Here is a 72,089-nt window from a genome sequence, read left to right on the forward strand (position 1 = left end):
GTATCTTTTTGAAATTTCTCATATTGTTGTTTGTCCTTTAATTGCCTCATGACCTCTTTTTTGTATTTATTTTCTTCCATTAATACTATTGTAGCGCTATAGTAAATTGTGTGTTATTTACACCACTATTGAGCTCCACTCCCAATAAATGTGCACCGGATGAGACCTGTAATCTTAGGGAGTGAGCCCTCGCAACGGTGTGGAGGCAGGGTGTAATGGAACTGTAACTGGATTCAGGGTATAATAATTGGGCGCCAGTGGTTCTTATAACTTAAACATGAACTGATTTATTGAACATACACAATCCTCAGTGGAGTATACAATAGAGCATGACAGGATTTAGCATCACATTGAATAGGCAATACTCACAGCACCATATGGTCAGTAATAGTCCCCACAGGCAAGAGAACGTGCTCAGCAGCAATAAAGGTACACCCAGCTTTCAGCCTTTTCCCTAAGTGGAACCTGAGGGGAATCTATCTACCCTGTTCCTATACACTTAGTCCCTACTTCTGGGCTATTAGTACCCGGGATCTTAGCTGAGCCTTGAGCTGCTCAGCTAAATAACCTGTCTGTTTGTTACTCCTAGAGCAACCTATAATGGTGAGTAGCCTATTCTTACTAGACCTGACCTGTCTAGGTTCCACAGGGCTCTACCTGCCTGTTCAGGTCAGAGCCAGCACAAAATGGACACTGAAAGCATGGCTTCAGAGCCTTTTATATCCTAGCACAGTGCCATCTGCTGGTCACTGTGAGAAGCAGCAGGGGCCAAGCTTAGAGCAAACAGTACCCCTCCCAACTGTATTTTAGGACCCAAATAGGTGTCCATAGCATTGAGGGACTGCCTGCACAAAATACTAGGGGTGGCTATTTTACACATCCCTACACTATATTCCCTCCCTTATAAGCAACTTTAATTATCAAGCCTTTTTGATTTCATAAATCACTTAGGGCCATCCTTTCTTGTTTTGTTAAATTATCTAAGCCAGTTGGCTTCTCTGGTATGGCTAAAATCACCTTTTGTACTCTTTGAACAAAGGCTTTAACATTGGGGACTTTTGACAATGCTGGCATATATTCTGATTTCTTTTTGAGTGAGGAAAAAACTATTGTTTTGTTTAAATTTTCTTCTGATAATAAATTTGATTCTAACATAAGGGATATCTACTCCAACATTATCATTGGTTGTTAGGTTATTTTTGTTAGGCATATGTTGGTATGTTTTCTTTAATGCTACCTTTCGAGCAAAAAGGTGTAAATCTTTTACAGCAGTGAATCTGTCAAGTTTATTAGTAGGACAAAAAAAAATTATTTTCTCAAAAGAGATAAGTGTGATTGTTTCAATTCAAAATTTGACAGATTGACAATCTGCAACTGATCTAGGACATCTTTTTCTTGAACCTTCTTTTCAGGGAGTACCCCCACTTTGATCTGTCTCTCAACTGATTTTCTACATCTCTTTGCTCTTTTCGTTTTTCTATTTCTCCGTTTTTGACTGTTTTTTTCTCTTTACATTTCTCAAAGGTTTCTGACTCACTATCACTTAAATTTCTCATTAAATCATGTAATTGATACATTTGACCCTTTTTATAGTCTTCAGTGTCCCTAATTTTTTTTCTTTTTTCTGATCTTTATATCTTGTTGTATTTTTGTCAACTCTTTCTTTAAATTGTCATTAAATTTATTAAAGTCACCTTCATCTTTTTACTTCTCTAACTGATCCTTTGCTTCTTCTACTTTTTTGTTTACTTCTGTAATATTTTTACCATTTTCAACTATCATTAGTTGCATGTGTTTAAACGAACATTCAGTTAGAATTGAGTTCCATTTTTCCATAAACTCTTGCCCACTTTGTGTTAGATTTTGTGTTAGATTGTTCCCCGGACTTTTTTTTTTTAATCTTAAACCTCTGGGTATAATTTTTGCCTTTAAATAATTTTCTAAGCTTGAAATCTCCCATCTTAATCTCATTTGTTGTATAAGGGCTTTTTTATATGTCTTAAACTCAACAACCAATGATATTATTTCATTTTCAGGGACACTAGTACTGTCGGATTCAAATTCAAATACTTCATTGAGGTCAGATTCCCATTCTGAGTCACTAAGGCTAAATGCCATTATAAACTTTACTAAACACCACTCGTATTTGGTTAAAAAACCTCAAAAAAATGTTTATTTTTTTTGTTAAGTAGAGGTGCTTCTTGCCAACACTATCATCATATGTATTAGAAACAGCTGACATTATTAGAAAGATTGACCAATTGCCTATTTCTGATGAAGTGTTATTAGTAATATTAGATGTTGAAGGATTATATTCTTCAATTCCTCACAAAGAGGGCATCCAGGCTTGTATGAAATACGTGGACAGCATGGGTAAAATATATGAAGCCCATACAAATACAGCATGTTTTGAAAAGGAATTGGGATATTCTTTTGGCTGATCCTGACTTTTTAGGTCCTTTCTGCAAGAAGCACACCCTCTCTAAAGGATAAATTAACCAGTAGTCACTTTATTAACAAGAGCTGTGAAATACCAGGAACGTGGCTACTAGCACCAGCAAAGGGAATGTTTAAATGCGGGCATTGTTAATGCTGCAAATATGTGAAAAAATGTAACAATTTTACACATTTACATAATAATATAATATAATAAGATATATAAAATGTACCGTTTTATTAATTGTCAGCAGTCATTTACGTCAAAGAATGTGTATGTCCTCTGCGATATGTAGGGAAAACAAAAAGGTCAGTAGGAAAGAGAGTTTTGGAACACATAGGTGACATTAAACGAGAGTCACAAAAAAGTTCTTTAGCAAGACACTTTAAAAATGTACATAGTGGAAGCACTAAAACCTAAAGATGTTCGGAATAGAACATGCAGGCCTGGATTTGTGGTGAGACCACAAAGGCCTGGGCCTAGGGCGACAAGATTTCAGGGGCGACATGTCACCCAGAACATGTGAACATGTATCCCTGGGTATTAGAGGAGGAGAAATTGATAAAATACTATTAAAGAAACAGTTAAGATGGATGTATGAGCTGAATACTCTTTGGCCTAATGGCTTAAATGAGGACAGTAATTTGGAGTATTCTTGTAGAATTTACAAATTGTAACTGTTTAATATTAAAGTATTACTATTATCAGTAACCACTCATATTGTAAATAAATGGCAATTGCATGATATGATAATTGTTTGCTGGTTAAATATAATTTGTACTTTAGTGGAGAACATATAGCACTCGATAGAACAGAGAAAAGCAGCAGTGCAATGGTTAAAAATTGACGTGTTCCTTTATATTTCACCATATAATGGACTATTAGAGGTGAGTACAGATGACATCATTAAGCCCTGACAAAGCCACCCAAGGTGAAATGTGTGTTGGCCATGTGGAGAGGTGAGAGGTGTCTTGTCAATCCGCATGAAATCTGGCAAAACTAAGAGTGCCTCTCAATCGGGAGACTCGCTATTTGTCACAGTGAACGGACCGGCATGAGATTTCCATTACATAGCCGCTACATGAAAAGCATCGCTGAAATGCCATGGTGGTAAAGGATATTCTGACTACTGATGATTGTATGTGGAACAAAAAAAGGACTCAAACAAAAATCCGTCATTTATAAGAGCCAGAGGTGCTGCTGTTTGAAGGACAGAAAGCGTTGGTTAATATGCAAAGCTTCTCACACGTTTGGACAGGAGGGCTGACTAGAGAAAAATGGATTTTATACTTACTGGAAAATCCTTTTGTAGTAGGCCAAACTGTCAGTGCAATAAGTCCCACCCAGGCTGATTTTAGTATGGGTCTGCGAACACAAAATGTTCTATACATTATTTACTGTCTCTTGACCTACTTTCCTAATACACTCCACCTCCATAAGCTTTACAAACGAAAAAGTCTTATTCTTCTGTACTGCCTCCAGAGATGAGATTGACATTAACCCATGTTTGCACTGACAGTTCGGGCCTCTAGAAAAGGATTTTCTAGTAAGTATAATATCCCTTTATAATGCCATTTTCTATTGTGTTAAACCATAATATTGAATATGAGCCCTTAACAAACCTTCAAATAGCTTGTCATCACATTAATCTTTGTAATAGATTCTGCCAGGTTTAGCAGTTGATGCAGTTGGTGCCTCCATACACTTCTCTGCCCTCAGACTTCACTTTAATTTACTAAATATGTAACTAGTTTAATTCCTGTCACTGTGGTCTCTCCATATTCTCACTCTGTCCCTCTATACTAAGGGTGTTATTTATCAAAAGTCCTATTTTTGTAATTATAGAGGTATTTTCTACTAAGAATAAACTACAAAAAAGCACAAATGTTTCCTTGTTGTTTTTATTATTAGTTGAAAAAAAATTCTCCCACAAGTTTTTAAGACCCTATATTTCTTTATTTTATTACCTTTTAAGCAGATTCCCTTACAAATCTTGCTAAACAGATACTGCCATGATCACTGGACCCTGATGTATGCGCATCTCCATTCTTGTTCAACATTGTAGCTTGCTTATTCTCAAAAGCAGAGGATGGTAAAAACTTGCATCCACACTGAGCAAAATCTATTACAGTCTGAAAAGCTTGTCAGTTCTGTTGAAATGTATTTCAACTGGTAAGCTTACAATATGCAAACTGAATCAGCTAATGCCATATCTGTCAGTGTATTTGTAGTGCAGGTGATTAAAATGGTATACTGTCTGAGGATTTTTAAACAAGGGGTTGCTTTTATAATATGGGGGAACCATACATTAAAGGGATCCTTTCATCGAAAAACATGTTTTTTTCAAAACGCATCAGTTAATAGTGCTACTAATTCTGCACTGAAATCCATTTCTCAAAAGAGCAAACTGATTTTTTAATATTCAATTTTGAAATCTGACATGGGGCTAGACATTTTGTCAATTTCCCAGCTGCCCCTGGTCATGTGACTTGTGCCTGCACTTTAGGAGAGAAATACTTTCTGGCAGGCTGCTGTTTTTCCTTCTCAATGTAACTGAATGTGTCTCAGTGGGACATGGGTTTTTACTATTGAGTGTTGTTCTTAGATCTACCAGGCAGCTGTTATCAGGCAGCTCATATGAAAACCATCCTACCAGACAGCTCATAGTGACAACAGCATCCGATCAGGCAGCTCATATGAAAACCATCCTACCATTCAACTCATAGTGACATCACCATCCTACCAGGCAGAACACAAATGAGATCATCCTGTGAGGCAGAGAGCACATGGTTACAAGTTACTATTTTAGCATTAAGAAACACATTATAATTGCTTGTACAGCACATTTATTGCACAAATATACAAAAAGTATAATTGGGAAGCAGATTTGTTTTGAGCTAGAAAGATAATTTGCAGCTCTCTGCCCTCAGAGCCTCCATGTTACATTAAGATGTCAGTGTAATTCACTAAAAAAAAAAACCACAGCCTACACACACCCACAGATTCCCTGCCTGCACCAAGATTACCACCTGTATGTGACTTTCTGTAGAGTTCTGTGCAGTCTCTTGCATAAAACTTCTCACTGAAATTCTGCTTCTCTGCAGGAATCCTCTCTCTTTTCAAATCACTTTCCCTCCAGACTTCAGCAGCCATGATACAGGAGGAGCAGATGACATCACACAGCTGGGGGAGGTGTGTTTAGCCTAGGAGGAGGGTGTGGCTGAGTTGTTATCTGCCTGGTAGATAGAGCTGTCTTGAAGGCATCCTTGGTTCCCTATTCCTCCCTACTCCGAAACAATGTTTCTAACATAATTGGCTTTTGGCAGAGAACCCAGAACAGCCTCAAGGTCTGAACCTTGAGGTTGTTCTGGGTTCTTTGCCAAAAGCCAATTAAGGCTTTAAGATACTTTTGTAACAATTTCAAAATAAGCAAATAAGTAATTGTAACAATATAAGATAACAGGTCTCTTGGGAAAAGTTAGACTCACAGCTTAAAGGGCAATTCACCATTAGCGAAACTGTAATAAATAGATAAATAAATAAATAATAACTGGGAAAAAAAAAACACAGAAATATGTTCAAACTTTCATAACCTGGCAAATTTTGTAAAATAAACGTAGTAATTATGGGGTGTGGCCAAAAAATGGCATGGTCAAAAAAATTTGTTGTGCTGTGCGTGCCAACTTTTTTGTCCCTCTTTTTATTTCCAAAATGTTGGGAGGTATACCAAAACCATTATTGAGGTGCAGCCCATCCCTGGCAAATAGCCTTTAGCAGATTGAGAAATCAGCCAAGTTCTCCAAAAACTCAAAACCTATCAATAAAGCTGCCAGCAGCTCAGAGACGTTATTTATGCATATTCCTGTCAGCACATAGGTTCATGTTATAGTTATATACCTACATATGTTTATGCATATAGCCCTACCTGACAGAGCAGGATGTATGGGGTTAAGTTCACCTCTCGGGAGGCAGGCCAAAAAGTGTTTTATTTAGGCTCCTCCTCTTCCTGTGTCACCTTCCACCCTCAGTTTTTTTGTTTGTCCTGCTCCTCAAATTTTGGATTATGGTGAGCTCTTAGATCATGGTGAGCCTTACTGTTTATTTTGTGTGCTCCCCGGTTTGATGAGCCCCTTTACATTTAGCCCTTAGCGTGAGCCCTATTACAGCATTACTCCAATGGCTATAACAAGCACAAGATAACTGTGAGACCCTCCCCACTGGGATCGGTGTTGCTCCATTATCGCTCTGCTATATTTATTATTTCCTGTGTGTGCGCCCCATACAAGTGCATGCTCAATTTAGGATGGCCTGCGGCTTACTACCAATCCGTCTCCCTGATTGTGAGCCCCATAGAGTGTGCGCTCCTTTCAGCTTTGTCAGAGGCTATTGGTTAATATATTGCACAAAAGTTTCCCTGGCAGTACCTTACCCCATTCATTTCGGCTTTGGAATGTTCCTGGCTGAGTTTAGCACCATTTCCAGCCTCCACTGCAGTAAGCGTGGCTTCTTCCCTTATGTGAGGTCACTTCCATCCCGCCATTTTAGAAATGGCACCAAAGCTACCCGCGCTTCTCCCTGAATGCACGCTGTGACATCACTGCACTGTATGCACACGTAACTTCTAGCAGCTAAGTACCTTCCTCTCTATTGAAGTTATTGCACATGCTGTCTCATAATATGGCTCATTCGAAAGAATTGGTGAATTTGACTTGTCTGCACCTAAACCACCTAAAAGGAGAGCTAAAAAGAAGGAGATTTCTACATCTCCCTCTCCACCTTTTTTATGTAAAATGGTTCATTCATCTGATTCTGATGCTGATTTCAATCAACCAAAATACTCCTCTACCAAAGCCCTTATTCATGCTGTACAAGATCTTGCCACACCACATAATTTTTCTCCTGAACCTGCTAGTCCAGTATTTAATGCTGCACAAGCTATCCCAAAAGAGGTTTCTGCTTCTACTGACTCAGCTGAAAGGTAAGAAAACACTGGCACAGCATGGGTTGCTTCTAGCAGGGAAATCCCTTGCTCATTTATTGCGGATGCAACGTTTCGGGGCGTAACCCCTTTGTCAAGCTTGACAAAGGGGTTACGCCCCGAAACGTTGCATCCGCAATAAATGAGCAAGGGATTTCCCTGCTAGAAGCAACCCATGCTGTGCCAGTGTTTTCTTACCTTTCATGTGGATCTTGAGGTAGCCAAACGCCTCCTTCACTGAGCACCTGGGATTCGATTTGATTGGGAAGGCCAGGGTGTGCTAGGGTAATTTCTTTTCTGTCTACTGACTCAGCCCCTTCTAATCAACAGTTTACTCACTTTATGGATTGGCTGCAGTCACATATTCAGTCATCAGTACAACAAGCTGTAACCAGTCGAAAGCAGGTCCCAGCAAGATCCAAATACAAGCACAGCAGTCACTTATGACTCCAGATGTGAGTCTGATTCTGAGTCCGTTTCACAAGCAAGCAATTTGTCAGATTCAGATGATTCCAATTCTGATGGTTCTACTTCTGCTAAACAACCTGATGACATTAAATTACTACTTAAATATATCTGTGACACATTAGAGATCAAGGAAATACAACCACCTGTTTCCAAAATAGACAGGGTACTAGGAAATGCACCTAAGAAAGGCAGATCCTTCCCTATTAGCAGATCTGTTACACAACTTATTTCTGAAGACTGGTCTGACCCAGACCATCTCACAAAAATGTGGCCCACACAGCACGTTTTTAAACAATTTTAATTGCACCAGCATGGCCAGCACGGACTTTGTTTGCAGATGTGATATCAATGTTAGCAGACCAACTGTTCTGTCTTTCTCTAATGCCAGACATTCTAGTACAAGGGCCATCGTGGTACCCAGATGTCCACAGGTTGAACCTGACGGCATTTCTATTGAATCCCGCATCTGGGCACAAAAGGGTTTTCAACCAAAAGTAATTTGTACACTGTTGGCAGCAAGACGCCCTTCCACAGCAAAGACATATCACAGATTTTGGTGCATATTTATTTCCTGGTGTGATACACAGGGTATGTCATGGGACACTTTTCATTCTCCGCAGATACTTTTTCTACAATCAGGTTTTGACATGCATCTGAGCATCACTTCACTTAAAGGTCAGACATCAGCCCTAGTGGCTCTTCAGTTACTTGACTATCCAGTAAAATCTACAGACTCCAAGCTCAGTCTCTTTATTGGATTGTGGGGAGGTTTAGCTGTATGTCGAACTTCACACTGCCCCAGGGTAATACGTAGGGAGGGCAGAACAGTGAAACAGGATCTGCCACAAAGGCAGATTGAACCATAACTCACTGCAAGCAGTGACACACCCGCTACCAAGCAGGTAGATCATACAATAACTCACTGCAAGTAGTAAAACATCGGCTACCTCAAAGGTGGACGAAACTATAACTCAGCAGCAGCAGCTGCCACACAAGTGGATTAAACCAGCTACACTGCAAGAGCAGCCAACACCCTGTTACAGTGATTCAGATACAGCCACTGCTATTAAGTCATTGCAGCACAGAGAAGCCACTACAGCTAAAGCAGGCAAAAGCTTATCCATTGTTGAATAATGTCACAAAAAGACATCTTCACTAACAAATAGATCCAGAATTTCTGGTTCCTCTCATCGCTCATCTGTTACTAATGCTGCCACCATTGCCCGCGCAAAAGCAGAAGCAGCAAAGGCCTGTGCCGCCTTTGCAGAGAGGGAAATGGAGGCAAAAATGGAGAAGGAAAGCCTAGAAGCAGAGGCAAGGATGAAGAGTGCATGCTTAGAAGCATTTCTAGAAAGGCTCACCATAGAGAGGGAAGCTGCAGCAGCCATCGCAGAAAGTGAAATACACAGCAGGCCCAAGACCCACTGCAGCGCACCTCAGAAAACATCCACAGCACTCCAAGCAAGGTACAGATCCTCCTGCAGTGCAAGAACTAAACCAACTTCCTGCTGACAGGCTGCTATATGTGTCCACAAACCAGTGACAAGCTGCAATTGCAAAGACACCACGCTGAGCACATTTGCTATACATTCTGGGTCATTAGAGATCACTAGATCAGTAGAGCATTTTTTCTGGTTGACTCTTTAACAACTTATGCCATAAAATTGTCATGCAACAAGTTTATAAACTTGTTTCCGTTAACTGTCCTGGCAGTACTGGTGCTCCAGTCAATATCTGGGTAATTAAAATCCCCCATTATCATTACTTTCCCCAAACTACCTATTTGCATCAGGAGCTTATACTCCTCCTCACTTACATTAACTTACAATTAATTTCAACATATAACATGTGGTCATCCCTGTCCTTAACAGTACCCCCATCTGAATCTCTTTTCCATTTAAAGGAACATGCAACATCACAAGCAGTTTACGGTGCACAACCCTTTCAAAGAATGAGAATGATAAGCTGGATTGATTTCATTATCTTTCATTAACTCCACCTCACAGGTCTTTGGTCGAGAATATTTTATACCAACACTTATTACTTTTATTAATACTCTAATGATGTAGAACAGTCAAGACTTGTGCACTTGCACCTGTACCATTGGAAAGTTTAAATTGCATTTCTGCTTCTTATGCACAGGCACAGATCACAGTTCTGTTCTGGAACCACAGTAAAAAGCGCCATAGCTGGCATTCCCCAGCTACTGTGTTTTTAAATGGCACACAAGCTTGAAGGAATTTCAAGGAAGACTAATGTTGCACAACTCACACCCCTGTTGTATGTACTATGTAGCACCATTCTTGAAGTGCAAAATATTGTGCTCTAGCAGTAATGTAACTAACCTTTGCCTGGCCTGGGTGTAGGTAGTGCAACTGCCCCCTCCCATAGATGCATACTCAATCAATGGCAGCACACTCACACAAAGAAAAACTCCAATCTGTTGATCCAGTAGCCCCCCAACTCCTGTAGTTATGCCACTGTGCCCTAGGGCACAACCAGCAAATTTCAAAGATATAAAATGAATGACATTTTTCTCCTGTTTTATTTTTATACCCAAACACCATATAAATATGGCTGAGCAAATTTACAGGAAACTGCAACTTGAAAAAGGCTTGCTTAGTGACTATAAAGATTTTCATTTATCCAGGTCACGGTATATCTAGTATAAGTGATTCTAAAACAACTGGATTTGCTGAATAATCACTGAAGACATTTCACTACTCATCTGAGCAGCTTCTTCAGTTCAACTGACTGGTGTGGGAAGTCCTCAGCATATAAACTCTTCCACTAATCCAATCACAATGGCACATTTTAACTCTTTAGAGAAGTGACATCTGAAATTCACAGGGGTGTGATTTTGTGGGTTTAGGTTGGTGGCACATGTTAAGATTTGGGGGAGATTAGTCACCCATCGACTCCTCATGAGGCAACTTTGGGCCACTATGCTATCATATGCCAGATTCACATTCTTGACGGTGGCAATGCATTATGCGGAGATTAGTCACCCGAAGACGAGAAGATTTGTAGCTGGGTGCTTAATTTCCCCTGAATCATACCATGTGCCACCAGCCTTACTGTGATTACCAGAGTATCATGCCATTCCAAGAAACAGGTGTTACAGGTGAGAGTAGCATGAATGGATGTGTGAAGAAGACTGTTGGTTTGAATGAGGTGTGAAAGAGGTGTCAAGGTGGAGAAGCCATTCCTAAATAGAAGCGGGGGCCTTCAACACCACCTGTCTGCTTCATACAAACTTCTGTACCCCGGCGGTTTCAGAACACTTCACACATCCATTCATGCAACTCTCACACAGGGTCACTCCTGCAGCGAGTGGCCAGTTACAAGGGGTGGCAAAAAGCTGCCTCTTGTAACTTTAAGAGCTGAACTTCAGGGTTTTAAAGTGCGGAGCGGGAGAGGGAGGGCAGCATCTGGGTTGCTGCCTCAGGCGGCAGCAGCCCCAGAATCAGTGCTGCTCTCACAAGTAACACCTGTTTCTAGGATGATAGCATGATACCTTGGTAATCCTATCACAGTAACCCCAGAGAATCACAGGAAACCTGATCTCAAGGGCCCACCACCCCCGGTTCAAAATAGCACCATAAATATCAAAATTAACATTTTTATTTTTTTTAAAAACTGGAATACACAACAATATAAAATTTAAATATTAGTCATAAATACAAAAGCATAACATAATCCCTTTAAGTAAGTGCATATACAATATAAACAAGTAAAATTTTTCACACTTTTGTTAATAAATAAATTATAGGAAACTAAACTCTAACCAACAAAATACAAAAAAGGTATTAATTATGCCATCATACAATAAACTAGCAGCAATATCCCTTTCAATATTCAGAAGAAGAAATGCCTCTAACAGTTCCTGCCCAATCATGGATCTTAAGTATTTTCAACTTTGAGAAAACTAGCAAACAGGTTTTTGTAGGCAGCTGATTATAAGTTGTGATCATACAGGAGTTTTTAGCAGCAAGTGAGGCAGTTTTCACAGACACTCTTTTTAATGTCACTGACTGTTTCTTCCTCTTCATCAGTTTCCTCTACATTGATGCTGGTTATTTGAGGAAGGCTGGGCTTTTTTTAAGATTGAATATTTATCCTTGAAGTTCAGAAAATCTGATTTTAATTGCAGAGGGTCCACACCAACCAAATCAGCAATTGTTTTTAAGTTGTCTGCTGTAATGTGCTCTTCCCTGATTTGGCTAAAGTGCCTTGGGTCTAAAAACTCAAGATCCTGGATGAGTTTCTCATTCTTAGAAAACGTTTGCTCAATACTGCCTGTAGCCTGATCTATGACTGTGTAGAATATTTGAACCTCAAATGCTTTAACTGGATCCACAGGTGGTTCATCTCTAGCCAGCTCTCCAGGCTTCTTTTTACTTCCTTACTTTTTTCTCTGGAAGGCTTTTCTCTAATTCTGAATGGGCAGACATTTCATCAAGAGAATTGTCTACTTTTTCAATAAAAGCATTAACTAAAGCTAGAAATTTTGGAAATGATGGCCTTTGTTTCTGAAGTTGACTTTTTGTCATTTCCACAATTTCTCCAAGCTTGTAATATGTCCAGTCCACTAGTTTGCAGATAATCTGACACTGGTGGGGTAATTTCAAAAATCTGCAAGAAGAGGAAGAAAACAAGTAATGTTTCATATCTTGTACATCCATGAATTCAATATTTTGCCTCACTAACAACGTTGCTATCAAACTGAGGTGACAAAGAAATCTGTTCTAGACAACACAATCAGTGTGCTGTATAACTCTTTAGGTTGGTCAGAGCATGACCCAAAAATTGTACCCAGTTCTCTTGGCTTACTCCACCAGCAAGTATCACCAATTTTTTTTGGGTGTGAAAGTTTTTCCTGTCCTTGACGCTAGGCAGAGACTTGCTCTGTCCACACTGAGAGCCTTTTGTAAGATTCTGAGAAAAAACATGCTGTCCAAATAAAGAATTCACAGGGATGACACACTGGGTTATGTCAACAACGACAAGCTTGAGGATGTGAGCATAGCACCAGGTGTAGACAGAATTGCAGGAAACTTTTCTGATGTGGGCTTCAACGCCATTGTAGCACCCACTCATATTTGCAGCACCGTGGAAAGATGAGCTAATGATGTCACTAACACTCAAAAATACAATTTCCAGCTGTTCTTTCAGAGATGTGAATATGGCTTTTCCAGTTGTGCACTTAACATTAATGAGAGCAATAAGTCTTTCCTGTACATCTCTCTCTCTCACATACCTGAGAATGATGCTACACTGCTCCATCACACCAACATCTTGAGTGCTGTCCATTTTTACACAATATTTCAATGCATCTTTTACTTCCTTGCTAATGCTTTCTTTCACCATTTTCCCTATTATCATGATAAAGTTATTTATAGTTGTTTTTGCTTAAGAATGTTACTAGGCCTCCTCTCCATTGGCTGTCAGGATGTCACCTTTTACTTTGCTTTCTTTCACCAATTTCCCTATTAGCATGATCAAGTTATTTATAGTTGTTTTGCTTAGGAATGTCACTAGGCCCCCTTTAGAAGCGCCTGACACGTGTATCGCTCGCCAACCTGTGAGCTTTGTCAAAGGCCTTTGACAAAGCTCGCAGGTTGGAGAGCGAAACGCGTGTCAGGCGCTTCTAATAACAATTTTGCAAAAACTGTTAGGCAGGGACGGTTAATTTGCTGATACTGGTGAATGGGCGGAAGAGTGGAAGGGTGGCTTGGGATACTACGCTATACTGTTATGGGCTCAATGTATCCCGCCAGTCGGATACCTGTGCCCAGTTCCTTGGTCCAACTCTAAAGGAAGGGTGCTGCGGGAGGAAACGGGTAGCGCACTTGATACCGGCAGGTCGCTCCTCCTCTGATCACGCCGACAGTATCCCACTAGTCAGATACCTGTGCTCAGTTCTTTGGTCTAACTTCAAAGGAAGGGTGGTGTGGGAGGAAACGGGTAGCGCACTCGATACCGGCAGGTCGCTCCTCCTCTGATCACGCCAACACTCTCCTACAGTTGCGATACAGGGATTGGTTGTGAAGGACGATCTGGGAGGGTATAGAAGACTGGGCTCGATAATCCCTCCTCGCTGCAACCTTACCTGAGTTGACATTATGTCAATCATATCCACGTGTATATATACCCAAGTATAGTTATCTTGTAAGCATAGTTGTGTGTTGCCATACTTTGGCCCAATTATATACAAGGTCATACATTGACCCGCAATACCATTCGGTCCATACGGTCCGCTCACATACCGTGGGTCACCAGTACTTTGCTGCAGTTGACAATAGATGTGGGGAAACAGCTATCACTGTGAATAAAAACCCATACAACTATCTCAATTCTCGATAACCATTTATTAGCTGCTGACTTCGTGTCTATTCAGCTTCCGTACCTAACCTTGCTTTTAATATATTTAATATATACTTTTTTCGTTTCATATCAATTTTAGATGGTTATTAGTAAAAGTTATGTTTTATCTTTTACCATTGGGACCTCAGATTAAAAGAGTGGGAAGGTGCAATGCTATGGGTCATACTCTTTTCCTTTTTCTGTTTAACTACATATGCCATATGACCTTGCACACCACTAATTGTTATTAAATCTCTATCAATGGATGGTGCTACCTACTCTTTCTTTGATGTATCTAAACAGAACATTAAACATCACAGCATGCATGACACATGCCATGGCAACAACATGCCAAAAGAAAATACACAATACAACACATAACAGTCAATAAACCATTAGAAAGCTTTCCGCTTAAAACATTAGGGAGTAACCTGCTAAACAATGCAGTTTAGAGAAATCTGAAATCAGAAATCTGAAAAAAAGACTATATATATGTTTGAAAAATACAGAACTGTTTCACCACAAAAAGATATGCAAAAGCAGACAGAGTCATACCATTACCTGTAACATGCATTTTTTTTTAAAGGACTGCAATTCAACTGCAGTAATTATTGTATATTAAGCTTGTAAGTTGTGGTAAATGTGGAATGTTATTTGCCTCTTTTAAAGGAAAACTATACGTTAGTGCAGGACTCTATAAAAATATATTGTATAAAGCAGCTAATATGTAAAAACCTTGCTTCATGTAAATAAACTATTTTCATAATAAGCACTCCTCCAGGCAGGCCCGGATTTGTGGTAAGACCACAAAGGCCTGGGCCTAGGGCAGAAAATTTTTTGGGGCGCTTGCACACCAGCGATGTTGCGCCTGCACAAATCCGGTGCTGCATCCAGGCAATTATAGTTAAAAGAAATTGTTCTACAAACAACACAGAGACATTTGTTCCCCAAAGCTGAAGGATCAGGGCAGGGCACCTGGGTCTCCACATATATGCGGTGATTGGTTTTTTTAACTGCATTTTCATAAAAATATAGTAGTATTTAGTATGTAGTAGTATGTGTCATTGGGTAATCCTACATACAAAATTGCCTTTTTAAGTACTGAGGGTCCCCCACTAGGGTCATGCAATTCACAGTGCACACAATCAAGCAAGGGCACACATAAGTTAGGTCACATGAGTCAATGAATGGACAAAGTTCAACCAATCACTGATGGCCACGTTATAGCCCCACCCACATGATGTAGCATGCCCCACCTGCAACATTACTGACCTACCCCTGTGATATCATGGCCCCACCCCACCAAGGCCGGGGCCCCAGCAGGCCAGTCTGACCCTGAATCACACTGTTAGGCTCTTCTGGGTTGCTCAATATCTATTACCTGGCCTTTACCTAATTACCTAAGGAGGTTGAACCAGAAATTACGTTAGGGGTACTAGCCCCTTTCCCAGCAGAGTCTGAGGGAGGTAGGATTTCAGAGTGAGGCCTATTTATGCCTTTACTTGCCCACCTTAGCACAGTAAAGCTGGGAGTGAGGAAGGTGGCCTGTTCACTCCAGTGGAGTAGGCAAGCATTCCTGGTTGTAGCAGCTGGTCAATTTCTTTCTGTATTTCATGTACAAATTGTAGCAAAATATTGCTTTTAACTGCCATTCAGCCTTTAGAACAAGGAATTATTTACAGGTATAGGTCAATTGGCTGGAGCTTAAAAGTTCCCTGCTTTCTCACTAAAGCTCCTGAGTTAAAGGTAAGTGCAACATGGTCTTATTACTGAGTCACAAGGTTTGCTGGGGGACTTGATTTTAAATGCACTACAGACTTAGTGCATTTACATATTTTGGCCTGTGTGGTAGTAACACCTTACTTTTTATAATAATTATTTTTAAAGGCAAACTATGCACTGGCAAACTTTCCCTTTTCATTCTGTAGGGACCTATAGGATATCCTATCCCTATCCCTTTTGTATGTAGTTCTCTTTTCCCTTGTTATTGGGCCAAGCCCTTGTAACTGGTAAAGTGTAACACCCACACCTATTGGACAAAGAGTGTAATGACACTCCCCTGCCACACTGCTATATAGTGTTGTGCAGGGAGTGTCCTCTTCCTCTTTGGCTCCTGGTGCTGCTGCTAGGTGAATCCCCATTGAGCCTGGGATCATCATAGGCCCCAGTAAGCATTTACCCCAGAGGGACCTGACACCTTTGGTGCTAAGTCGGGGACCAGGTAACCCCGTGAATGAGGAACAGCTAAAATAGTAAGATCTTGTTATAGACTCTCTGGCAAGCATTCCCTACCACCTCCAGCTGTGACTTGCCCAAAAAAAACACCAGGAGAAAACAGAACTCCAGAACAGGCTGCTGCTGGGCTCAGGCTGCAAAGGCCAGGTAATAGACAGTGAGCAATGCTGCAGGCAGCTCACCTGGCCAATGTTTGAAGCACAGAGCCAGAAACCCAAAGGCTCAAATCCCAGCAGAGTCTGACAGTGTCAAGGGAGGTAGGATTTCAGAGTGAGGCCTATTTATGCCTTTACTTGCCCACCTTAGCACAGTAAAGCTGGGAGTGAGGAAGGTGGCCTGTTCACTCCAGTGGAGTAGGCAAGCATTCCTGGTTGTAGCAGCTGGTCAATTTCTTTCTGTATTTCATGTACAAATTGTAGCAAAATATTGCTTTTAGCTGCCATTCAGCCTTTAGAACAAGGAATTATTTACAGGTATAGGTCAATTGGCTGGAGCTTAAAAGTTCCCTGCTTTCTCACTAAAGCTCCTGAGTTAAAGGTAAGTGCAACATGGTCTTACTACTGAGTCACAAGGTTTGCTGGGGGACTTGATTTTAAATGCACTAAAGACTTACTGCATTTACATATTTTGGCCTGTGTGGTAGTAACACCTTATTTTTTATAATAATTATTTTTAAAGGCAAACTATGCACTGGCAAACTTTCCCTTTTCATTCTGTAGGGACCTATAGGATATCCTATCCCTATCCCTTTTGTATGTAGTTCTCTTTTCCCTTGTTATTGGGCCAAGCCCTTGTAACTGGTAAAGTGTAACACCCACAACTATTGGACAAAGAGTGTAATGACACTCCCCTGCCACACTGCTAGTGTTGTGCAGGTAGTGTCCTCTTCCTCTTTGGCTCCTGGTGCTGCTGCTAGGTGAATCCCCATTGAGCCTGGGATCATCATAGGCCCCAGTAAGCATTTACCCCAGAGGGACCTGACACCTTTGGTGCTAAGTCGGGGACCAGGTAACCCGGTGAATGAGGAACAGCTAAAATAGTAAGATCTTGTTATAGACTCTCTAGGAGAGTAAGACAGAGAGGTGTAGCAGAAAGAGCAGTTGTCGCTCCAACGAGGATTGTAGGAGGAAGTAGCTTCCCACAAGGCCTGTTTGCCTTTAGAGCAGGGAACTCAGTTGATAGGCATCTAGGTTAGCAAAGGACTACCTGTACCCTACCTGATCAATCCCGATCCCCTCACTGGCAACGTGGGTTAAATGGGGAATTGATGTACACCTATCTACAATATCCTTTGGGAGTCGCATCTGTCTGATTGTGAACCTTGTTATGTCCAAAGTGATTCCATCTGCTGTGTCCTATACATATTTTGTAAGTAAACCTGTGGTCATTTGCATAATCTGTGCTCCTGTTTTACTATCCAAGAACCTCCTGGCGTCCATTATTCTATTTTTACACTTATATGCCTGTGAGTTGTAGTTTAACTACAGTTTAAAGGGGAAGCTTCCATTTGGCGAAGGCTCTGCCCTGGGTGAAGATTTGCAATGTAACCCATGCTCACTCGCATGACTGGGCAGTAAATATCAGTGGCTATACTTTGTTTCGGAGGGACAGAGGCAATAGAAAGGGAGGAGGGGTATGTCTGTATGTTAGGCAGGATTTAAAAGCTCATATAAAGGAGGAGGTTATGTTAGAAAATGAGGGGGCAGAAGTCGTATGGGTGGAGTTCTTCACCAATTGTAAAGAATCCAGCAAATTAATTGTAGGCGTATGCTATAGACCCCCTAATGTAAGTGAGGAGGAAGAGACAAAGCTCCTAATGCAAATAGAAAAGGCTGCTAGTTTAGGTAAAGTAATGATAATGGGGGATTTTAATTACACAGATATTGACTGGAGCAACGGTACTGCTAGATCAGTTAATGGGAACAAGTTTATAAACTTATTGCACGACAATTTTTTAGCACAGGTTGTTGAGGAGCCTACCAGAAAAATTGCTATTCTTGATTTAGTGATCTCAAATGACCCAGAACTTATAGCAAATGTGCAAGTCATTGAACCCCTGGGTAATAGTGACCATAAGGTTATATCTTTTAATGTCTGGTGCAAAAAACAAAAATATACTGGGGCAACAAAAACCATGAATTTTGCAAAAGCTAATTTTAGTGCCTTGAGGGCTGCCCTACAGAGCATTGATTGGGGCATTAGGTTTTCAGCTAAAAACACAGAACAGAAATGGTTGTCCTTTAAAATGATATTAAATCATTACTGTTCTCAATTTATTCCCTTAAGGACTAAACGTAGAAGCTCTAAGAATCATCCTGTGTGGCTTAATACAGAAGTAAAGAAGTTAATGGGAAAGAAGAGAGAGGCATTTAAAAACTACAAATCTGTAGGGACAGAAGCTGCATTTAATGAATATAAACACTAGTGATGGGCGAATTTATTCGCCAGGCGCGAATTCGCGGCGAATTTGCGTGATTCGCCGCCAGCGAATAAATTCGCGAAACGCCCGCAAAAATTCGCGGAAAAAATTCGCCGGCGTCAAAATTTTTTTCTCTAAAATACAGGCGCTGGCGTCAAAAACGGGCGCCAGCGTCAAAAACGGGCGCCGGCGTCAAAAACGGGCGCCGGTGTCAAAAACGAGACGCAAATTTTTCGACGTTTCGCGAATTTCGCGCAAAATTCGCGAATTTTTCGGCGAAGCGAAACGGCGCAAATTCGCCCATCACTAATAAACACTGTAATAAATGTTGTAAATCAGCAATCTGGAAGGCTAAGAAAAGAAATGAAGAGTTAATTGCGGTGGAGTTGAAAACTAACCCTAAAAAGTTTTTTAAATATATTAATAGTAAAAAGATGCAGGTTGAGAGTGTTGCTCCATTAAATAATGGTACCAGTATGGTTGTAACAGATACAGATAAGGCAAATGTGTTAAATCAGTTCTTTTCTTCAGTGTATACAATAGAGGAGTCTGGGTTCACAGGCTCACTAAATAACTGCACGAATGGTTCAGCTCAATCTAGTCAGTGGCTGACTCAGGATATGATTCAAAAAGCTTTAATACAAATTAATGTAAACAAGGCTCCAGGGCCTGATGGCATACACCCCAGGGTTCTAAGAGAGCTTAGTTCAGTTTTAGACCAGCCCTTATTTCTGATTTTCTCAGATTCACTGTCATCTGGTATGGTGCCTATGAATTGGAGAAAAGCTGATGTTATTCCAATATTTAAAAAGGGATTACGATCTCAGCCTGGCAATTATAGGCCAGTAAATTTGACATCTGTGGTGGGCAAATTATTTGAAGGCTTGTTAAGGGATCACATTCAAAATTTTGTCCTAATGAATGGCATTATGAGCAACAATCAGCATGGCTTTATGAAGGATAGGTCATGTCAGACGAATTTGATTGCATTTTATGATGTGGTAAGTAAGATTCTGGATAGTGGGGGGCAGTAGATGTGATCTATTTGGATTTTGCCAAAGCGTTTGATACTGTGCCCCACAAACGACTGCTTTCTAAACTAAGGTCTGTTGGGCTTAATGAAGTCGTTTGCACGTGGATAGGAAACTGGCTACAGGATCGGGTACAGAGGGTGGTTGTTAATGGGACATTCTCTACTTGGAGTAAGGTTCTTAGTGGGGTCCCCCAGGGCTCAGTATTGGGTCCACTTTTATTTAACTTGTTCATTAATGACTTAGGGGAGGGTGTTGTAAGTAATGTATCAGTGTTTGCAGATGACACAAAATTATCCAGCCCAATTAATTCCATCCAGGATGTGACATCCTTGCAACATGATCTTGACAAACTGGCAATCTGGGCAGCTAAGTGGCAAATGAGATTCAATGTTGATAAATGTAAAGTCATGCACCTGGGATGTAAAAATATCCAAGCCACTTATACCCTTAATGGGACTGCACTAGGCAAATCCATTATGGAAAAGGACCTTGGAGTCCTTGTAGATGATAAACTTGGCTGTAGCAAGCAATGCCAGTCCGCAGCATCAAGGGCAAATAAGGTCTTGAGCTGTATTAAAAGGGGCATAGAGTCAAGGGAGGAGGGGGTCATTCTTCCACTGTATAGAGCACTTGTAAGGCCCCATCTAGAATATGCCGTACAGTTTTGGTCTCCATCACTCAAACAGGACATTATTGTATTAGAGAGGGTACAGAGAAGGGCAACTAAGCTGGTAAAAGGTATTGAAAATCTTAGCTATGAGGAAAGACTGGCCAAATTGGAGATGTTCACGCTGGAGAAGAGGCGCTTAAGGGGTGATATGATGACTATGTATAAATATATAAGGGGATCATATAATAATCTCTCTAATGCTTTATTTACCAGTAGGTCTTTCCAGCTGACACGAGGTCACCCATTCCGATTAAAAGAAAAGAGGTTTCGCCTAAATATTCAGAAGGGGTTTTTACAGTGAGAGCTGTGAAGATGTGGAATTCTCTCCCTGAATCAGTTGTACAGGCTGATACATTAGATAGCTTTAAGAAGGGGTTGGATGGCTTTTTAGCAAGTAAGGGAATACAGGGTTATGGGAAATAGCTCATAGTCCAAGTTGATCCAGGGACTAGTCCAACTGCCATTTTGGAGTCAGGAAGGAATTTTTCCCCCTCTAAGGCAAATTGGAGAGGCTTCAGATGGGTTTTTTGCCTTCCTCTGGATCAACTGGCAGATAGGTAGTTAATAAAAAAAAAAAAAAAAGGTTGAACTCGATGGACATGTGTCTTTTTTCAACCTTACTTACTATGTTACTATGTTACTATGTACCTAGCTGGTCACCCTTAACTCCTAATTGGCAGAATAGGCCAAGAAAGCGTTACAATTCCTAGGAAGTATTGATCATTTAAATCAGTGCTGTTCAACTTCTGTTGCACTGAGGGCTGGAGTTTTCCTGGCCTACGTGGTGTAGGGCTGATAATGGAAGCCAGTGTTTACCACTCCCTCTTTTAAACCACACACGTTACCACCAGAACTGTTAAGACCATGTCCATATTAGGTGGTAGCACACCAAAAACCAAATGGATGGTGCTCTCTGCAGGGATATCTCTCATCACTCATATGTGATACAAATGTATTATGTCATAATAAGACATACCCTGGTGGGTGTTTGTTAGTATTTAGAAATACTTGTTAGAGGGACCCCAATGTGTTTAATTATGTACTAAGGGGGATGCTGTGTGTAAACACATAGTGGTCCCCCTAACAAGTATTTCTAAATACTAACAAACCCCCACCAGACTCACACCCCACAGGCAGAGCATGGCACACACAGAAAAGGAGCATAGGGCAGACAGAATAGAGCAACTGAAAGATGAACAGTTCATATTGTGCTACATACAGTATATCACCCATGTATCATTACATACCAAGATAAAGCACCCTAAATTTGATTGCCAGGGGTCCTCCAAACATGTTGATGCCCTTTGTGCATAGGTTTACCAAAGTATCTGGCATTTAGAGGCCTGAAAATGCAATAAGCGCATACAAATAGCCCTGTGGGTCACTTCAGCTAATGAAAAATCAACGCATTGACTGGATTTTTTGTGAGGTAAAAACACAGAAATATATGTTTACCCCCCCCCAAAACCATATATTTTTTGAAAGTACACATTCTACCGAATCTAAAATCGGTACCCATGCCTTTCTGCTCCAAACTTCTTAGTCGCAAGGATTTCCCAAAATAGACGGTTTTGGTGAAATACATGAAAATTGCCTCAAAGCTTCAACTTTCCAGCACCGTATTGTCCACGTATCATTACCACCATAAATCATCCTAAATATGAACACCAGGGTCTATTAAACAGTTTGATGCCCAATATGCATAGATTTACCGAACTATATGGCATACAGAGACCCCCCAAATCGAAATAGTGCATATGAATTCTCACGTATGACACTCTGGTTACTACAATATAACCACCCGGTATGTGTATTATGTGCCATGAGACCCCCTAGAAAACCATATATTTTTCGAAAGTACACATTCTGACAAATCTAAAACGGGTAAATATGTCTTTCTACTGCAAAACTATGCTAAACATTATGGTTTTTATGAAATTTCTGAAAATTGTCACAAAGCGTTCATTTAACCCCATTATATATGCCACATTTTGTAGCCTACCAGCATAAAGCATCCTAAATATGAACACCGGGGGTCTATTAAACAGTTTGATGCCCGATAAGCATAGATTTACCAAACTATGTGACATACAGAGACCCCCCAAAATCCAAATAGTGCATATGAATTCTCACATGACACTCTGGCACAATATAATATAAGCACCCGGTATGTGTATTATGTGCCATGAGACCCCCTAACAGTATGGAGACCCTAGAAAACTATTTTCCAAAAGTACACATTCTGACAAATGTAAAACAGTTAAATACGTCTTTCTACTGCAAACTGCAAAGCTATGCTAAAAATAGTCATAAAACTTACATTGTACTCCGTTATATACCCCACATTTAACGTACCAGCAAAAGGCATCCTAAATATGAACACCAGGGGTCTACTAAACAGGTTGATGCACAATATGCATAGATTTCCATGGGCAAAACAAACTAACAAAGAAAAGAGCGAAATGGTATAAAAACACTAAAATCCAACAAAATCGCAAAAATCAATGCTTTTATTTCACCAAGTTTAATCAGAATCAAAGTTTGAATATTTTAGCATGGCCAAATAGGTTTTATGGACAGAAATAAGCGAACAACACCTACGCAAAGCTAAAGATGCAATAAAATGGCTAAACATGCAATAAAATGCACATAAATCACAGAAATTGCAAAATAACGTACAATAGGCATTGCACAGTGCAATTAGCAAATACACTATTCGCAATGACAATAAAAGTTTTTTTCAGGCAAAACAACACATGATGAAGTATGAAAAATAAAAAGATATAACATTGTGTAAGTGTGTATATGTGCGTGTACACTAGGTGTCTTGTGTGTGTGTGTGCAAGTATGTGTGAGTTTTGTAAATATGTGAAACCCCCCTGACCCCCAAAAATGTATGTGAGTGTGTGTAAATGTAGTAGTGTAAAATGTGTGTGTTTGTATATTTGTGTGTGTGTGTTACATTAACCTGGGTGAAGACTTGCTAAAGTCAGTTGCAGAAGAGGCAGGAGGGTCTACGATGGTTAAGGAGTCCATCCCAGCACTGACCCCGTAAGTAGTGCCGGTGGGGGAGGTCCCGGAAGCAGCTGCAGCAGCAGGCACGTACTCATCATTCTCCTGCTGCTGCCTATTGGGCCCATGGGCGATAGTGCCCAAGGGCCCAATCATTTCCCCCTCATGCTCATTGCCTAGGGATGGGGGAATGAGCGGGGAGTGAAGGTGCAGCTTTACAAGCTGCTCCTTCACTTCTCTAGAGCGAAATGCTGCAGAACATAGAATCTACATTCTGTGGCATTTAAAAGGTTAAATATTTGTTTATTCAATGTTTGATTACTTTGTTGATAAAGTTGTGGTCTTCCACATCCATCCTGGAGTGTTGTGTATTCTTTCTTGGGGTAAACAGGGAAATGGTATGGTTTCTGCTAGTTAGCAGCTGTTCAGTACTGTGTTCTGATGGCCATGTGCCATGATGTTGCCCTGGTCAAACTCTAAATAGTGGTAATAGTGATAACCTATATCAATGCATGTTGATGACCAAACAATCCTATTTGGTTTTTTGCAGGGTGTGTCCTCTCTGGACCTGTAAGACCCATGCCAGTAAAATTTATCAACATCTGCCAGTTTGTCCAGATCATATTGCAAGGATGCTACATCCTGGATGGATGCATAATTTTATGTCATTTGCAAACACTGATAAATTATTTAAAATGTCCACACCCAAGTCCTTAATGAACAAATATAAAAGAGAGTACAATTCACCACCACTCATGCTACTCCAAGCAGAGAATGTACCATTGACAACTACCCTCTGTACATCACCTTTGAGCAAGTTTCCTATCCGTATGAAGACATTACTAAGCCTTAGTTTAAAACCAAATGTCTATGTAACACTATATGAAAAGCTTTGGCAAATATCCCAATATATCACATATGCTGCAACTAGCAGTATAACTACGGGGTATCCTTGGGGCCCACTGGAGCCATGATAAGTTTTATTGCAAAAGTCAACTGAGGGGGAGGTTTTTAACATGTGCTTGCACAATTTGTATGGGGGGTAGCATGCCATTGCATAGTTATGCTACTGGCTGCAACACCATGGCCCAAAGTAAACCACCATAAAAAGCAATTACATGTCTTAATTGAAGTTCCTATCCTGGGAAGTAGGGGGCAGAAACTCATAGGTTTGGACCATGGAAGCTGTCATCACAGATGAAAATAATGGGGCTTAGAGCATATATAAAGGGAAAAGTCCATAAGAATACCTTCTTTATCCTATGGACATATGCTGTACAACTAGCAAGTGACACATCTGATATCCTTGTGTCAAGTTCAGGACATCCAACATCCCTGCATCAAGGATTACATATCTGCATCAAGATCAGCAGGGATATCAATTGTAGGGAGCCCAAACCCTGCATAAAAGTGGCCCATGAGCTGGGGCTCATGGCAACTTTTGCTCATCAATAGTATCCAGCTGATTCTGTGCAATGTATGGTCCTAAAATATGCCTTGTGCTGGCTGTGCCAATAATGCATCAACTGGCAATAAGTACACAATGATCTTTGGATTTAACTTTGGAAAATATGGAAAAGGCACATAGTAAAAACACCCCAAGAGGGCGCCAATGTAAATGCCCTCTGCCAATAATGAAAGTTTATTGCTGCCTTCTTCAGCTGCAAATTGATCTCACAATTACGTTGCAGTGCATTTCCTTGTTAGACTGTGCTATAGAGACAGTAGTATCTGTTATGTTTTGGATAGCCGGGGATGCTTTATTAGCAGGCTCATGCAGGCATTACACAACAGTAACTTTCACTTTTAAGCTGTCAGGAAGTATGCACAGTATGTCTGAGCACAGTTACATCTACAGGCCATTTGTATAAACACCACAGTATCCTATCTAATAGCATACACACCTGCAAAAGTAACATTCACAAAAGGTTATTCGCATGTATTCAGTGGCGGAACTACTGGGGGAGCAGGGGGTGCGAGCGGGCCAGGGCCCGCACCCCCTCAGGTCCCCCCCAGCAGCCCATGCGCCACTGAAAATGCGGGCCGTACGGAGGGGCCCGGCTGCGCGCCACACACCAGGGCCCGCCCCCCTCTAGTTACGCTACTGCATGTATTATATCTGCTTGTGTGGTTTCCACCTGTCCAATTTACGGCAATCACTTACTGTAAGTCATATGCAACCATCATCCCTCTTGTCCCCTTGTAATGATCTATGTTTTAGTTGTGTATGATGAGGGTTCCTCCAAGCTCTCAGCATGTTCCACTAACAAGCCAACAATAAAATCAATATGTACAGAGCCAGCAAAGTCACTGTAACCTTCAAAGTTATCAGACAGATCCATCCCTACGCGAGACCGAATTTCCAAGCACCTTCCTATTCCCAGACCTCTGTGTGAGGATACTCACACTTCACAGAAATAACTAACTCATGCACTGCTGAATCAGTTGCCACTGTCCTTGATTTAGTCTTTTCAAAATGAGAATTAAACATTGCAAAACACAGAATACAAATAGCACAGCATTTCCAATTCTCTAAAATCATTTAAAGATGTAAAAGAAAAAAGTCACTGATATTACTTTTTGCAGAAAAACCCTAATTCCTGAATGGAGAAGATCCTAAGCATGTGGGAAAAGTACCACCCTTTCCTATTGCAGTTTCTTCTTTTAGATACATATTTAAATAAAGTATGGATACAATTTTGTTTCAGTAATGTATGGATACAAATTTTTTAAATAATGGATGCACATTTAACAGGGTCCTTTATGAATGCAAGTGCAGTATACAAAATGCAATTTTGGATGCAATTCACCATGTTTTTTTTAAAATTAGAATGCAGAGTTGTATCCCAATCAGTTCCAGCATAATTACGTCCATGAATTGAATCTGATGCAATTTTGCCCAATACAACAATACAATTGCTCTTTTTTTAATGTGAATCAGATTGCAGCTGTGCTGAAAAATGTCAGGATGGCATAATTTTTGGTGGACTAAGTCAAAATGACATCTACCTATGATTGTGTAGGTACATTTCTGAATGACCACTAGAAGGTGAGGGTAGTTTTAGGGTTCACCTGTCACTTAATAATAATAATAATAATAATAATAATACTAATAGGGAAGTGCAAGGAGTGTCTTTGGGTGCAAGTGCCTTTAACAAATGGCATCAGTGGGGGAACAACTTCTTGCATGTTTGCACAACCTGCATTTAACTGTCATGTATAAGGTTAGACAGGGACCTATTTCCTCAGTACTGGTATGGGATCCATTATACAGAAACCCATTATCCAGAAAGCTCAGAGTTACAGGCAGGCTGTCTCCCATAAACTCCATTTTATCCAAAAAATTCAAATTTTTAAAAATGATTTCGTTTTTGTCTGTAATAATAAAACAGTACCTTGTTTTGGTCCCAAACTATAATATAATTAATCCTTTTTGGAAGCAAAACCAACCTATTGGGGTTATTTAATGTTTACATAATTTTTTTGTAGATGTACGGTATGAAGATCCACATTGAAGAAAGATCCCTGTACTGGTGAGCAGGGCTGCCATCAGAAATTGCAGGGCCCCATACAACAAAATTTCCTGGGCCCCCTTAAACGTCTATGTAAAAGAACATGCCCCCCCAGAAGTTTAGAAAAAAAATTGGTGCCCAGGGCCCCACCACACAACAGGGACCACAAACGGTTACCTTTAGGTTACACACTGCTGTCAGTGAGCTGCCAACTACAGAAGGAAGGAGGGAAGCACAGGTGGCTGCATCTTCTTCCAGTGACAGCATTTTCTTCCCTTATTGGTCACAGAATTTCAAGTCCTAGTAAAGCTGCATGGTGATTGGATGAGCAGGAGGGGAAGTTCAAACCTCAGCTATCCAATCCCTGAGCAGCTCAACCGGGACTTAAACTCTGTGACCAATAAGGGAAAGTAATGGACAGAAGAGACCTCCCTCTGTGCTCCCGCCCTGCCTTCCTGAAGTCTCTCAGAAACCTGGGGGGCCCAGCTAATCAAGTAAGTGCAGTGTGGCCGGGCCCCCCTTACCTTCTGGGCCCCCTACAACTCTCCCCCCTGATGGCGGCCCTGCTGGTGAGTATTGTTTGAATGGAGTTATTTCCGAGTTCAAGCAAAATAGTCATGAATAAATCTTGTCTTTTTTAACTGGTAAAATATCGGAACGTCAGGGAAAGTTGTTGTTGGCTTGATTTAACTCCAAAACCTGAGATGTCGTTTCTGCTGACAGTGAGCATTTAAAAGCACTCCCTCCCTTCTCCTCTAAGAGCACAGTGTCCATTCCCCTGTAATTGGCTCCCAAATTATGGCAAGGCTAAAATGATACAATTTCTCTGCCTGATGTAAGGTTGATATCCCTGCTATAGATGTTGGGTAGTAGGAACTGATTAGAGATTTCTTGTAGGGACTGGTTCATGCAGCCCTGTCCAAATGTCAGATAACTTCTTGTCTGTAGCTAAAGCAATTACGATCTAAACATAGCATACAAAATATACAGATACACTGGACATAACTCTCAACTTGGTGCTACTCTACTAATTAGACACAACTATATTCCAGTCCCAAAGGCTGGAATATCATCTATTTTATACAGAGTATATATATATATATGTATGTATAGTGCATGAAAATAGAGATTACTCATGGGTCCCCGCATCAAAGGATGTTACAATCCAACATCCCTATCACATACACACACACTATGGTGATTAGGAGCAAAGTAAGTGAAACATGTTTTTGGACTATCCAGGCCAATGGGGTTTTGGGCGATTTAGTATACTAGAGCATGGGTTACACTGGACTCTATCGTAAAATGGAAGTATTGGAGGTGCAGTGTAGTGCAACTATAACTTCCACAGGCTACTGTGCTTTAACTAATAAATAAATGGGCGCCAGGAGGTTCTTGCAAATCAAACAGAACAAAATAACTTTATTTGTCAGAGACATATTGTACTGTTTCCACACTATACTGTGCCTTTGCGTAATGTTTTAGAAACCAGTTATTTGGTTTTGGAGCGTGTATATGTACAGCATATACACACATGTAAACACATACAGGAAACATATCATCTTACTTACAGATGGTTATGTAACCAGGGGCCTGTGTAAAAGTGAAAAATCCTAAGGAGGTCTGTCCCTCTGCTTGTGAGTAGTCTGTGTGTGCTCAAAATGGATTCTCCTCTACTTCCTGTGAACTTTAGTGGGAAGGCTTAACCTTGAATGATAAGAGTCTAATTAACATGTGGGCAGCTATCCTAAAAGGGTTCACTAGGTGGCAGCACATAACAGCTAAACTACTTCCAATGGCATACAGCCTAACATTCCAATGCCATCAGATAAGGTATAAACTGCACACTCCCTGCCTGGCATATTTCAATATGTCACTATATAACTTACTGCTATGCAGAATACAATTCGAGTATTATCAGAAACAAGAACAACAATGTCTGAAACTGGCCTCATATACGTTTTGGCAGTCCCTTGTTTGACAATCTTTACTTCTACTTTCCTGACTCTACCATCTCTACTTGGCAGAGTGTTGATGATGAGTCCCACAGGCCATTCATTCCTGCTTTCTTGACTGTCTTTCACTAACACAACATCACCCACTTGGATGTTTGGGCGATTTTGGGTCCACTTTCTGCGGCTTTGTAAGTTGGACAAGTACTCTCTTTTCCCTCTTTTCCAGAAAATGTCAGCCAGATTTTGAACTTTCTTCCATTGTTTTACATGAAGTCCTTTTGTTTCAAAATTACCAGAAGGGGCTGACAAAGAGTTCACTTTCTGAGTCAGGAGCACTGCTGGAGTAAGAACCATAGGGTTATCGGGGTCAGAAGAGACTGGTACCAGAGGTCTAGCATTCATAATGGCCATAACTTCTGCCATAAAGGTACTCAAAGTGTCATGGGTCAGATGCGTACACTTATCTTGGAGTAACATCGCATCCAAAATACGCCTGGCTACACCTATCAGTCTTTCCCAGGCACCTCCCATGTGAGATGAATGTGGAGGGTTGAAAACCCATGTGCATCCTCTGTTTTGAAGATAGTCTTGTACTCCTGAATCAGCTATGCAAATGTCTAATTCTTTACAAGCTCCTACAAAGTTTGTTCCCCTGTCAGAGCGGAGCAACTTTGCTGGGCCACGAATTGAGAAGAATCTTCTTAAGGAATTCATGAAGCTAGAAGCTGACATAGTTTCGATCAGTTCAATGTGTACATCTCTTGTTGACAGACATGTAAAGAGAACCGCCCAGCGTGTGTTGTCAGCACTACCTCCTCTTGTGCACTGACCATGGACCAAAAACATCAATGCCTACACTAGTAAATGGTGGTTCAGGAGTCACTCTGTCTTCAGGCAAGTCTGCCATCTTTTGACTTTCTAATCTCCCTCTCAATTTGCGGCAGATGACACACTTGTAGATCACTGCAGATATCAGGCGCTTGCCGTCAAGGATCCAGAAACCTTCAGCTCTGATTGCACCTTCTGTTATGTGACGCCCTTGTTGTGCCACTTTATTGTGATAATGTTTCACAATCAATTTGGCAATGTGATGATCATGAGGTATAATGACAGGCTACTTCTCCTGCTCAGTCAGTGCAGCAAAGGACAATCGGCCGCCCACTCTCATCAGTCCATCTCTATCTAAAACAGGACTAAGTTTATTAAGCCGACTTTGCTTCAGAAGTGCTTTATGCTCACATAAACAGGTATACTGTTTTTTAAAATATTCGTACTGAACAGAAGAGATTATTGTAGTTTTTGACTGTGAGATCTCCTCTGTGTTGACTTTCTCTGGGAAACATTTCCAACCTCTACATTGTACTTTGCTTGGCTCTTTCTGGAAACTCTTAGCTACATTGATAAGTCTGGCAATAGTCTTACACAGTGACACCCAGTAAGAAAATCTCTCAAAGACATGTGAATGGAGGAAGGTGTCAGAAGCTTTGGTGTTGAAGCTTGCAACTGTAGGTTTAATTTCAGGATCAGCTTCAGGCTCTATGAGTGGGTGATTTTCTGCTGAATTGCCTAACTCCTCTCTGTCTGTGTGGTAGAGGAAGGAAGGGCCTGAGAACCATATAGAATTCTGCAGATGAACAGTTTGTGTGGGCCTTGAGGCATAGTCTGCATGATTTTGTTCTGTGGGCACATAAACCTACTGATCAGGGTGGGTTACTTGCCTGATTCTATTCAATCGGTTGGCAACATACAGGAAAAACCTTCTGGAGATGTTGCAGATATATCCTAATACAGGATCTAAATCCATATCTATTTCATCTCTGATCAGCTCATACAACTCTACCGCTAGAACAGCAGCACATAGTTCCAGAGGTGGAATTGTGTGGGCTGGTTTGGGGCTTAACTTAGACTTCCCCATAACAAATCCAAATGAACACTCATTGCAGCTTCTGCTGGCTTAGACCTGTATACTTCCGCTGGCTCAGTTTTAATCGATCGTTCAGTAGTTGGCATACTAGTAAACCACTGAACATACTCGCTTGCACGTTCTGCAGAGGAAAGAGGTTTCTGGCACTTCTGGACCTTCATGGGTACCCTCACTCTCTGATGAATATGTTTCTAGGTAGGCCGCGGCTTCAGCTGCTGCTGCGGCGGCATCTCTCTGACACTGCAGAATTTGCAGTTCTGCTTCTGCCATTTCTTGTTCTCTTTCTGCTCTTTCTCGTTTCATGCTAGCCTGCTTTTCTGCGATTGTTCTTTTCACACTAGCTTCTTTTTCTGCAAAGGCTAGCTGTACGATACATCTGAAAATACATACAGTTCTTTTCAACTTGCTGCTGATAGGGGAATAGACACATAACACCTGGGTATCTCTAAGTGTTCCAAAGCTTGCAAGGATTCCTTCCATTGAAGCCACTCATGTCGTTTTTCTTGTGGGAGTAATGCGTCCCAATCACATTTCTTAGATGACAGTTCACAAACTAATACCTTACCTTTTATAGTTACAGGTGCTACAAACCCAAGAGGATCGTAAAGGCTGTTCACTGTAGACAGGATTCCTCTTCTAGAGAAAGGTTTTTCTTCTGAAGATACCTGAAAAACAAAAGAGTCTCTTTCTAGGTCCCAGCTCAGTCCCAAACTTTTCTGAAGGGGCAGGGTGTCTGTACCCAGGCAAAGGTCCTTGAGGTCTTTAGCTCTGTCATCAGCAGGAAAGGCGTTCATGACCTGTGTGCTATTTAATGCAATTTTATTAAGTCTCAGATTAGACTCTGCCAGCATCTGTTTTGTCTTGTTTAGAATGTCAATCGCTATCTCAGGGGTGCTAGCAGATGCAAGTCCATCATCTACATAGAAGTGTCTCAACACAAAGTGTTTGGCATCTTGTCCAAATTGTTCTGCACTCGTCAGAGCTGCTTTACGCATGCAGTATATAGCAACAGCAGGAGAGGGACTGTTTCCAAAGACATGGACCCTCATTCTGTATTCAACTACTTCTTTGTCTATGTCATGGTCCTTGTACCACAGAAAATGTAAATAATCTCGGTGGTCTTCTCTCACCAAGAAACAGTAAAACATCTGTTGCACATCTTCTGTAAAGGCAATAGGTTCTTTACTAAAGCATATGAGAACCCCTAACAATGTGTTGTTTAGGTCAGGGCAACTTAACAGTACATTATTTAAAGAGACACCTCTACACTTTGCACTGGAGTCAAATACAACTCTTATTTGATCAGGTTTGTGTGGATGGTAAACGCCAAACATCGGCAGATACCAGCACACCTTGTTCCAGTGGTCTTGCAATCTCAGCGTGGTCATTGTCCAGCATCTTTTTAATGAATTCTGTGAAGTTTCTTTTCATTCTTGGCTTACCATGCAGAGTTCTGCGAAGTGAGGCAAGACGTATCATGGCTTGCTGTCTGTTGGAAGGCAATTTACATCTGGGTGTACGAAAAGGCAATGGAGCGACCCAGCTGTGGCTGTCATCTTGATGGGTCTCTTTGTCCATGATCTGAAGAAACGCTTCTTCTATGGATAGAGCTTGCTTGTCATCATCCTTCGATTTTTGAAACACTGTTGTTCCCAGCTTATCAGTCTCTGGATTGAAGCTGATGTCTTCTACAAGGAAGAGTCACTGAAATGTGTTAGGTTATCAAAACTTTCTTTGACTATGAGCCTGTTCTGACATGGGTTCAATGAGGTGGTGCGCCCATTCGGTAACACAGATGTTCTTAAAGTACTGACGCTATTAGTCTGGTGTGCAGATCCCAGGCAAATTTCTCCTACTATTACCCATCCTAATTCAAGTCTCTGTGCATAAGGGGCATTAAAGGGACCATTGATTTTCTCGTGCACCTTGTGTGCTTGTAAAATGTCTCTTCCTAAAAGTAAAAGTATGGAGTCCTCAGGATCAATAGCTGGTATGAGGTTAGCAATTGAACGGAGATGGTAATAAGCTACTTATGGAGAAGGGATTTCTTCCTTGTCATCTGGTAACATGTCAGATTCTATTAATGCAGGTAAAGGGAGCTGTGTTTTTCTGTCAAAGGATTCAACAATAAAGTTTGTGGCTCTTTTGCCTGCAGTTTCTGTAACGCCTGCACAAGTCTTTAAAGTGTATGGCGCTACAGTAGTTTTAATGTTGAAGATGTTGAAAAAGTCTGACTTTGCAAGAGATCGGTTGCTTTGCTCATCGAGAACTGCGTACATTTTCACTGCTCGCTCTCTTTGTCCAGAGGGGAACACAGTCACTAAACATATTTTAGAGTATGATCGCAAGCTCATACCTGTGCCACAGATTTCAGTGCACTTAGACATCACTGGAGGAGATGAGCTGTCACTAAGCTCCCTGCCGTGATCTTTCTCTGCTTGTACAGTCTCTGCTGGTGGCGCAGGTGAGTCAGGGTGTAAGACTGCAATGTGTTTCTCACTGCCACATTCTGAGCACTTCACTGATATTTTACAGTCTCTGGGTATGAGTTTGGTGTATTCACAGCACTTGAAGCAGATGTCATTCTGTCTGAGAAAATACATTCTTTCACTAATAGGTTTGCCTCTGAATCCTTTGCACTTTTTTAAAGGATGGGGCTTTCGGTGAATTGGACATTGTCTATCAGGGCTCTCTATACTGCCCTCCTTGCTGCAGGTTTGAGAGTGTGAGGTTCCCATAGGGACGAATGTTTTGTGTGTGGACACAGAGGTCTTACCGTGGTATCTAGAAGGCCTTTCAGGTTTAGGCGGTTGATCGCTGTTGCTGTAAAAGGCAAAGCTGGGGTCGTTCTTCATCTGTGCTTGCTGCTGCACAAACCTGGAAAACACAAAGAAAGGGGGAAAATCTTCTTCTGTTTCTGTTTTATACTTAGTTCCAACAGATGCCCACTTTAATTGCATGTGGTATGGTAGTTTCTCCACTATGGGATTAAGACCAATAGCATTGTCCAAGTATGTTAGACCTCTCAGATATCCTTCTTCTTTAGCACACTCTATCTCCAGAAGAAGTTCCACAATTGTTCTAGTTTTTTGGTATCTTTGTTGGTCAGCTTAGGGAAGGCCTCTAACCTTTTTTGTAATGTTCGCTGAATTACTTCAGGTGAGCCATATTTTTTCTCTAGTCTCTGCCAAGCCATATCAAGTCCTGTTGAAGGGTTAAACAAATGCACCCTGCGCATTCTTTTTGCATGTTCGGCCGACTCAGTACCTAGCCATTTTATCATCGGGTCAAGCATCTCTGGTTGCATTCAGGAAGGAGGACTTCCAAGCCCAGTCATTTTCAGGGGAGTCATCAAACTTGATGAAGCTTGAGTTAACTGCTTCTTTGCGTAGCAGATATTAAGTGATATCTTGTATGCATTGTTGCTCAGGCGCACAATCTTTAGGCTGAGGCGATGGGAAACTCTGAATTCTGTCTCTAGGGTATTCTGCTGGATATTCTCTAGCTGGTTTGATGTTACTGGTGCTGTAGCACTGGTTTGGTGTACTTGTAACTGCTGCTGGCTTAGGTGCGTATGCTTCTGCTGGCTTAGACCTGTATACTTCCGCTGGCTCAGTTTTAATCGATCGTTCAGTAGTTGGCATACTAGTAAACCACTGAACATACTCGCTTGCACGTTCTGCAGAGGAAAGAGGTTTCTGGCACTTCTGGACCTTCATGGGTACCCTCACTCTCTGATGAATATGTTTCTAGGTAGGCCGCGGCTTCAGCTGCTGCTGCGGCGGCATCTCTCTGACACTGCAGAATTTGCAGTTCTGCTTCTGCCATTTCTTGTTCTCTTTCTGCTCTTTCTCGTTTCATGCTAGCCTGCTTTTCTGCGATTGTTCTTTTCACACTAGCTTCTTTTTCTGCAAAGGCTAGCTGTACACATGTGGCCTCTGCCTTCGCTCGTACTTTGAGTGCTAGGGAACTTGCTGAAGACATCTTGCTAGACCTAGATGATTTTGACGCATGTGACGATAACTCATCTTGCTGGGCACTAGCTTTCTCCCTGCCATGCTGTCTCATGGGGGGCCCATCCTCAGGCATATACTTCTTCCCTGATCTCAGACTCATGTTTAGAGCGCAGTCACTTCTGTATGCAGGTCTGCTGCAAACGTCTTTTTACTGTACTGTTTCCACACTATACTGTGCGTTTGCGTAATATAGGTTAACCAGCCAGCTTAACACACTCCACATAAGACTCAGCAAAGAATACTCAGAATTCTCTGTGCGTTGAATAAACTTGAATGCTTTATCCTTATATGAGCTCTTTTTTTAAAACTGTAAAACAACATAATAACATTGCATCACAACCTGTACAGCATATACACACATGTAAACACATACAGGAAACATATCATCTTACTTACAGACGGTTATGTAACCAGGGACCTGTGTAAAAGTGAAAAATCCTAAGGAGGTCTGTCCCTCTGCTTGTGAGCAGTCTGTGTGTGCTAAAAATGGATTCTCCTCTAGTTCCTGTGAACTTTAGTGGGAAGGCTTAACCCTGAATTAACATGTGGGCAGCTATCCTAAAAGGGTTCACTAGGTGGCAGCACATAAAAGCTAAACTAATTCCAATTGCATACAGCCTAACATTACAATGCTATCAGATAAGGTATAAACTGCACACAAATGATCCACAGGTTACTTACATCAGTAAAGAGGCATTTGTAGAATATATACAGTATAGGCACTCAGCTCAGACAGTATATCAAAGGTAGATGTAGGTGCATTCCCTGAGGATGTAGTCAAGGCAGTACAACTTCCCTTTAGAAAGAAATACCTCACACATGCTCTGGATACCACCAAGTGGAGTGGTCAGGGACGAGAACCTAAAGCCTAACACCCTATCCACTGTGGACCCTTTGCTATAGGCAATCTTATAGCCTGGGAAGCTACTCCCTGCTACGCCTCCTTGATGGAGTACAAAGCTGCTATTTCTCTCTTCCCTTACTGTCTTACCTTCATAGAGAGTCTATAACAATTATATTCCTGCCACTCACTAGCTGCATTCAAGGTTTCCCTGCTCCACACTAGAAGTTCAGGTCCCTCTAGGGCAAACAGGCTTTACTGGGCCATGGTGTACCCGGGCTCAATGGAAACATCCAGATGGGTCAGACACCAGGAGCCAAAGAGGAAGATCTACCCCTTCTCACTCACTATACCAAAGTGACAGGAAGTGGTCATAATACCTCTAGGCCAATAACTTGGATATGCAAATGACATGGTCATTATATGAGAAGGAAAGATCTTAAGTTGAGCGAGCACTAGGTGCACGAGATAGTGAGGATATTTAGCAAGGGCAGCTGTGACCCCATTAAGGAGGAAAGTGGAATTAGTTATCTGTGGGGAATCAGGGAATCAGTGATAGTTTAGGACAATGTAGGACAAGGTAGGAAGGACACCTGGGTTTCAGGCCAGGACTTGGATGGAAAAGGGTCCAAACCTGGAAGAGTGGAGGGTATTTTTTTGCACCAGCTAATGAAGATACACCCAGAAGGAATGTTCCAGAGGCTGAATGGCAGCTAAAAGCAATACAAATTGTACAAAAAACAAAGAATAATGAGTATATTATGTATGTAATTTTAACGGTGTTTGGATGGCTAGTACTTTGGTGCATTTTTCCACAGACTTTTAGGAAGGAATGCATATTTTATTTAGTGGACAATTATGTAGTTATCTAGTGCTTGCCCATACATAGTCAGGGGAATACAAATGATTGAAGGTCTCTCAAAGTATTAGTTGGACAGCCTCAAGTTTATGGGGTTGGTAGAAACCAGGGCAGGTGATATAACAGTAGGCAGAGCAGTGGAGGGGGCATAGTTGGGGGCCCATGTTTACAGGAGAGCCTAAGGTCTGCACCTAGAAGAGGTACAAGAATATAAAAAAATTGGATATTTACTGTCACCATGTGAGACCCTTACTGAAAGAATAAAGAATATTCAAGGTAGCTCACTTCAAGCATTTATTTGTGGAAAATAATCACAGCAAACAACATAAACAGCATTGTATTAAATTATATTAAAACATACCACAAGGCAGTGGTACAAGAATCCCTAAAATTGTTCAGTGGGAGAAAAGTAATAACAATGAGAAATGGATAAACCCACCCCAGACAAATTATTTAAAGTTATACTTTAAAGAGAATTAAACAGTAGAGGCAGATCCTTGTGAAGTTTGGCTAGCACACTAATGTGTTTTGAGGAGTGGAGCTAATATAAAATCCCAAAAAGAACTCACATGGCACTGTTCAGGCTTTATTTCTATGTTTTAAATATAATACAATCAAGTGCAGAATCAAGACAATCTTTTACTCTATATAAGGAAATAAAAAATAGTTCTTTTGAACATAGAAATTAGTTGTCTCCTAGCACCTGCAATGCCTCATATAATTAATCCAACTGAATAAATAGCTGCTACTTCTGGAAATCACAAATATTCTACTAGGTATGGGATCCTTTATCCAGAAACCCATTATACAGAATCATGAGAAAGCTGAGAAGCATGGCCTTGACGCCAAAGAAGATGGCAACTTAGACCAGCAGCTCTGCCATAATCACCGCCATAAGTTAACATTAGCAACCCGTGCCAGTCAAAAAAAAACGTTGGCCAGTCACCGGAAGAGAGGGGAGAAGTCCAGCCTACACTGTGCAGAGACTTAAAGCTTTTGGCAACACATGCATGACAAGGCTGAAACTGCAAACTGGAGAGCTGCTGAATAAAAGCTGAATAAAATAAAAACAAATAAAAAATGGAAACCAATGCAAATTGCCTCAGAATATCACTCTCTACAGTCTACATCACATTAACAGTTAATTTAAAGTTGAATAAACCTTTTAACAATGGACACTGACTGGAGAGCTGTAAAATAAAAAGCTAAATAACCAAAAAAACTAATAAAAATTGAAAAACAGAATATCACTTTCTAGTCTCTGCATTATACTAAAAGTTAACACAAAGGGTTAAAGCAACAGGTTCCTTCAAGTACAAAATCTCAGTGCACATCCACCTGGAGCCTTGCGCAGAAGAATCAGACGGAGCGGAGGTACAGATTTAAGTACACAACCTAGCCACACTGTCCACCGGTGAAAGAGTAACCACCTCAGTATAAGCTGACCATTCGACCCTGTTTCACAGGGACAGGCCCCATTTCAGAGCTGCTGTCCCCGTGGCTTTATGACCCTGTGAAACGTCCCCGTTTTTAGACATAGACTTTAAAGTCCAGACGGGCAGCATGATGGGACTAATAACTACACTACAGTCAGAGCGAGCAGACTTGGGGGGCAAGTAGTTTATTTTTCCCTGGTTAATATGGCATCAAAGAGGGTAATCTCCACCCCATACACCCGACTGGACAGATATATTCCAAGCAATTAAGACTATTAGTCCCTGCCTATATATCCTCCTCCCCTCCCCTCGGCTCTTGTCTTTTTTTTCTTCTGTCCTATACAGACTGGCAGAGTTCTAATGGTCCACAGGAACCTGTTGGTTCACCAAAAGATTGACCAGTGGGGAGAGTTTTATTTCACCCTTCTTTTAACCTCCACTGAAGAGCTTAGATGGCCTGCTAGTAAGCTGGGAAGTCTTACCTGGTGGACAGAGGGAATGTGCAAGGAACGGTTTGGGGGTTTGTCTAGTGACCGAAACCCTAAAAATTGTTTTATTATTAACAGCAGAGCCGCATCAGTATCGGAGCATAGTGATGCGGAGGATGACGTCATGGAGGGGCGGAGCTATGATGTGCGCTACGTTTTTAAGGAAGTAGGAAGTGTTTGCACGCTGGTTTCATGCAGAAGCAGGTAGTGCAGTTGCAGAAGCCAGGGATCGTGTTTTTCAGGTATGAATATTCTCATAAGAGCAGGGAACCTGTGACACTGGCTGGGTATTAAAACTTATAATAATAAACACAATAGTGTTGACAGTAGGATAGAGTCAAGATGTTCGCACAGCCCAGAACCAAGAAACAGAGAGGAAAAGAGGTGGGCCATGATTACAATTAAAATGAAGGGTGTTTTTTCGTCAGGAAAAAGATTTAGATTTTTTTTTCTTCTTCTCATACATGTGTGTCTTCCCCAAGAATATCAAGAGAATTATTAAGATGCGCAGCATGTGATAATCCCCCGGTTAGACACTCAAAATTTTGTGCAAGCTGTTCCAAGAAATTGGCTGCAGAAACAGCGACAGAATCAGTCGATATCATGTCTTGGATTAAGGAGGCAGTGGCACAAGGCATTAAAGAGGCTGCAAAGCAAACCACCTCAAGCCAGTCACGGAAACGACCTCCAGAAAGAGAGTGTTTTGTCAGAGAGGAATCTTTGAGAGAAGAAAGGAACCTTTGAGAGAATCATCTGCAGGTGAATTATCAGAGGAAGAAAAGAGGATGTGACAGAACAGTTCTCTATATTTGATTTTGCATTTGTGGATCCATTGATAAAGGCACTTAGAGAAGAGCTAAAGCTAAGTGAAGTTCAGGAGCCACAGTCCTCTACAAGTAATCCATTTAAGGTTCTTAAGAAAGAAAGATCTACTTTCCCGTTACATGAGGTGATCAAAGATATCATTACAACGGAATGGGGGAAGGCAGATGCGAGATTCACCATTCAAAGCAAAATTCAGAAATTGTATCCATTCTCTTCAGATCAAGAGAGAGTATGGGAGAAACCATACTGCGGTGGCAAGATTATCTAAGAGAATCCATGCCAGTGGATGATATTGCCTCATTTACGAATCCGATGGATCGTAAGATGGAAAACATTTTAAAGAAAAACTATATGGCGACAGCGGCATCATGCAGGACCAGCGATAGCTCTGACATCGGTGTCACGGGCAATACAGTCATGGATGCATAACATTGAAAGATCACTTAAACAGGGGATAGAGAGATTATCACACGATCTCTATCTGATATGAAGTTAGCTAAAAAATTTGTAGCGGATGCATCCATTGATCTAGTCAAGACATCTTCAAGAGCATTAGCTTTATCGGTTTCAGCTAGAAGAGCATTGTGTCTTAGAGCATGGAACACAGATAAGGCTTTAAAAACTAACTTGTGAGGGATACCTTTTGAAGGAGAGATGTTGTTCGGATCAAAATTAGGAGATTTTATAAAGGTCACAGGGGGAAAAGTTTTTTTGCCTCAAGAGCGTATACAAAATTTTGCAACAGATTCCTTTCAGAACAGGCAAAGACAGATCATCCTCTAGAGAGCAAAGAGCATATAGACCTGGAAGAGAGTATGCACAGGCACAAAACTGGAAGAGAGGGGAGCCCAGATCGAAGATATCCCCAGAAGATTATCAAAGTTTTGGAGGGTCTGGGCAGAGTCAATTTCGGATCACTGGGTGATAGACACCCAGAGGGGATATTTCTTAGACTTTCAAAAGATGCCAGTAAGGAAACACTTTGTGATATCTCAGATTCCAAAGGACAGGGAGAGAAATATTGGACAATTACGTGAAAAAATTGCGAAGGCAAGAAGAAATTTCAGTGGTGCAGAGATCGCAACAAGAAACAGGTTTTTACTCTCAGCTATTCATGCTCAAGGAGAAAACAGGCGATTTCAGACCAGTGTTAGATTTAAGAAAGCTAAACAAGAATCAGTTGGTCAAGCCATTCAAGATGTAATCCTTGTTAACAATCATTCCGGAAATCCGACCAGGGGATTGGAATGCTTTCCATAGACCTAAAGGATGCATATTTGCATGTACAAATTAGGAGATCTCATAAAGAAGGTCACAGGGGGGAAAAGTTTTTTTGCCTCAAGAGCGTATACAAAATTTTGCAACAGATTCCTTTTAGAACAGGCAAAGACAGATCATCCTCTAGAGAGCAAAGAGCATATAGACCTGGAAGAGAGTATGCACAGGCACAAAACTGGAAGAGAGGGCAACCCAGATCGAATATATCCCCAGAAGATTATCAAAGTTTTGGAGGGTCAATTGGGCAGAGTCAATTTAGGATCACTGGGTAATAGAGGGGATATTTCTTAGACTTTCAAAAGATGCCAGTAAGGAAACACTTTGTGATATCTCAGATTCCAAAGGACAGGGAGAGAAATATTGGACAATAACTTGAAAAAATTGTGAAGGCAAGGAGAAATTTCAGTGGTGCAGAGATCGCCACAAGAAACAGGTTTTTACTCTCAGCTATTCATGCTCAAGAAGAAAACAGGCGATTTCAGACCAGTGTTAGATTTAAGAAAGCTAAACAAGAATCAGTTGGTCAAGCCATTCAAGATGTAATCCTTGTTAACAATCATTCTGGAAATCCGACCAGGGGATTGGATGCTTTCCATAGACCTAAAGGATGCATATTTGCATGTACCAATCGTACCAGTTCACTTGTCTACCATTTGGTCTGGCAACATCACCAAGGGTGTTTTAAAAAATTTTGATTACGCTAATAGCAGCGTTAAGAAGACAAGGGATAAAAATCTATCATTATCTAGATGATATTCTGTTGTTGGCAAGAGATCCAGAAGTCTTAACACAACAGAGAGATCAGCTGATGGCATATTTGCAAAGACATGGATGGGTGATAAATTTGGAAAAAAGTCCAAATTCTCAAAGGCCCCTTCTCAAGATCTGGTATATCTGGGAGCAAGATTTCGTACAAGATTGGAGATAGTTACAATACCCGAAGACAAGAAACAGAAGATAAAGGAAAGAGTTTCCTGGAGGAAGAGGAAGAAGATTAGGAGACATTTCTTGGGAGATAATAGCGACCAATGCCAGCTCCACAGGTTGGGGGGCATACTGGAGAAAGAAGATAACTGTCAGGGAGCCGGGAGCCCCCTCTGGGGAGTAGTCCGGATCTAGGAGGAAGCCCCTCAGGAGGGATCAGGGTCGTGGTATCCAGGGGTAAGGCAAGAGAATAATCAAAATCCAAACACAGGTCAAAAGGCAGGCGGAATACAAACAAAGTCCAGGGCCAGGCAGGGGGTCTATGGCAGGCAGAGTATCAGCGAAGTCCAGGTCCAGGCAAGGGGTCACACCAAGGAATCAGGCAGATTATAAGCAGGGGAAACAGCAAGGGAACCCAGGAATCACTAAGGGAACAGGATCCTATTTTCGGGCGCCATCTTGGCGCCTCAGGCGTTCTTTTATCTTTGAATTTGGCGCCCTTGCGCTAGCGTCAGCGCGCCTGCGACCGGCGCGCCGTGCTGGCGTCACTGCGCCGGCGTCGGAACCCACGTGGGTTGCCTGGGCGCCGCCATCTTGGATTCTTCGCCGCCGGGAGCGGACGCGACTCCTCGCGCTCCCGGCGGTCTTGACAGTACCCCCCCCTCACGGGGGGCCTCAGGACCACCGGGACTTGGTTTCTGGGGAAACTTGGAGTGGAAGTCTCTTACCAAACGAGGAGCATGCATATCACGGTGTCCCTCCCAAGAGCATTCTTCGGGGCCAAAGCCCTTCCAATGGATGAGGTATTGAAGGGACCCTCTGGAGATTCTGGAATCAAGGATTCTCTCCACCTCGAATTCTTGTTGACCTTCCACAGAGACAGCAGGAGGAGGAGATTGGACACCAGAGAAACGGTTGGAGACGGTGGGCTTCACCAGGGAGACGTGGAACACGTTGGGGATTCTCATCTCTGGTGGGAGTTGAAGTCTGATGGCTACAGGGTTAATTATCTCCAAGATGGGGAACGGACACAGGAACTTCGGACCCAACTTGGGAGATGGCACCTTCAAGCGAATATTCCTGGAAGAGAGCCAGACACTATCACCCACCTTGTAGGGAGGAGAGGGCCTTCTACGGCGATCCGCGAAAGTCTTGTGGACTAGAGCACTCTTCTCCAGGTTAGACTTGGTTGCAGCCCAAATAGCAAACATATGGGCTGCCAGATCATCTGCAGCCGGGACATCCGACAACACGAAGTCCTGAGGAAAGGCTTGAGGGTGCTGTCCATACACCGCCATAAATGGAGACCTTCCTGTGGAGGAATGACATGCATTATTATGAGCAAACTCCGCCCACGGGAGGAGGTCAGACCAATCGTCCTGGCAAAGAGACACGTGGTTCCTCAGGAACTGTTCTAAGGCTTGGTTCACACGTTCGGCTGCCCCATTCGTCTGCGGGTGGTAGGCGGACGAAAATTGAAGTGTTATTCCCAAGTCTTTACATAGGGAACGCCAGAACTTGGCGGTGAACTGGGTGCCTCTGTCGGAGACGATCTCCACCGGGAAACCATGCAGGCGGAAGATGTACTTAATAAAGAGTTGGGATAATTCCACCGCAGAGGGTAACTTCTTCAAAGGGATGAAATGGGCCATTTTGCTGAAGCGGTCTATGACAACCCAGATCACAGTATTCCCACCGGAGGGAGGAAGTTCGACAATAAAGTCCATAGAGAGGTGCGTCCACGGACGAGAGGGAACCGGCAAAGGCTGTAACAACCCGCTGGGGCGGGAATGGCTAGGCTTAGAAGTGGCACAGACATTACAAGCAGCCACAAAGTCCTTTACATCCTTGCGGATATCAGGCGACCAGACTAGGCGCCTCAAGAGTTCAAGGGTCTTGGCCGGACCAGGATGTCCAGCTTGCCTGGAGCAGTGGGTTTGTTGCAGGATGGCCAGGCGAAGTTCTGGAGGGACGAAGGCCATGCCAATCGGAGTATCTTGAGGAGCTGAGGACTGCCCAGCCAGGATCTGGTCGGCAAATTGGGGATACAGAGAGGCAATGATCTTGACTGGTGGAATGATTGGTTCCTGCCTCTCAGGGTCACGGTCCACCGGAGTGAAGCTACGAGACAAGGCGTCGGCCTTCAGATTCTTGGAACCTGGGCGATAAGTCAAAACAAAGTTAAATCGGGAAAAGAAAAGGGCCCACCTGGCTTGTCTGGGATTTAGCCTCTTGAGGGACTGTATAAACTCCAGATTCTTGTGATCTGTGTAAATCTGGACAGGAATTTCAGAGCCCTCCAGGAGGTGACGCCATTCTTCAAGGGCAAGCTTGACTGCCAAGAGTTCTCGATTTCCGACATCATAGTTCTGCTCTGCGGATGAGAACTTCTTGGAGAAATACGCACAGGGGTGCAATTTTCCATCAGTGGAGTGTCTCTGAGACAGGATAGCTCCGGCTCCGACTTCAGAAGCATCAACCTCGATGCAGAAGGGTAGTGCAGGATTGGGATGTCGGAGAACAGGAGCGGACGTGAAGGCCTCTTTCAAGGACTGAAAGGCTTCTATGGCAGATGGAGGCCACAGGCTGGGTTTACCCCCTTTCCGGATGAGGGCCAGGATAGGTGCAATGCGGGAAGAGAACCCCCGGATGAACTGTCGATAATAATTAGCAAATCCGATGAATCTCTGGATTGCCTTGGTACTCAGTGGGAGAGGCCACTCCTGGATGGCCGACACTTTCACGGGGTCCATCTCAAATCCCTCTGGAGAGATAATGTACCCTAGGAAGGGGATCTTGGATACCTCGAAGACACATTTCTCCAACTTGGCGAAGAGAGAGTTCTTCCTCAGACGAGAGAGTACCTCCTTCACCTGGGAGCGATGACTTTCAAGGTCCTTGGAGAAGATCAGGATGTCGTCCAAGTATACGACTACGAACCTTCCTAGGAGATCTCGGAACACATCATTAACAAACTCCTGGAAGACGGCAGGGGCCCTTTCAGCTGGTCAAAGAGCTCGGCAATCAGGGGCAGGGGGTACCTGTTTTTCACGGTGATCTTATTCAGGCCCCGATAGTCTATACAAGGCCGAAGGCCTCCGTCCTTCTTCTCCACGAAGAAGAACCCAGCCCCTGCAGGAGAGGTAGAAGGGTGGATAAACCCCCGCTGGAGATTTTCTTGGATGTACTCCTTCATAGCGGTAGTCTCTGCAGGAGAGAGAGGGTAAGTGCGCCCTCTGGGGGGCATGGCTCCTGGCAGGAGTTCAACCGGACAGTCGTAGGAGCGATGTGGGGGAAGGAACTCTGCAGACTTTTTACAAAACACATCGGAAAATCCCTTGTAAGTGGAGGGCAAAGTCTTTAGTTCCGCAGTGGAGACATTCACCTTCTCGAGGGGTTTTGGCGGAAGGCAATGTTGCAGGCAAAATAAACTCCAACGAGAGATCTGCCCAATGGACCAGTCTATGGTGGGGTTATGCAGACGTAACCACGGAAGACCCAATATTACTGGAGTAGAAGGACAGGGGATGATGAAGAATGAAAGTTTTTCTTGATGCAGCGCCCCAACTTGTACAGATAGTTCCGCCGTGAACATTGTGACGAATTCAAACTCCAGGGGTTTGTCATCTATGGCGGTAATTCGCAGGGGTGAAGACAATGGGAGCAGGGGAATCTTCATGCGTTCGGCAAAGAAGGCGTCCATGAAATTGCCATCCGCTCCGGAGTCGAGGAAGGCCCTTTCGAAGATAGACTTACTTGCCAGGTGAATCTGCAAAGGAAGGAGAAGTCTGCGTGAATTTTCTTGATACTTCTCCTGAGGCCCTCGAGTGATGCCCCCTACATGAGAAACCTGAGACATACCTCGGGGTACAAAACTCTTGGCTTTGGCAGGACAGGCGTTGGCAAAATGGGAATGCCCACCACAGTACAAACAGAGACCTGCCATTCGTCTTCGGAGTCTTTCCTGCTCGGAGAGGCGAGCTTTTCCTACTTGCATAGGTTCCTCCAGGGGAGATGTGGACACATGAGTCACAGGGACAGCGGGTGCTTGCAGAATCGGCCTTTGAAAGCGAGGGGCCAACATGGGAGAAAATCGTCTGCTGCGCTCTCTCTCCACCTGGTGTTCTCTGAGGCGGGTGTCCACCTTAATGGATAGAGCGATCAGTCCTTCCAGGGTGTCAGGAGTCTCTCTGGAGACGAGATCATCTTTGATGCGGATGGATAGGCCTTGGTAGTATACGGCCTTGTAAGCGTCATCACACCAGGAAGTCTCCGCCATCAGTGTTCGGAAGTCTATAGCGTACTCATTGACACTGCGGCTTCCCTGCCGGAGCTGCAAGAGACGGGCAGGGGCGTTCGTGACCCGACCTGGAGCATCAAAGACTATGCGAAAAGCTTGGAGAAAGTCTTTAACAGAATAAGTCACCGGGGAATTCTTCTCCCAAAGAGACGTTGCCCACTCCAGTGGCTTGCCTTCCAATCGAGACATCACATACCCCACCTTGGAACGCTCACTTGGAAACTGTGTGGGTTGGAACTCAAATTGAATTTGGCACTGTGTGGCAAATCCCCTGCAGGCTTGTGGGTCCCCACTGAAGCGAAGGGGAGGTGGAATGCGAGGCTCACCTGTCGGGTAGCTTGCGTTCGTAGAGGCTGCCGCCATGGGGGGATTTCCAGTAGGTGGAGCAGCGGAGGGCGCAGAAGGCACTCGAGCAAGCAGGACATCGAGTGCTTGCCCAATGCGAACCTGCTGGTTTTCGTAGTCCTCCATGCGGGATGCCAGTCCGCGGAGCGCTCGTCCGACATCAGGTGTGGCTTCCTCAGAAGGATCCATGGCCCGAAAATAATGTCAGGGAGCCGGGAGCCCCCTCTGGGGAGTAGTCCGGATCTAGGAGGAAGCCCCTCAGGAGGGATCAGGGTCGTGGTATCCAGGGGTAAGGCAAGAGAATAATCAAAATCCAAACACAGGTCAAAAGGCAGGCGGAATACAAACAAAGTCCAGGGCCAGGCAGGGGGTCTATGGCAGGCAGAGTATCAGCGAAGTCCAGGTCCAGGCAAGGGGTCACACCAAGGAATCAGGCAGATTATAAGCAGGGGAAACAGCAAGGGAACCCAGGAATCACTAAGGGAACAGGATCCTATTTTCGGGCGCCATCTTGGCGCCTCAGGCGTTCTTTTATCTTTGAATTTGGCGCCCTTGCGCTAGCGTCAGCGCGCCTGCGACCGGCGCGCCGTGCTGGCGTCACTGCGCCGGCGTCGGAACCCACGTGGGTTGCCTGGGCGCCGCCATCTTGGATTCTTCGCCGCCGGGAGCGGACGCGACTCCTCGCACTCCCGGCGGTCTTGACAATAACACAGAGAAGGGGGTCACAGGAGGAAGCTTTAGTCCCAGCAAATGTCAGGGAATTAAGAGCAGTAAGGTTAGCCCTAGAGCATTTTGGATGTTACTTAAGAGACAAATCTCTGTTAGAGTGGACAACACAACAGTAATGTTCTATCTGAAGAAACAAGGTGGGACAAAGAGTATGCAGTTGATGGAGGAATTGAGGCCCATGATGTTGTGAGCACAGGAGAATCTGGAAGATTTGTAAGCAATGTATGTACCAGTTAACAGAGAATAATTAAGAAAAATGAAAAAAGTCCTTTAAAATCACTTTCTCTTGTTGATCTTCCCACAGTCTCTCAGCTGCACAAAAAAGTATCCAAAAATGTATATGCAGATCAGCGCCTACGGCAACAGAGAAAGAAACAGAAAAAAAATAGCGCAATATGTTTCAATATCACACCAACACCCAGTGTCCAGGTTTTTTTTTTTGAGGTGTATTTCCCCTTTAAATTTCCACTGTTATTGGTGACATGCAAAGTTTCTCCAATTTTTCCACCACCGTTTGGCTGGATTGCCTACTTAAAAACTGTAGGTATAGTATATGGCTCGTAGTGTTTAGCAGGTCTCTTCCTCCTTCTCCTGTCAGCTCCTCGTGTTCCCATAGAGAGATATAAAGCCAGGATAGTGTAACACCATTTATTAAAAAGTATAAAAAAGTTTAAAACAAATTTGCACTCACATTTAGTGTGAAGAATGATCGCACATAGGAAAAGATATTTGCACAGGTTGCACTCTCGATCTAGGGGCACTGCCGGCGTGTGTATCCCCCTCGTGGCTCTTCCTGTGTTTCCTGTGAAACATAGAATTTGAGAGAGAGGTTTGGAGTGCACTGGTGGAATGCAACTCCCCAGGAACTTGATATCGCTATGACGACCACAAGTAAATCAAAGGTTAGCAGTTAGGAAGACTTAATTTAGACAACTTAAATTTGTATGTTACTGTTGTATGTTACAGCTGTATTGGATATTGTCATTATCCAGGGAGTTGTTGAGTCCTTATCCATATTATAAGGCAGGACTCAAGTAGTCCTGTATCAGTTGAGTTGCTGGGAAGTTTAGTTCAGGGCTTGGGGGACATTTGTTTAACGCAAGTGGGTACCCGGGGGGCTTTAGGTGGGTGAAATGGAAATGGGAACTGACCGAGTTGACATATGGCTCAGCAGGTAAAAAACTGACCTTTAGGAAAAGGCAGGAGGGTGGCGTTTTAAGACTTGCACAGGGGTCCACTTTGCCCATGTGCTAACATACAGCAGTTTTTAGCAGCCCGTCCTGGGGTTGCGGGCCCCTTATTGATCCATGAGGATGGTACACTAACTAGGTATAGTTTACACCTATAAAACTTGGGTATTTCAAGTAGCACAGCTTTGTCTAAAAGCCACATAACTGTATTAATGATATACTGTAAATAGCTGCCTTTTCATACAATATTGTGTCTAGGTCTTGCAGGTGCTGGAATTTGAACTTGACGTTTGAACAGACAGTAATACACTCCTCTGCACATGCCCTAATAAGGAATAGATAAATACCATAGTAATGCAATATTTTTACATTAATGAAGGGTTAAATAAGTTGTTTTTCTGTTAACAGGTTCATTGCAATTGGCATTTCCACAATTTATCTACAGATGAAACAACTAATCAGTGTACATACCATTAATTGAGATCCCTTTGTTTTTTTCTTTTTTATTTATTCGGAATTTAGAAATAAGTAATTGTCCATTAAGGACCTATTTTCTAAGGTTTCTTCTGTAGCTGTCCTAGATCTCCTAGACCTCCTTTTTGAAACTATCTAATGTATCTGCCACTACAGCCACTCATAACCATTATCAAATACTTAGATTGAACCTCCATTCTTCTAATCTCACAGGACAACTTTGTATCTGCTGGAAAGACCTACAGGAAAATAAAACATCAGAGAGTTTATTATATGACCTTCTTATACGTATATTTATACATATATATCATATCTCCCCTTTAGTCCCTCTTCTCCAGTGCAAGCAATCCCAACTTGGCAAACCATTGTTCATAATGAGATGAGATACTAGTTAGCATGCTGTGTAAATCAGTGAAGAAAAACCATCACTAGTAATGTTGCCCATAGCAACCAATAAGATCTTTCTTTTGTTTTAAAACGTGTAGGTGACTGTTTCTAACTGCTGATTGATTAGCCACTTATATCCTTAATATACTTTAGACAAAGCCTTGATGGAGAAAGACCTGTGGGTTCTTGTGGATATTAAACCTGGCTATAGCTGGCAATGTTAGTCATCAGCTGCAAGGGCAAACACGGTTTTAAGCTGTATTAAAAGGGGTAAAGATTTGCGAGATATGAGAGTTATTATTCCTTCCCCAAAAAAACTGGGAGGTCCGTTTTTAGGATAAGAATGACAGAGCAAGGAGGTTGCGCATCCAGCCCACAACCTCCTCTTATGTGGCCCCCCACAGGAAAGCCTGCCTGCTGTGACTGCTTACCTTATATAAGTTTAAAAAAACATCAGTACTGTGATTAACTCGTCCGTGCATTTTTTACACCTCAAATTCAGACAGTTAGTTCCTGTGTGCACACTTGTACATGTATGCACTTTTATACTTTGTTACATGTATGCTGTGGTTGCGGGCCCCTTATTGATCCATGAGGATGGTACACTAACTAGGTATAGTTTACAACTACAAAACTTGGGTATTTCAAGTAGCACAGCCTTGTCTAAAAGCCACATAACTGTATTCATGATATAAATAGCTGCCTTTTCATACAATATTGTGTCTAGGTCTTGCAGGTGCTGGAATTTGAACTTGATGTTTGAACAGACAGTAATACACTCCTCTGCACATGCCCTAATTAGGAATAGATAAATACCATAGTGATGTAATATTTTTACATTAATGAAGCGTTAAATAAGTTGTTTTTCTGTTAACAGGTGCATTGCAATTGGCATTTCCACAATTTATCTACAGATGAAACCACTAATCAGTGTACATACCATTAATTGAGATCCCTTTGTTTTTTTCTTTTTTCTTTATTCAGAATTTAGAAATAAGTAATTGTCCATTAAGGACCTATTTTCTAAGGGTTCTTCTGAAGCTGTCCTAGAGGTAAAAGAGAGTGTGTCAGTTTATTGCTATGCCTCTCTCTGCCCAGAGCTGTTTATCATGAAACTTCTCAAGACAAAGTGGCTTCCCATATTCCAGTAACCTTTAAGTGTCAGAACACTCAGTCTGTAACATAATTAGTATGAACATTTATCTAGTCCCTGGGTAATAATTAATAGAGTATTTTTTGTTCAGCTCCCGAGGGAACTCTCACTCACAGAGTTACAGCCTACTAAATCTATTTGTATTAAATTCTATTGTGCCTCACATTGGCAAACTTATCAAAAAACTCCCAATCTGTTCAGGCATAAAGCTCTCTTTGCATTAACTTCCTCCACTGCTTTCTTGCCAAATGTGCAAATGCAATATATTTTGCCTATGTATTATTAATTGTGTGTTTATTAATGCATGAGATTACAAGACATTTCAATATAGAACAAAATGATGCATTTTGTACAATACAACACTTGCAGAATGTCAGGAAACTTATTATAACATGAGGAGAGATTGGGGAGTAACAACTTCAAACACAAGGGAAAAGAACATTACTAAATAATGAATATGTGTATTTAGCCAGGGTTTCTCTTATCAGATAGGTGACAGTCAGGTTGCTCTTTTAGTTGTCAATGTGTGGCTGCATTATAGCATAAAACAAATAACGGAACACCCTAGTTCACTTTATCCCAGGCCAATTCAAAATTTAAAAAAACAGTATTGTTCCATTATTTTTAAAATTGTTTTAATTTAATTTTTTTTAAAAGGAAGCAAATAATATGGATAAGGACTCAACAACTCCCTGGATAATGACACTATTCAATACAGCTGAGACAGTTATGTCTAACAGTAACATACAAATTTAAGTTGAAAAAAGACACATGCTTAAACTTTTTGTCTAAATTAAGTCTTCCTAACTGCTGATGAAGAGAAAGCCTCAGAAAGGGAAACTTCCTTCTGGACTCCAATGGCAACGGCAATCAGACCCTATATAGGCAACACTATAGTTTTACACTTGCATTAAACAAATGACATCCAACTCCTTTTTGAAGCTATCTAATGTATCTGCCACTACAGCCACTCATAACCATTATCAAATACTTAGATGGAACCTCCATTCTTCTAATCTCACAGGACAACTTTGTATCTGCTGGAAAGATCTACAGGAAAAAAAAACATCAGAGAGTTTATTATATGGCCTCCTTATATATTTATACATATATATCATATCTCCCCTTTAGACCCTCTTCTCCAGTGCAAGCAATCCCAACTTGGCAAACCATTGTTCATAATGAGATGATTAGCATGCTGTGTAAATCAGTGAAGAAAAACCATCACTGGTAATGTTGCCCATAGCAACCAATAAGATCTTTTCTTTTGTTTTAAAACGTGTAGGTGATTGTTGAAATCTAACTGCTGATTGATTAGCCACTTATATCCTTAATATACTTTAGACAAAGCCTTGATGGAGAAAGACCTGTGGGTTCTTGTGGATATTAAACCTGGCTATAGCTGGCAATGTTAGTCATCACCTGCAAGGGCAAACATGGTTTTAAGCTGTATTAAAAGGGGTAAAGATTTGCGAGATATGAGAGTTATTATTCCTTCCCCAAAAAAACTGGGAGGTCCGTTTCAGGATAAGAATGACAGAGCGAGGAGGTTGCGCATCCAGCCCACAACCTCCTCTTATGTGGCCCCCACAGGAAAGCCTGCCTGCTGTGACTGCTTAACTTATATAAATTTAAAAAAAAACATCAGTACTGTGATTAACTCGCCCGTGCATTTTTTACACCTCAAATTCAGACAGTTAGTTCCTGTGTGCACACTTGTACATGTATGTGGTGTTAGCGCGGCAGTTCCATGCATAGTTACATAGTTAAATCGGGTTGAAAAAAGACAAAGTCCATCAAGTTCAACCCCTCCAAATGAAAACCCAGCATCCATACACACACCCCTCCCTACTTCCACACAAATTATATATACCCATACTTATACTAACTATAGAGTTTAGTATCACAATAGCCTTTGATATTCTGTCTGTCCAAAATATCATCCAAGCCATTCTTAACCCTTTACCCGCCAAGCTCATACACCATATGTGCTGGCGGGTCAGGGCTCTAACCGCCGGCAACGTACCTTGTACGTTTTCGCCAGCGGGAGAGCTTCCGGCTATTCTGGGGCTGCTGCTGTGGGCGGAATGCCACAGAACAGCAGCCGACACCCCTAGGCAACAAGCTGTGGGGCCGGATCTTCCTCCTAGGTGCCTGATGACCCCCACGACGACCCCAAAACAGCAGGAACATCTCCAAGGCTGTGGGGGTCATCGGTCGGCTCCATATGACCTGCGGTGGCTGCTGCTGGCTGCGGAAAGCCGCAGATCAGTAGCCACCACCTCTAGGCAATGAGCAGTGGGGTCTGATTATTTAGGCAGGTGCCTGATGACCCCCACTGCGACCCCAAAACCACAGGTAACGTCAGCAAGGCCGTGGGGGTCATCGGTCGGCGCCACGTGTTCTATGGTGGCTGCTGCTGGCTGCAGATCAGCAGCCACCCCCCTAGGCAACGAGCAGTGGGGTCTGATTAGCCAGCCAGGTGCACAATGACCCCCACGGTGACCCAAGAGTATCAGGAATATCAGCAGGCCGTGGGGGTCATCAGTAGGCGCCTCATGGCTGCAAAAAGCCGCAGATCAGCAGCCACCCCCCTAGGCAACTAGCAGTGAGGTCAAATGAACCTGTCAGGTGTCCGATGACCCCCACTGCGACCCCAAATAGCAGAAACATCACCTGGAGATGGGGGTCAGTGGACGCTGCCTCTTCTGCTCCTCTTCCCTTCTTGGTTTGACCTCAGCCAATCCCCTTAGGCAATGAACAATGGGGGCTGGATTCTTTTAACATGTGACCCCCACCTATGTCACCAGCTGCTGGGTTATATAAGATCTCCCCCAGTGCCTCCTCCTCTTCTCTGCTTGGTTGTGGATGTCATTTGGAGCCCTCCTGCTGCCAGCTGCGGTCCTCCTGTGATCCTTGCCTGTGAGATCTTCTGTGCCTGCCCCAGGTAACGCATTTTCACACTCACTTACACACTTACACTTGCACACTAAACTAATTTGTCTTTCTTATTTTAGTTTTCACTTTTTCCCACTTACCTTAACTTACTTTTGCCCAGACACACTCAAACCTCAGGGAGTTTGAAAGTCCAGAGGGTTAGGCTTTTTGTTCTAGAAAGTTCCAGGGAGTTTGAGAGTTCAGACTTATAGTTGTTGTGTTTTTTTTCCCCTTTGATTTTTTTTTCCCTTTGATTTGTTTATCTTATAATCAGTTTTGTTTATCTTATATTCAGTTCTTTTTTCTTGACCAGTTTTGTTTATCTTAGCTTCAGTTTTTTTTTCTCAAGTCTCTGCCTTGCCTGTGTTGCAGTAGTTTTGCATATTGTGATCCAGCGAACTTTTTCTGGCAGTGAAAACACTTACTTGATTTTCTGTTTAAGAAAATCCTTTATCCAAAGATAACTGTCCCAAGGCTTTCTTTATAAAAAATATTGTTTTATTAAATTATCATTAAAAATCAGTTACAAACAGCCCCACCAGGCCCACCTTACGCGTTTCGCACCCTCCGGCACTTATTCATAGGTGTACACCTATGACTAAGCGCCGGAGGGTGCGAAACGCGTAAGGTTTGTAACTGATTTTTAATGATAATTTAATAAAACAATATTTTTTATAAAGAAAACCTTGGGACAGTTATCTTTGGATAAAGGATTTTCTTATATGTTATCGCCTGAGAACTAGGGCGAGTCCCTTAGGCTTAACTAAATGAAAATCAGATGTGGACTCCCAATTGATGTATAATATATTGATTTTCTGTTTGTCACTGCTCCTGATTGTTATTTGGATTAGGGGATCATTTTTGTTGGCAACATGGCAAAAAGGTTTTTCACTGTTGAAGAGGCTGCTGCCCTATGCATGGCCTCCAGCTCAGAGGAGTTTAGTGACTCTGATTCTGAGTATGTGCCCCCTGAATCAGAAAGTAACTCTTCTACTGATGAGTCACCAGGTAGTAGCAGCACGGTTACTGCCCTTGAGGAGCCCATGGAGTTGGAGCAGGATGTAGAAGAGGAGGTTGAGGATCAGGAAGAGGGTGATAGGGCTGATGCTGCAACTGGAAGAGAGCCTGCGTGGGGGCTCCTGGTAATTTTACCCCTGAAATCCCCCCATTTACTGCAGTCTCTGGCGTTAAGGTGGACACCAGTAATTTTGAGCCAATAAATTTTTTCCATTTATTTTTGACTGAGGCCATCCTACAGGATATGGTCCAGTACACAAATGTGTTTGCCGAGCAATATCTTGCCCAAAATCCCCTCCCCAGATATGCTCGAGCTCAGGCATGGCATCCCACTGATATTGCTGAAATGAAGAGGTTTGTGGGACTTACTCTAGCTATGGGGCTTATAAAAGTAAATTCCCTGGAGTCCTACTGATATACCACTACTGTGCCATCCATTCCAATCTTTTCTGCCACAATGCCTAGAAACCGGTATCAGCTACTGCTCCTGTTTCTGCATTTCAATGACAATTCTAGGGCTGTACCCCCTAATGATCCTTCCCATGACAGGCTGCATAAATTGAGGCCCCTAAAAGACAGCCTGTCTGAGTGCTTCGCAACAGTGTACACCCCCTCCCAAAACATTTGTATTGACGAGTCCCTTCTCCTCTTCAAAGGGCGCCTACACTTCCGTTAGTACATCCCAAGCGAGCGTGCCCACTATGGGATCAAATTTTATAAACTTTGCGAAAGCAGCTCGGGGTACACCAACCGCTTTTTGATTTACGAAGGAAAGGACTCACAATTAGAGCCCCCTGGTTGTCCCCTTGACCTGACTGTCAGTGGCAAAATTGTGTGGGAGCTCATCACTCCACTATTAGGCCGAGGTTACCACTTATACGTGGATAACTTTTATACCAGCATCCTCCTATTCAAGACCCTACATTGTTTAGACACCCCAGCCTGTGGCACCATAAATCGTAACCGTAAAGGATTGCCCAGGGAACTCCTCGACAAAAAACTGAACCATGGAGAAATGTATTCCCTAAGAAATGATGAGCTCCTTGCCATCAAATTTTTTGATAGAAAAAATGTTTTCATGCTGACAACCATCCACGACACGTCAGTAATTGAAGAACAGAGTGCTGGTAGGCCCCCAAAATCTAAGCCTCTCTGTAGCAAGGAGTACAGTAAGGTGGGTGGTGTTGACAGAACAGATTAACTCCAACATAACAATGATGCCACCTGAAAAACAAAGGCCTGGTACAAGAAAGTTGGCATATACCTTATTCAAATGGCCCTTCGAAATTCGTATGTTGTCTATAAGGCAGCAGTACCAGGTCCGAAATTGTCTTATTATAAGTACCAGTTGCAGATAATCCCTTCCCTGTTGTTTGGTGGTCTAGAGGAGGCAGTGCCTGAGATGCGTGCCAGTGACAACGTGGCCCGATTGGTGGGGAAGCATTTTATAGACACGCTTCCACCAACTCCTGGAAAACCAAGAGCCCAAAAAGCCTGCAAGGTGTGCCGCAAAAGGGGTATCAGACGAGATACACGGTACTATTGCCCAAAGTGCCCTCGCAACCCCGGGTTATGTTTCAAACCATGTTTTGAAATATACCACACTCAGCTGCACTACTGAAAATGTTGTAGATTGTTGTGTAGATTGTTGTGTACTAATTGACTTTATTATAAGTATTGGCATCACGCTTTGTGCAAAATTTATATTCAGGGCACTCCTAGCATTTTATGTTGTGGTTAATTTGGTATTTTCTTTCCCTAAACTGTTCCTATGGTTAGAGGTAGCACTAGGGGGTGTAGCCAAGTGATGTGTTAGGTGAAGGTCAAGGGCGCCTAAAAATTTGTGGTGCGTGATGACTCTGAGATAATTACATCTTGCCTGCTGATGATGTCTTCTCTCTGATGCCACAAAACCTTTTTTTTTTACTGACACCTCATAAGCTCCCCTCTGAGTGCGGTTGATCAGTATATCAGAATTTTGGGGAAATATTGTGTTAGGTCTCCCTAGAATTTTGATAAGTATGGGCTTCAGTTTTTTTTTGTAAAGTGATCTTCGCCTGTTCTGGCTTTTTATTTGCAGTTGGCAATGAAAGTCATGGTTTGCTGATAGATGGGAACATTTTGCATTTCAAAAGGCTAATATAATCTTTGTCTTTATTATGGCTAGTAGTTAGTACAGTACTGAATGCATGGCTGAGATGGTTGGAGAAAAACAGGGCACTTGATTGAACTGAAAACTCACCAGCTTTCAGTGCAGATTCTTTACTTCTGGGCTGCAGGTGTGCACTTTCAGGGAACATATAATTTGTGGGGGGTATTTCACAGGTAAGGGGTGTTTAGACTGAAGAACTGCAAGGTGTCCTCTTAGAGCACTGTAACGTTCAGTATCCCACAACCCAGAGTAAACCCCAATGTCCCGGGCTCGGCTCACGCTTCGGCCTATAACCGCCGCCTTTCACGTCGGGTGGAGCCCTCTGCTACTCGGATGCCGCCAGGACTTAATAGTGAGGAGACTGAGGGAAGAACTCTGGGCGAGCAAGGGAACTAAACGTAAAGTTTATCAAAGTCCAGGAACGGGCCGAGTCGAAACCAATCGGAATTGCGGTACAAAATCGGTAAACAGCAGAGTAGTCGAGGTCACAGGCCAGGTCAGCAACTAACAGGGTCGAAGTACAAAACGGAATCCAAAGAGTAGTCAGGAACAAGCCAAAGGATCAGGGCAGGCAGAAGTCAAACAGTAATCAGGAATAGCCAAAGGTCACAACAAGAATCGCAGAAATAATCACACCCAGGAACAATAAACAGAACCTACGTTGGGCAAGGCGCAAAAGGACTGCTGGCCATTTAAAGATTTGAATTTGGCGCCATTGGACGCTGGCGAATCAGCGCCAGCGCCTGCGCAATCGCGCCAGCGTGACTGTCCCTTTAATTGCTGCGCATGCGCGCGGCGCGCTCCATAGGAGCCGGCGCCTGAGGCCTAGCCGCATCGGCGGCGGAGGAGTGAGACGGGCGTCCCCGTCGAGGGGGCGACAGGCGTCCCTGTCGTCCCCTCGGTAAGTAATTCACATTACCCCCCCTCCAGAGGGGGCCACTGGACCCTTAGGTTTGTTGGGAAATTTAGAATGAAACTGTCTCACCAACCTATCCGCCTTAACATCAGAAGCAAAAACCCAGGATCTCTCCTCAGGACCATAACCCTTCCAATGAACCAGATATTGGAGTTTACCCCTAGAGATACGAGAGTCAATCAATCTGTGAACCAAAAATTCAGATTGGCCCTCAACAGAAATAGGGGGAGGAGGAGAATTCGGACGTACCACTCTAGCAGGTCTCAACAGAGATACATGGAAGGAATTAAAAATCTTGAGTTCGGGAGGAAGATTTAACCTGAAAGTACATGGGTTGATAACATCAGATATAGAGAACGGACCAATAAATTTGGGACCCAGTTTGGCTGAAGGGACTTTCAAAGAAATGTTTTTGGAGGACAGCCAAACCTTGTCACCAACCTGATACACAGGGGAATCCCTCCGATGTTTGTCTGAAGCCCTCTTCTGAGCAGCTACTGCAGAAGATAAGGACTTCTGAACCTCCTGCCAAGTCTTAGAAAAATCTTCCACAAAGGAATTAACAGCAGGAAGATCACAAGAACCTGAAAATGAAAAAACTCTGGGATGAAGACCAAACACTGTGAAAAAAGGAGATTTGCCAGTGGAGGAATGAAAGGCATTGTTATAGGCAAATTCAGCCCACGGAAGAAAATTAACCCAAAGTGCCTGATTGCAGGAGACATAACATCTAAGATATTGTTCCAGAGTCTGATTTGCCCTCTCAGTCTGACCATTGGTCTGGGGATGATATGCGGAAGAGAAAGACAAATCAGTACCCATTAATGAACAAAAAGCCCGCCAGAATTTGGACACGAATTGAACCCCCCTATCCGACACAATATTGAGAGGAGCCCCGTGAAACTTAAATATATGGACAATGAAAAGTTCAGCTAGGGTCTTGGCAGAGGGAAGGGCAGAAAGAGGAATAAAATGAGACATTTTACTAAAACGGTCCACCACTACCCAGATAACAGTATGCCCCTTCGATGGAGGTAATTCTACAATGAAATCCATGGATATATGAGTCCAAGGTTTCTCAGGAATAGGAAGTGACTGCAGCAACCCTTGAGGTAAAGATCTAGATGGCTTAGATCGTAGGCAGACTGGGCATGACTCAATATATTTGGCAACGTCTTGTCTTAAAGTCGGCCACCAGAGAGTACGAGACAACAAATCGCAAGTCTTCGCACAACCCGGATGACCAGCCACTTTAGAATCATGAGTCTCGTGAAAGACTGCTTCACGTAAATCACTAGGAACAAATAACTTGCCCACTGGAATATCAGGAGGGGAATCTACCTGGGCATTTGACAAGGAGGTAGAGAGATCCAGACTCAAGGCTGCCACAATCACCTCCTTAGGAACAATTGGAACTGGTCCTAGGCTTGGAGACAAAACTTCTAGAAAGGGCATCTGCTTTCAGATTCCTTTCTGCAGGCCTGTAGGTGATGAGAAAATTAAAACGTGAAAAAAACAATGACCACCTGGCTTGACGAGGATTTAACCGTTTAGCAGATTCAATGTACAACAAATTTTTATGATCTGTGAACACAGAAACTGTATGCTTGGCACCCTCAAGGAGATGTCTCCATTCCTCAAATGCCAATTTAATGGCCAATAATTCCCTATTGCCAATATCGTAATTGACCTCAGCAGAGGAAAATTTTTTTGAGAAAAAGGCACATGGGTGAATTTTACCAGAGACAGGATGTCGTTGAGATAATACTGCTCCGGCACCGATCTCAGACGCATCCACCTCAACAATAAAAGGCAAAGATGAGTCTGGATGCCGGAGAACTGGAGCAGAAATGAAGGCCTCTTTTAAGAGACTAAAGGCCTCAACAGCCTCAGCAGACCAAATACTAGGGTCAACCCCTTTCTTAGTTAATGCAGTAATTGGGGCCACCCAATTGCTTAGGTTCTGTTGTTTCCCGGCCTTTTGGGACAGGTGTTGCGAAAGTGCCCCTTATCCCCACAATACAGACATAACCCATTATTCCTCCTACGAACCCTCTCCTCGGAAGAGAGACGAGTAGAACCAATCTGCATAGGTTCTTCTAAAGATCTAGGAAAGACTTGAGGGGTGTTAAAGACATTTACGGAAGGAGGTGTAACATAGGTAACCTGCTCCTCCTGGAGTCTCTCTCTATGCCTTCGATCAATCTGGATAGCCAGATGCATGAGAGAATCCAGAGAAGACTGTGCGGGAAAATTTACAAGACTATCTTTAATAGTCGGAGCCAAACCAACCCTGAATTGACTCATAAGAGCCGTATCATTCCAGCCCGTCTCTACCGCCCAACGGCGGAATTCAGTACAATAATCCTCTGCCCGCCGTTTGCCTTGTTTAAGGGCACGTATGGCTGCGTCAGCAGAGGCGGCACGATCAGGATCATCGTAAATAATAGCCATGGCATTAAAGAAAGCCTCTAAGGAGAGACGGGCTGGATCCCTTTGAGACAAACTAAATGCCCAGAGCTGGGCATCACCCTGTAACAGCGTAACTACAAAATTCACCCTAGACTCCTCAGTAGGGAAGGAATAGGGTAAAAAACTGAAATGTAGTTTACAGGCCTCTTGGAAAGTAAAAAACTTACTTCGATCCCCAGCAAACTTCTCGGGGAAAGGAACCTTGGGCTCATGGAAGGTACAACCAGCAGGTGGAGAAGTGCTTGCCTGAGGAGTAGTATTATTCGGACCAGGAACAGGCTGTTGCTGCATCATGTCAAGTCTGGAAGAAAGACCGTGAAGACATTGCACAATATAGTCTTGCTTGTCCTCCTGTTCACCCAGTCTCTGTAGAAGATTTGCCAGAATCGCTTCCGAAGGAGTGGTGGAAACAGTAGCTTCAGCTGGCTCCATCTTCTTAGTTTTAGGGCCCCACGTAATGTAACGTTCAGTATCCCACAACCCAGAGTAAACCCCAATGTCCCGGGCTCGGCTCACGCTTCGGCCTATAACCGCCGCCTTTCACGTCGGGTGGAGCCCTCCGCTACTCGGATGCCGCCAGGACTTAATAATGAGGAGACTGAGGGAAGAACTCTGGGCGAGCAAGGCAACTAAACGTAAAGTTTATCAAAGTCCAGGAACGGGCCGAGTCGAAACCAATCGGAATTGCGGTACAAAATCGGTAAACAGCAGAGTAGTCGAGGTCACAGGCCAGGTCAGCAACTAACAGGGTCGAAGTACAAAACGGAATCCAAAGAGTAGTCAGGAACAAGCCAAAGGATCAGGGCAGGCGGAAGTCAAACAGTAATCAGGAATAGCCAAAGGTCACAACAAGAATCGCAGAAATAATCACACCCAGGAACAATAAACAGAACCTACGTTGGGCAAGGCGCAAAAGGACTGCTGGCCATTTAAAGATTTGAATTTGGCGCCATTGGACGCTGGCGAATCAGCGCCAGCGCCTGCGCAATCGCGCCAGCGTGACTGTCCCTTTAATTGCTGCGCATGCACGCGGCGCGCTCCATAGGAGCCGGCGCCTGAGGCCTAGCCGCATCGGCGGCGGAGGAGTGAGACGGGCGTCGCCGTCGAGGGGGCGACAGGTGTCCGTCGTCCCCTCGGTAAGTAATTCACAAGCACAGGCCGAATTTTCCAGCTAAAATTTCCCTTATGCATTGCACCTGTTTTGGGATGTTTGGGCCGTGTCTTTAGGTGCACCCATACATGCAGGGTATCCTTTTGTTCAGGAAAAGTTGCAAATTGATATTTGCTAGGTTTTTTTTAGTTGTCATGGCAATTTTGGGGAGAAATCTAACTTTGTAACTTTTTTTTTTCTTTATTTCAGTCCAAACCGCAAATTCTACGGCGAACTGCGCCCACAGATCTGCAGTGGGGGGTATTTCACAGGTAAGGGGTGTTTAGACTGAAGAACTGCAAGGTGTCCTCTTAAGGTGGCCATACACGGGCCGATAAAAGCTGCCGACAGACCAAGTCGGCAGCTTATTGGCCCGTGTATGGGGGCCCCCGACGGGCTTCCCCGATCGAGATCTGGCCGAAAGTCGGCCAGATCTCGATCGGATGGGGTTAAAAATCCCGTCGGATCGCGGCCACATCTGTTCGTTGATGCGGTCCCGCGATCCGACCGCCCGTTTGGCGAACGCTAGGATCCGATCGTTGGGCCCTAGGGCCCACGATCGGATCAGCCCGATATTGCCCACCTCAAGGTGGGCATATCGGAGGGAGATCCGCTCGTTTGGCGACATCGCCAAACGAGCGGATCTATCCGTGTATGGCCACCTTTAGAGCGCAGGCCAAATTTTCCAGCTAAAATTTCCCTTATGTATTGCGCCTGTTTTGGGGTGTTTGGAGGCCGTGTCTTTAGGTGCACCCATACATGCAGGGTATCCTTTTGTTCAGGAGAAGTTGCAGATTGATATTTGCCAGGTTTTTTAGTTGTCATGGCAATTTTGGGGAGAAATCTAACTTTGGAACTTTTTTTTTCTTTATTTCAGGCCAAACCGCAAATTCTACGGAGAACTGCGCCCACAGATCTGCATGCAGGAAAGCAATGATGGCGCCGCTTAATAGCTGCAGGTGTGCACTTTCAGGGAACATAATTTGTGGGGGGTATTTCACAGGTAAGGGGTGTTTAGACTGAAGAACTGCAAGGTGTCCACTTAGAGCACAGGCCGAATTTTCCAGCTAAAATTTCCCTAATGTATTGCGCCTGTATTGGGGTGTTTGGAGGCTGTGTCCTTAGGTGCACCCATATATGCCAGGTATCGTTTTACTCAGGAGAACCTTTTATTTCATATTTGGGGTTCATTTGACTATTTTCAGTGGAGTAATATTGTCAAATTCACTTCTGACTTTGTGACTGTAATGGTGTTTCAGAAAAAAAAAAATCCCCAAAAATATTGCTGTGTTTTAGGGTGATCTGTGTGACAGCAACTACATTTAGAGCAAAAACTACACCACAGCTAAAAACCTAGAGTAACGCGGTTTATAAAAACACCTAATTTATGGGGGTACGTCACTTCTGTCGTTGGATATGGCACGTTAACCTAAAGATGCTCTTATCTATTGTGTTTCAATGTAAAATTGTACAAAATGCTGTTTTATTATTGGGGTGTGTTGTGGACAAGAAAAGCAGGATACCAATACATATCTGGTATCGTTGGATTCAGCAGAATCAGGGCTTTTACAACTTTTTGTCAGTAAACGTGTTTCTTCTTTGGAAAAAAACACAAAATAAAAACATTTTATTCTTTATTTCACTTTTTTTTTTACATATTTCAATCAAAATTTTCATTATATCTCCAGAAAAAGTACAAAATTTTGTATCAGTGTTCAAGCCCAATCCATTACAAAAAAAAAGATATATAATGTGTCTTATTTCACATAGGATTTCTTGTCAAAAATCCTCAGTAAAAGTAATGAGTGCAAAATGTCTAAAAACTGCTTGGCAGTAGATGTTCGCATTTAGGACAAATGGGCTGGCAGGGAAAGGGTTAAAGGCATTAACTGAATCAGCCATCACAACATCACCCGGCAGTGCATTCCACAACCTCACTGTCCTGACTGTGAAGAACCCCCTACGTTGCTCCAAATGAAAGTTCTTTTCTTCTAGTCCGAAGGGGTGGCCTCTGGTACGGTGATCCTCTTTATGGGTAAAAAGATCCCCTGCTATTTGTCTATAATGTCCTCTAATGTACTTGTAAAGTGTAATCATGTCCCCTCACAAGCGCCTTTTTTCCAGATAAAACAACCCCAACCTTGACAGTCTACCCTCATAATTTAAGTCTTCCACACTTCTAACCAGTTTAGTTGCATGTCTCTGCACTCTCTCCAGCTCATTTATATCCCTCTTAAGGACTGGAGTCCAAAACTGCACTGCATACTCCAGATGAGGTCTTACCAGGGACCTATAAAGAGGCATAATTATGTTTTCATCCCTTGAGTTAATGCCCTTTTTTATGCAAGACAGAACTTTATTTGCTTTAGTAGCCACAGAATGACACTGCCCAGAATTATACAGCTTGTTATCTACAAAAACCCCTAGATCCTTCTCATTTAAGGAAACTCCCAACACACTGCCATTTAGTGTATAACTTGCATTTATATTATTTTGTGCATAACCCTGCATTTATCAACATTGAACCTCATTTTCCAGTTTGCTGTCCAGTTTTCCAACTTAGACAAATCACTCTGCAAAGTGGCAGCATCCTGCATGGAACCTATAGTTCTGCACAATTTAGTATGATCTGCAAAAATATAAACAGTACTTTCAATGCCCACCTCCAGGTCATTAATAAACAAGTTGAAAAGCAAGGGACCTAGTACAGAGCCCTGTGGTACTCCACTAACAACACTGGTCCAATTAGAAAATGTTCCATTTACCACCACTCTTTGTAGTCTATCTTTTAGCCAGTTCTCTGTCCAGGTACAAATACTATGTTCCAGGCCAACATTCCTTAATTTAACCAGTAACCTTTTGTGTGGCACTGTATCAAATGCTTTAGCAAAGTCTAAGTAAATCACATCCACTGCAATCCCAGAATTGAGGTCCCTGCTTACCTTCTCATAAAAAGAAATTAAGTTATTCTGGCAAGATCTATTACATATAAAACCATGCTGGCATACACTCATAGTATTATGATTTGCTATAAAATCCAGTATCTTATCCTTTAATAACTCTTCAAAAAGCTTTCCTAATACTGACGTCAGACTAACTGGCCTATAATTTTGAGGCTGAGAACGGGATCCTTTTTTGAATAGAGGCACCACATTAGCAATTCGCCAGTCTCTTGGCACTATGTCAGACCTCAATGAATCCTGAAAAGTTAAGTAAAGAGGTTTGGCAATCACAGAGCTAAGCTCGCTAAGTACCCTGGGATGAATACCATCTGGCCCCCGGACCTTTGTTTATCTTAACATGTTCTAGTTCTGTGAACCATGCATCATTAGTTGTATTACTAGAATTGGGACTATTAAGAAGGAAACCTTCAATAACTGGTTCCTCATTTGTGTAGACAGACGAAAATATGAGTTCAGAATCTGCGCTTTTATTTTGTTTTCATCAACCAGCTGACCCCCCACTGAAACTAGAGGTCCCACCCCTTCCTGCTTCATTTTTTTACTATTAACATATTTAAAAAATAATTTTGGATTCTTTTTACTGCTTGCTGCAATTTCCTTTTCCATATCAATTTTAGCTTTGCATGATGTATTGGTCTCCTTGTTCCTTATAAATGATTCGGCTGTCCCAGCTAACTTGAAAGCCTTAAAAGCATGCCTTTTCTTACCCACCTCAACACCAAAACTTCTATTGAACCAAAAAGGTTTTGCTTTGCAACGTCGTTCCTTGCTTACAAGGGGAATATACTGACAAGTATATTTATTAAGCAGCATTTTAAAGACTTCCCATTTTTGTTCTGTGTTTAACCCTGTGAAAAGCATTTCCCACTTAATATGTTGCAGAGTTTGCACGTCTGAAATTTAGTGTTTTAGTTACTCCCTTATAGAATTGCTTCTGCAACAGAATCTCAAAGGAGACCACGTTATGATCACTATTCCCTAAATGCTCACCCACACAAATGTTAGAGATGAGTTTTTTTGTCTTGGCAACCCCATTACCCCAGTCAATGTCTGGATAATTGAAGTCACCCATAGCAACAACTTGACCCAGCTGTGAAGCTGCTTGTATCGGCAAGAGTAGCTGGGCTTCATACTCGTCACTTATACAAGGTGGTTTATAGCATACATCAATGATAATTCTCTTTCTAACCTTTTGCCCAGTCAAAATCTCTACCCAGAGGGATTCTACACCCTCACCAGTGCCAGCTATGGTTATTTCTTTAGTGCATGGCTTTAATTCAGGCTTTACATAAATAACAAATAAAAAAACAAATAAATACAGAAAGTATTGTAGAAGTGATACCTATATTGGCTAACAATAAAAAAAAAAAAAATTCAAGCTTTCGGAGCACCAAAGCCCCTTCGTCAGGCAAAATACAAATGAAAGCTAGAAAGGCACAGCATATATTCTGTTAGATCAGTGAAAGGTATTCATGGGCAATAAATTAGGATGTTACAGATAGATAGAGATCAAATGTAGAGATAATACAATGAATTAGGGTGGGTTGTAAATAGTCCAGGAGTCTGGATTCAGTCAGGTCACATAGTGTGACATACGAGTCACTAGGGTTGAGGAGACTGCCTCATACAGATTTAAATAAACAAAAGGAATCCTGGGAATGAATTCCAAACAAGCTCCAAGAAAATCCCATTTACATGGGTTTATCCTATAGGCTAAAGCTCACCCACTGGGTTTTAAAGCAGAAGCCAGGATAATAGCTGATCAGATTCCCAACTACAGACCGGTTTCGCCTTTCTTGAGGCTCATCAGTGTAGTGCAGGGTTATACCGGTCTGTAGTTGGGAATCTGATCAGCTATTATCATTGCTTCTATTAAACCCAGTGGGTGAGCTTAAGCCTATAGGATAAACCCATGTAAATGGGATTTTCTTGGAGCTTGTTTGGAATTCATTCCCAGGATTCCTTTTTATTTAAATCTGTATGAGGCAGTCTCCTCAACCCTAGTGACTTGTATGCGAAACCACATGGTGACTCTATCTAAACTGATCAGATAATCCTGCACTACACTGATGAGCCTCAAGAAAGAACTTGTTTGGAATTCATTCCCAGGATTCCTTTTGTTTATAGTGTGACATGAAACCTGACCCTAAATTAAGGCCCTGTCTTAATGTGTTAAATAACTCCATACATTTGAATTCATAAATCTTCCTTTCCCTTTCAGTTTTAAAGTTCCCTTTTAGAATTAAGACCTACATGTCCTGAAGATTGTGATTTTGACTGCAGAAATGTTGCAGATTTTGCAATGTATTTTTTTATTGTTAGCCAATATAGGTATCACTTCTAATATAGTTTTTGTATTTGTTTGTTTTTTTATTTGTTATTTTTGCTACTGGCTAACACGGTACCACAGTTTTTGTTTTAGGCTTTACATACAAACACACTCCTCCACCTTTTTTTATCCCTCTGTCCCTCCTAAAAAGTCCAGTCACAGTCACATGTTTGATCCCACCAGGTCTGTGATACCAATTATATCATAATTTTTACAGCATGCAATTAATTTTACCTGACAAACTCCATGCATTTGCCAGCAGAGGTTACTACTTTTACTTTTGAAATTTGCATTACTTAGTAGAGAATTATATGTTAAGTTAGCATTATTCTGTTTTCCTTGTAACAGAGGGACCTCCTTAACTAATAAACTATATGCCCCCCTCACTAATCCCACTACCCCATCTATCCTAGCTTCCCCATAATTCTTTATCTCACCCGCCCCCTTACCTAGTTTAAACACTCCTCCAATCTCTTAGCCATTCTTTCCCCTAGCACAGTGGATCCCCTTCCATTGAGGTGCAAACCATCACGACTATATAGGTTGTGCCCCAAGAAAAAAATCAGCCCAGTGCTCTAGGAACCCAAACCCTTCCTTCCTACACCAAGACTTGAGCCACGCATTTAGCTCCCTAAGCTACCGCTGTCTTCCTAAACTTGCACGTGGCACGGGCAAAATTTCAGAAAGATGACATTGGAAGACCTTTCCCTTATCTTAGAGCCTAGATCCCTGAAATCACTCTTTAAGGTCTTCCATCTACCATTTTTTTTGTCATTAGTACCGATATGCACTAAGACAGTTGGGTCATGCCCAGCACCACCCAATAATTTGTCTACCCAATCAACCACATGCCGAACCCTGGCACCAGGTAGACAGCAAACTGTTTGGTTGTAGTGATCCACACAACAGATTACCCTTTCCACTTTCCTAATAATTGAGTCCCCTACAACCACAATCTGCTTAGGCCTGTCTCTGCTCTCCTCCCCACCACTACTAGAGAAACTGGTCTCCATGGAGATCAGCCCCATCTAGAACTGCCAATCTGGAGTTCATTTTGCGCAAGGCATCGGATCGCGGCTGAATCGGCCATGTAGTCCTGCCCTTAGGGGGACCGTGCAGTACTAAGGGCAGCGGCAAATGTGGGGGAGGAAAGGGGAGCAACCACTGGTGGGTGCCAGTATACTGGGGGTGGAGAAGTGCAGTGGAGACTAAGGGAGGCATGTCTGTTACAGTTACGAGGAGAAGTAGAGGACAGAAGGGTAGGGGGCTAGACCACAGCTTGTCAAAAACAACAGATTTGCCATTTTGGCTCAAGATGCTGGGGAGGACGGGGCTGAACTGGTGTGTATGGAGCAGGCTGACTCTCAGAGCACCCTGGGTGGCAGTGTCTCTAATATGGGTGGTGGGGGGAGTGCAAGAAGGAAAGGCAGGTTTTATTCAATTATTAGAAAGGTGGATAGGGTAGTCAGCCACAAGGACCCTTCATGCCGAACAGACTGTTGCTTGCTAGGGTTTGGCATGCAGTGGAATGAGTGGTCTTCCCCAGCCCCTCCCAATAATCTTATTGGGAGGGGCTTGGGAAGACCCAGCAGTCTTGATACACATAGGTCCCATTGACAATGTTAGAGGAGGTTGTGACGTCCTCAAGAATGATTTTAAAAAACTAGGTGTAAAGTTGAGGGTGAGGACTTCCAAGGTAGTTTTCTCAGAGATATTTCCTGTGTCATGAGCAACTCTAAGAAGGGAGATTAATGTATGGCTGAAAGATTGGTGTAGGGAGGAGGGTTTTGGGTTTTTGGAGAACTGAGCTGATTTCTCAGTCGGCTACAGACTCTTTGCTAGCTGCACCTCAATGATGATGGTGCAGCTGTTTTGGGAGTGAATGTGGCTAGAGGAGATTTTAAACTAGGCAGGAGGGGGAGGGTTCAGTGGAAGACAGGTTAGATGAGATAGTGGGCAAAGGAAGGAAAACTGGGGGGAGGAGATTTGGTTGAGGGGTATTATTAAGGATAGGAAGGACCACATGTAATTTGTTTAATATGCACCTGAGGAAGGGGTTGACCCCGAAAGCTTGTGCCAACTTTGCTGAATAAATGTTCTAAAAGGCAAAGCCAAGGGAAAATATGATGTCATTGGTGTGGCTGAAACATGGCTGAATGAGTCGCATGACTGGGCAGTTAATTTCAGCGGCTATACTTTGTTTTAGAGGGACAGGCATAATAGAAAAGGAGGAGGGGTATGTCTGTTTATTAGGCAGGATTTAAAAGCTTATTTAAAGAAGGAGGTGATGTTAGAAAATGAAGGGGCAGAAGTCTTATGGGTGGAGTACTTCACCTATTGTAAATTAATTGTAGGAGTATGCTATAGACCCCCTAATATACAGTAAATGAGGAGGAGGAGGCTAAGCTCCTGATGCAAATAGAAAAGGCAGCTAGTTTGGGTAAAGTAATGATAATGGGGGATTTTTATTACCCAGATATTGACTGGAGCAACAGTACTGCCAGATCAATAAATGGGAACAATTTTATAAACTTGTTGCATGACAATTTTTTGGCTCAGGTTGTTGAGGAGATGCCCAGAAAAATGCTATTCTGGATCTAGTGATCTCTAATGATCCAGAACTTAAAGCAAATGTGCAAGTCATTGAACCCCTGGGTAATAGTGACTATAATGTGAATGGTGAATTTCAGAAAAGCTTATTTTAGTGCCTTGAGTGCTGCCCTTCAGAGCATTGATTGGGGCACTATGTTTTCAGCTAAAAACACAGAACAGAAATGGTTGTCATTTAAAATTATATTAAATTGTTACTGTTCTCAATTTATTTCCTTATGGAGTAAAAGGAGAAGCACTAAGAAACATACTATGTGGCGTAAAATAGAAGGAAAGAAGTTAATAGGAAAGAAGAGAAAGGCATTTAAAACTACAAGTCTGTTGGGACAAAAGCTGCATTTAGTGAATATAAACACTATAATACATTTTGTAAAACAGCAATCTGGAAGGCAAAGAAAGGAAATCAAGAGTGCATTGTGGCTGAGGCTAAGACTACCCCCAAAAGGTTTTTTAAGTATTCTAATAGTAAAAAGATGCGGGTTGAGAGTGTTGTTCCTTTAAATAATGGTACCCGTATGGTTGTAACAGATATGCTAAATCAGTTCTTTTCTTCAGTGTATACAATAGAGGAGTCTGAGTTCCCAGTCTCACTTAATAATTTTTTGTTTTAATAAAAATAAATGTAAACAAGGCACCATGACCAGATGGCATACACTCCAGGGTTCTAAGAGAGCTTAGTTCAGTTTTAGACCGGCCCCTATTTCTCAGATTAGCTTTCTTCTGGTATGGTACCTGTGGATTCCAGAAAAGCTGATGTCATTCCAATATTTAAAAGGCAATTATAGGACTTCCAGGGGGCGGATTCATCAGACGGCCGCATTTTACCGAGCTCCGTTGCGCTACAGTTTAATAAACTGCTCAAATACTCTAAACCTGAGTGACAAAGAGCAAGACGAGATATGGATAACCGGGAGGTGAAAGACTAAATACCATCGGTCGGCTCACCTTCACCTTGCAGCCCCGGAGTCGAAAGCATTATCTATACGGACAGACTGGACCGCCATTTTGTTTCTGCACACCACACCCATACTGCTGCAATTGCAGTCGAGCTGGAAACTCATTGCTACTGAAGCGGTACAGTAAATGCTGTGAATCTGGTCACGGGTGGGCGAGGATAATGCTCACAGAGAAGCTAATCCTATTACCACTAAGAGTTGATCACGCACTGTTTTGGGGCAATAACCCTGGAAAGGCGGCCCATTATACCCCCGGTGAAAGTTATTAGGGGATTATCAGTGATTCTATTGAACTAGCAAAGAACTGGTAATAATACTAGTACAACATGGGGATATGTTCCCACATGACTGGGCAATACCAAATATATATAGTTTTATGGAGATTTCTCGCTTGTATAGATCAAAATCTACAAGTAGTACACTACCAAATTTCCAAAGCACTGCTCCACAAACGGCATACTTCTGATTTCAAGGCCAAACATTCCACTAACAGTAGGTTTACCCAAGAAAACTACCCATTATTAGAAAGAACAGATTCTGGTGAATCAAAAATGGGTAAATATATTGTTGTACTCCAAACTACCAAGTTGCAATTGTTTCCTAAAGTTATAATGTTTTATAGAAATTGGTGAATTTTTTGAAAAATTACCTCAAAGCTTCCAATCTACAGAATCATATCTCCCACACATCATTAGGTATCAATGTAAAACACCCCAAATATGAAAGCCTGGGGTCCACTGAACAGTTTGAGTATATGTATATATGTATAGGTGTACCCAAGCATGTGGCATATAGTGGCCCTAAAATATAGACAACTCATTTGAGCTATCAGTTCTGTAATTCCAGATACTGCAAAATCAACACATTTACATCGTTTTGGGGGGGGGGGGGCAAAAGTAGAAAAAAGTAGGTTCAACCCAGAAAACCATATATTTTCAGAAAGTACACATTCCCACGAATCTAAATTGGGTATGCATGTCTTTGTACCACAAAGTACCAAGCTGCAAACCATTCCTAAATTTGGTGATTTTGCTGATATTTCCAAAAATCACCTCAAAATTTCTAACCTGCAGCATCGTATTACCAACATACTTTTAGGTATCAAGAGAAATCACCCCAAATATGAAAGCCTAGGGTCCTCTGAACAGTTTTATGCCCAATATGTATAGGTGTACCCAAGCACGTGGCATACAGGGGCCCCAAAAGGAAGACCCCCATATGGTCTGTCATTTCAGGTACCGCAAAAGCAACACAATTACATAATTTTTAGGGGGGCAAATTTAGAAAAGAGTAATTTCACTCCAGAACACCATATATTTTTGGAAAGTACACCTTCCCCCGAATACAAATTGTTTATGCATGTCTTTGTACTCCAAAGTACCATACTGCAAAGCTATGCTAAAGGCTGTGGTTTTTATGACATTTCTAAAAAAATCACCTAAAAATATTGCAATTGGCTGCATTTTTCTCACCCAATTTCTTACATACAATTGTAAAACACCCTAAATATTGATGCCGAGGGTCTACTGAACAGTTTGATGCCCAATATGCATAGATATACCAAAGCAGCTGGCATGTGCGGACCCCAAATACAAACAGTGCATATGCATTTTCTCGGCTGCCGATTCGCCTTCTGTGAACAAAGACCTTTGACTGCGCATTGTGTGCCACAAGACCCTCCTAATGGCACAAGGACCCCCAAAACCATATATTTTTGGAAAGTACACATTCTGACGAACCCAAAATTGCTAAAAATGTGTTTTTACTCAAAATGATAAAAGAGCAAATGACGCTAAAAAAATGTAAGGAACAAGAATGAAAGCATAAAAATCACAAAAATCAAATACAATTAGGCAAAGCAATAAAATAACAAAATTACTGATCCAACAGTGTGGTTAGTGGTCAGAATGCTTGATCCACTAGTCACATTGGTAAAGCAACAGTTTTTTAGGGAATAACAAGAGAGAAACTGATAAAAAGAATAACTAAAAAAGTTAAAAAGATCCTATAAGTGTGTGTTTGTGTATACATGTGTGTACAGCTCTGACAAGTGTATAAGTGTGTGTATATCTGTATGTGACTCTGTAAAATACAAAAAAAAGCCATAAAATGAAAAAAAAAATCTACCTTTAGTTATATGTGTGCTGTGTATGTGTAAATGCATGTATGTATGTGTGATTGCATGTATGTGTGTATGTAACTGTGTAAATAGAAGGGCACTTACTGTTTTTGGAGAAGAAGGGATCAGAAGCAGATCTGCAGACTCCAGGATCGCAGAGATCAACAGCAGGAAGTGCATGGGCGGAGTTTCACACAAGGTCGGGTCCAGGAA

Source organism: Xenopus laevis, chromosome 7L (genome assembly GCF_017654675.1).
Source record: "Xenopus laevis strain J_2021 chromosome 7L, Xenopus_laevis_v10.1, whole genome shotgun sequence".
NCBI classification, from domain to species: domain Eukaryota; kingdom Metazoa; phylum Chordata; class Amphibia; order Anura; family Pipidae; genus Xenopus; species Xenopus laevis.